Genomic DNA, 67,362 nt, shown 5'->3' with positions numbered 1-67,362 from the left:
TTAGGCTAGGAGACAAGCGGAAGCGAAGAGCGTGCCTACGACTATTTTAGTCGGCTACCCCTACGTATTAAGGATAAGATATAAGAGCGGCGGACTAAACTAGATAAGGCCGTGACGCTAGCTTAAAAGGCGTAGCTATTCTAGGATACGAGCCTTATTAAGAAGGCGAGCAGTAAGCGGTTAGATACTAGCCGTAAAAGGACCTTATCGAACTTCTAGCGTTCGGATAGTCGCTTAAGCCGGGCTAACACCCCGGCGACTAGTCGGTGTATACCCGCTAAGCCAGGTAAAGACTTAAAGGGGGCGCCCTTAACGGGTTAAAAGGTATCGGGCTTAGGCCCTAAGCCTCCGTAAGCGTAGCCTAGTACGCGTGCCTTTATAGGCGAGTGCTATAACTACGGTAAAAAGGGTTACTATTCTAAGGACTACTATAGTAATAAGGAACGATAAATAACCGATAACAGGGCGGCGAAGGCTTACGCCCGCGTTAATAATATACACGCTATATATAACGACCTTGATAACGATATTCGGGTTAAAGAACTCTATTTATCGGGAAATAAGTCGGCGTAGGTAATAAGGGAGCTAGACCTATGCCCGATAACCGGCTAGTAATCGTAGTTAGCGAGGTGGCGAGATCTATAGCGATAATAATCCGTTACGGAAAGGAGATCGAGTTTAGCGTGGATTTAGATACCTATACGTAGGTAGATATTATTAGCCCGGCGTTAGTAGAACGCCTAGGGCTAAAACCGCTTTTAGAGGTTAAGACTCCGGAGATTAAAGGCTTTGATGGCAGCCCGGTAAGGGTTTACGGAGCGTACGGCTTAGCTTTCTATTTACTAGACGTAGAGGGGCGGCTACGCCTATTAAAAAGGGTCTTCCTATATACGGATCGACCTAAGGGTACCGGATAATTACTGCTCTTAAACGATAATATAGGTTAGGAAGGTATTATAATTAATACGGCTCGCCGAATATTTATTTATAGGCCGATCTTAATTATAGACCCCGAGCTATAGGCTTATAAGGTTATTAAAAAGCGAGCGAAGGCGTATATTATATATATCGCTACCGCTACTATTATCGTACCGGGGACGCCGGATATAACTATTCCGTTTATAGATAACGATAAGGTGATATACGGACTAGTCGTCGAACTGCCGCCGGAAATCGCTAACTACTAGGATATATTTTTAGAGCAGGCTATAAAGGAGCCACCCTTACTAAGGGACGCCGAATACAAGATTAACTTATAAGACGGGAAGGAACCGCTATTCGGGCCGTTATACCCCCTGTCTCGAGCCTAGCTAGAGGAGCTAAAGAAGTATATCGCCGAAGGGATAGCGAGCGGTCGTATCTAATAATTAACGAGCCTTATAGGCTTACCGGTGCTATTCGTGCCTAAGAAGGACGGTAGCCTATAACTCTATATCGATTATCGAGGGTTAAACGCTATAACGATTAAGAATAGGTACCCTCTACCCCTAGTCGGCGAGCTATTAGATAGGCTTACCGGGGTAAAGTACTTTTCTAAGGTGGATATCCGAGATACCTATTATAGGATCCGGATTAAGAAAGAGGACCGTTAAAAGACGGCGTTTAGAACGCGATACGGCTATTATAAGTATACGGTTATGCTATTCGGGCTAACGAATACCCCGGCTACCTTCTAGGCGTATATTTACCGAGCGCTTACCGGTTTACTAGATATATATTATATCGTTTACCTAGACGATATCCTTATATATTCCACGTTAAAGGAATAGTATATAAAGGACCTAAAGAAGGTCTTAGATCGGTTTCGTAGGGCCTAGCTATACGCGAAGCTATTAAAGTGCGAATTCTATTATAACCGAGTAGACTTCTTAGGGTTTATAATAACCCGCGAAGGCATCGCGATAAACCCGGAACGTATATATACGGTCGCTAAGTGGCTAGCGCCTAAGTCGTTCCGAGATATCTAAGTTTTCCTTAGTTTCGCTAATTTCTATACGAGGTTTATTAAGGGATACTCTAGAGTCACCACGCCGTTAACTATGCTATTAAAAGGTAGTTAGGCGGGTAAAAAAAAAGGACCTTTTAAGTTCCCGGATAACGCTAAGCGGGCGTTTAAGTTACTAAAGGTCGTTTTCGGGTCGGCGACTATTCTACGGTACTAGAACCTAGTACTGGATATAAGGGTTAAGATAGACGCCTTAAATAAGGCTATTTCCGGGATCCTAAGTTAGAAGTACGAGACTAGATAGCGACCGGTCGCCTACTTCTCGCGGAAGCTTTCCGAAACAGAGTAACGATAGGGTATAGGATAGCAGGAGCTATTAGCTATAATAGAGAGCCTTAAGTATTAGCGCTATTATCTTAAAGGCACGGGATAGGCGTTTATAGTATTAACGAACTATTAGGCGCTTAAGGGTATACTAAACACGCTAGCGCGGGACCTTCGCGGAAGGCTTACTAGATAGGTATACCGATTATTATTATTCGACTTCGAGGTTTAATACCGCCCGGGTAAAACAAACCCGGTAGACAGCCTATTAAGACGGCCGGATTATATAGTGGATAAGACGCCGTATAATAATATACTTCCTACCTTATCGTAAAGATTACGACTAGTTAGCGACCTCCCGATAAGCGTTCGCTAACGGATTATAAGTATCCACCTTACCCTAATAAGTAACGCGGTGAAGATCGTATACGTTTAAGCCGCTTAGGTAACGCTACCCGAATATAGGCCTAGTAAGCGTAAGCGGGTATAGACTCTATAGGAGGGGGCCCTACCTAGCTTAAGAGATAAGGACGGAAAAGGGCTATGACCCCTGCGTCCTACCGATAATACCCGGCGTGTTATTATCGCTGCTATTACCCGCTCCTAAATATAAGACGCGGGGTATAGGGCGATTACCTAGTAAGGGGTCGCTGATAAGATATCGCCGATACCCGAGGCTAAGGCTAGGGTTACTATAATACCGGATTAGTATATCCTATGTTTTATAGCTAGAGAGCTAGCTAGGAATAAAATAGTAGGTCGGTATACTATTAGCGAGGAACTAAAAGATCTAGTTAAAGGGCTATAGACCACTAACCCGGATTATATATCCTTAATTAAGAATATTCGCCGAGGGACCGGAAAGAGAGCGGGGTACTTTCTCGGAGATAAGGATATACTATTATTTAAGGGACGGTTAGTACTACCTATATAGGGCGCCCTAAGGGCGGAGGTCCTATAATAGCACTATAATAACCCTAGAGCCGGGTATATAGGAGCGAATAAGACGCTTAAGCTGATTTTAAGAAAGTTTTACTAGGTAGACTTAGTGGCGGACGTTCGCGATTACGTCGCCGTATATTCGGCGTATTAAGGGGTATAAGTGCCACGATATAAGCTATACGGTTAGCTATAAACGCTACTATTACCCACGTATCCGTTCTAAGAGATTAGTATAGATTTTATTACGGGTCTACCGCCTATAAAAGGGGTAGATAGGTAAACGTATAACGCTATCCTAGTAATCGTCGACTAGTACACGAAGTACGCTTTATTTATTCCTATAAGGAAGGACCTAATAGCACCCTAGCTAGCAGCGCTACTATATAGGGAAATTAAATACCGATTCGGTAGCCTAGAGGATATAGTAATAGACCGGGATAAGCTATTTACTAGCTAGTTTTAAATAGAATTCTGCTATAAGCGGGCGAACGCTTAGCGACTATCCACTATATACCACCTATAGATAAATAGTTAGACGGAATAAATATATTAGTTCCTAATTAAGTACCTATAAACGATCGCCGGTAACATAACGATATAATAGCCTATTTAGTTATTAAAAGCAGGGTTCGCTTATAATAACAGCGAGCACTCCTCGCTTAGTATCTCGCCGTATAAAGCGTTATACGGGTACTATCTATATATAGTAAAGTATATTCGACCTAGGGATAATACCCGGGTATAGGGTATTCGAGAACGCGTTAAGAAGCTAGCGGAGGTTTAGCGGAAGGTCCGTGAATACTAGGCGCGTGCCACGGAGCACTAGGCTCGGCACTATAATAAGCGCCACTAACTATAGCGGTATAAGGTAGGCGATATTATTAGACTATCCACGAAGAACTTCCGATTCTAGTAAGGGTCGAAGCTAGTACCACGATATATTCGGGTATAGGTGACTAAGAGGATCGGCGAGTAGGTATATAGGGTTCGCCTTCCTACGTAGTATACAAGGATATATAATATATTCCCGGTATTCTTATTAGAACCGTGGAAAGACCGAGTAGCTATAGAGCTATCGGCGAAGGATCTCCCGCTTCTGGAGGAGGAGCAAGACGAATAGAAGGTAGAAGATATCGTTAGTTATAAAGAAGAATAAGGGAAAACATTCTATCTTATAAAGTGGTGTAGAGGGGTGGATCGGAAACCCAGTGCTATATCGTTACGATATCACGTGACGTTATAGGACGCGCGCGCTTTTTTATTTTATCTTATATATTATATATACGTGGCGACGCCACCTAGACACAGAGGATGCTTATTATCCTATATAATTATTATCCTTTTAACCCTAAGTTTTGCCACGTTTATTATATTCACTTCGTTTAAGCTACGTTACCCTGATTAGAGCAGCGCGCACTCCTAGGAACCTCTTTTAAAGGTCTCCTTATTATATGTGTTGTTTTAGTTATATACACTTTATAGTCTTAAGCACTCCTGTTATCGAAGACTTATCCGAGATTATACTGCCTAAGCCGTTCTGTATAGTAACGGCTTCGCCTTTCTTTAATTAGTGCTCGGAGGCGGATCTATTCGGTGCCTAAGAAGTCCTGATCGTCTAATTAGGGTAACCGAAAATACTTAAGGGGAGTTCCGGCCTACCTAAATAAACTATACGTTAATTACGGAAAAGGGAAGGGAAGTATACGGCTAAGGGGCCGAGATTAAAATAAAGCATTAATATTTAAAATTAGTATTAAGATTACGATAATAGCCTAGGAAACCTGCCCCCTATATAGCCTTAATAAAACCTAATAACTAGAAAACAGGGATAGATCCTCCTTACTAAAAATAAGATAAGAGCTATAGACGGAGAGATAGGCCCTTACCGCTAATAAGGTAGAGGTAAGAAGAAAAGCGAAAGATAGTTAAGAAAAAGGTACGATAAATAGAACGAAGAATGGATTAACTATAAGATAGATTCCGGATATAGCATAGATATAGACACGGAGGGCGCGCTCCCTTACCGGAATAGGAAAAGCTATGGATATAGACTATTAGGGGCCGTAGAGCCTAGATATAAAAAAATCCTTTACTATAACCCTCTAAGTACGAAATAATAAAGGCGTAGGGTTAACCTTACTATAATCAGGGTAATAAAGGCCTATACGAATAGCGGTAAGTCCCTAGCCCTAAGAATTTAAAGAAAATCTAGTTATATAAGGCCCCGACGGTTAGAAGAACCTATTAAGGAGCCCTAAGATACCGCGCCCTTATAGACCCGGCGGTTAGGTAAACCTACTAATAGATCCCGGATACGACTTAAACTAATCTCCTATAACGGCTAGCGATACCTTATCCTATTCCTTATAGGTGTCTTTATTAGTCTGACTATAATAGGTTCCCTCCTAAGCCTTAGCGGAGAATACTTATATTATATCCTTTAGGGCCCCTAAGAAAAGGGCTCCTCCTACCCCCTATCGCTAAGTAGAATTATCCTTAGACTTATAAACTTAATGCACGACTGCTTCTTATTTCTTAACCCTTTCTTTCTTAAAGACCCTGATTCCCCTAATCTACCTAAACCTATTACTATAATAGATTAACCCCCCCCTTTTAATAATATAACGGCTCTATAATAGACCGACTATTATAACCCTCCCCCTACGGTTATAGTCTATAGCGACTCTAAGCCCGACGATAATAGCACGCACGCGGCTATCCTAACCCTAGCGACCACGGTTACGCCTAATCAGGGCAACGCCGCTCCTACGGCTAACCCTCCTCTCGCGACCGCCTCGCTTAAGTAAAGGGATATAGACCCCGGTATCGGCCCGTTAATAACCGTCTTTTACGGTTAGGGCGTCCTAGCGTCCGGCTACGGAGCCGTATCGGCTTCCCCTTCGCCTAGTTAGGGTAACCCGAATACTAGCGGTGGGCTAGCTCCCCCCATTCCCCCTATTTCCCTTATTCCCCCCATTTCCCCTGGACCGAGCGCTCCCTAGCAGGCCTACGCCCCTAGCATAGAGGTCGCGCCTCCTAACGATATCCTAAAGAACTTTAAAGCGAGCCTTACTATAAAGACGCTCGCGGCTATCTACTAGTATATTAGCCTATACGACAATAAGAAGGATAAAACTACTATCACCTCTCGCGCGCCCCTAAACCCCTTTACTAAGGGAGCCCCTCGCTTTAATAGGACGGCCCTATCCACCTTCCTTAGGGATTATTAAGACTACGCTAAGCTTAACTGCCTTAGCGAGGCCGATAAAATCTCCTATATTAGCCTATTTACGGAGGCTAATATCCGTCCTGCGGTTAATAAGATAATCCGACTAATTAAAGTATCCGGCGGCTAATAAAAGAACCTAAAGCAGCGCCTTATTAATAAATACTCCTACCTAGACCCTAACTAGCAGCTTAACCTATCCGATAAAGTGCGCTAACTACGACTTATATATTAATATTATACTTATAATAAGTAATAATAATAATAATAATAATATAAATATACTAGGTATCGTAAATACGATATCTTAGTTATTACTTAAGCAAATAACGTGGCGTGATAACCGTCGCGTAGGCTGTTGACGTAACAGTCGCCACCCAATCTCCCAGGGTCTTTTGCCAGCCCCGGATCCAGGAAGAAATCCCAGAAGTCAGTTCTTTACACACAAGTGAAATAAGCAGTAATCCTACGGATCTACGAATTCAATAGCTTTTACTTAATTCCTCTCTTCCGCGCGTATAGCCTACTACTCGTAGCCTAATTTATCAAAAGGTTATAAGCCCGGGTTAGCAAAGAAGGAAATCTACTCTTTTTTACCCTTTTACTCTATTCGAAATACCAAAAAGACTCCCTGCCTTTTCAGGCCACCTGCCTTTTCAGGCCATCTCTTTATCCTCCCCCGGTCGCAGATCCTTGTCTCCGACCGTACGAAATCCCTTTGTCTCCTGAAGACAGCTAATCGAATCGAACCGTTCGTTCCGATACCACGGTTCAAAGCTTTTTATTCTTCCTAATACGGTCGCCAAGAGTCGTGCCAAGAGGCCAGCTCTTTGTTCCTGTTCCGGAAGAACTATACGATCGGAATAAGACTCTTTGTCACGATCGGATATACTGTTCCTTTGTTTATAAAGGGACTTTTTGAAAAAAAGAAGAATAACGAATACGTGGATTAAACGCAGCTGCTTTTGTGGTTGTTATAGCTCCACGAACAATAGCTATATTAATTAAGCCACTTGACCTACCGCGCTGCCTGTAATAATAGGATATCGTAACGTGGTATATAAGCTTTTAGTAAAAAGTCCGCCCGTGGAAATCCTGTTGTTCGCTTTATACGAGCATCGCTTTTCTTCGTGTTGCGAGATTTGTGAATAGCTTCACCGTTTGGACCCACTTTTGGACCCACTCTTCGAAGCTAGGCTAATCAGAATCAGACCTTTAGCTTAGTATTCTTTGTTTCTGTCCTTTATTGATAACGTAATAAAGAAAAAGTAATAAAGAAAATAATAAAAAATAAATTATTAAATAACTTAGTTAATTTTGACCTAAATAAATAATAAAAAATATCGTTCTGCTGCTTAAAAATGGCTGAATAAGAGACTGTTAAAGAGGTCTCTGCCTGGAAGCTATAGGGTAGTGCTGGAATTAATACCAAAGATAATAAGAATAATACTGACCTTAATATTGATCAGTTAGTAGAAAAGATTTATAAAATATAAGCAGAAAACAGTATTAAGCTTGATCTGAATTTCTGTGTTGATAGCGGGGCTACGGCGTATATGATAACTAATAAAAGACTCTTTTCTACTTATAATATAAAAGAAAGAACCGTTTGTTGGGGTCAGGTAAAAGAAATAAAGATATAAGGTGAAGGAGACTGCGTGATAAAATTCCGGGATACTAGAAAGCTTCTGCTTTTGAAAGAGTGTCTTTATATGCCGGAAATAGGCACGAATATTATTAGTCTCTCTTGTCTTGACAGTGAAGCTCGCGGTCTTACTGGAAACAAAAAGCTCTTATTATTTAATAATAAAGAGCCCCTCTTTCTTTATATAACGGCTCTGCTTTATAACGGGCTGTACTGGGCTGTAGCACGGGCACTGTTGTACGGGGGGGTTGAGTCTTAGAAAATAAATATAATAAATACTAGAAAGAATATAAAGAAACTGTTGTAAAGAGGTATTTTACCTAAAGAACAGTCTCAAGACTCAACTAGAATAAAGAGGTTTCAGAGGTTTAAAGAACAGGCTTTAAAGAAACTAAATAAATAAAGAAATACCTTAAAGGGGTTGGTTGAACCTTAACAAAGAAATAATATAACAAAGAAACCTTAACCTCTTTAACCCCAAGAAGAGCTTTATAAACAAAGAGACCGTAATAACCGTCGAAGGACTACCTCTATAACTGAAAACATAACGCTATGGCATAATAGGATGGGTTATATTAACCCTGTTGCCTTAAAAAGTCTTTATACTAATACTCTTAAAAAGGATTATAATATAACTAATAAAGAGTTAACTGAAATATAGAGCTATGATGCCTGTAAGAAGAGTAAGTCTATTACACTTGCGAATAAAGATTTAGTGAATAAATATAAGGACTTTTCCTATTTAGAAAAGGTTTATATGGATCTTTACTGACCGATCGAACCTCTTTCTTATAATAAAAAGCGTTGGATTTTGTTTATACTAGACCGTTCTACCCGGTTTCTGTGGGCATAACTGCTCTTAGATAAGTCTGAAACGACGGTAGTTACAGCTATAAAAGAGTGGAAAGCTCAGGTGGAAAATAATAATAATAATAATAAATATCACTTCTTTATTAAAGAAGTAGATACAGACGGTGGAAAAGAATTTAATAACGCCTCTTTTTAACGCCTCTTTGCAGGCGTAAAGCATAATATAAAACCACTATACACTTATAAAGCTTAAGGCTCTGTTAAACGAGTTATAAGAACTATAATAGAAAAGGTTCGAGCTTTTCTTTTCCACTTAGGGCTGCCTCGATACCTTTAGGGTAAAGCTGTTCTTTTAGCTGTTTATATATATAACAGATCACCTAATTCAGCTCTTGAATATAAGAGTCCCTTTGAGCTTTTATAAGGTCAGAAACCTAATATTAATAATATACGGGTTTGGGGTTCTATTGTTTATTATAAAAATAACGACCCGAATATAAAGAAACTAGATATAAGAGCACTTCGAGGTGCTTTGATAGGTTTTAATGACTATAACTATAAGGTTTATAACCCAGTAACTAGAAAGACTGGTTGGTTTCGAGACGTTTATGTCTTAGAGAATCAGTTTCTTTACTCTTCTTCAGATAATTATAACAATAACTATACGCCTGAAAATAAGTATAATAATAACCTCCCTCCTTATATTAATACTCAGGCATATAATAATCAGGTTTCTAACCGCGGGCCTTATTAACCCGTTGAGTATAATAAAGGAATCACTTTTAGTGAAAATACCGGTTAATTTTTATAAAATATTCCTTTGCGCGTTTCGAAACGTTCTGTTGAGTCTATTTAACCTGAAGAAGAGAATAATAATAAACGAAAGAGTCTACGGGCAGCGGGCTGTGAAGTTCCAGCTGTTAATAATAATAATAATAATAATAATAATATTAACCATAGCCCGGCTAATAATAATAATAGTAGCCAAAGTACCAGGCTAGAAGTCTAAATACCTTTAAAACCTTTAAAACCGGACTATAAGGATTTAATATCCACTGATAATAGTGCACTATACCTTATAACAGATACCATACTTGGAAACCTATAGTTTTAAGAGAATTCCCTATTTCTTTTAACTATAAATTCGATTAACGAACCAGCTACCTATAAACAGGCTATGAACTGCCTAGATAAAGATAAATGGATAGACGCGATGGTAGCAGAAATATCAGAACTCGAAAAGAGAAAGACCTGGGACTTAATAAGTATAAGAAATACGCCTAATAATTATAATAAAATAAAAGAAGACTACCACGTACTGGGAGGTCGTTGGGTCTTTAGAATTAAATATAATAGCTCTGGCGAAGCTATTTAATATAAGGCTCGGTGGGTTATTCAGGGGTTTAATCAGGTTCTAGGTCTTGATTATCTAGAAATCTTTTTAACTACCTGCCGGCCAGAAAGCTATAAACTAGCTTTAATACTAGGCGTATCACGCGGCTAGAAATTCAGGTAGTTCGACGTTAAAAACGCGTTCGTTTATGCTGATATAGATACCCTGATATATGCTATATAACCTATAGGCTTCGAGAGAGAAGACAGCTTAGAAAATAATAAAAATAATAATTATATAACACTCTGTAAGCTTAATAAAGCTTTGTACGGGTTAAAACAAAGTCCTAGACTCTGGTATAATTACCTGGTTAAGATATTAACTAAACTAGGTTACCGGGTCTCTGAATATAATAACGGACTTTTTACCTTTTATAAATATAATAAAATTAAAAGAATAGAAGAACGAGCTATTCTTTTATGCCACGTTGACGATATAGTGGCTCTGAGCCCTTCTGAGGATACTTTAGACTATTTCTTTAAGGAGATGTCTAAAGATATTACACTTAAAGACTTGGGTGAAATAAATACCTTTCTAGGTTATATAATAAATATAAATAAAGATAATAAGACTCTTTCTATAAGTTAGTTGCCTTATACTAATAAGATACTTGAAAGGTATAATAAACGAAGTCTGAAAAGGGTTGACACCCCTTGTATATATAAGAAGGTCCTAGTACTAAATCCTGAATAAGCATTAACTAATAATATAAATAAATACTAACAGGAAATCGGGGCTTTATTATATTTAGCCTTGTATTTAAGACTAGATATAACGTACGCAGTTAACTAGTGTTCTCGCTATATGAGTAATCCCTTGTAAGACCACTTTACTGCGTTGAATCGAATCTGGGCTTATATAAATATATATCCTAATATCGGTCTTTTATATAACTGTAATAAAGAAGACCTTGGTATTTACGGTTATTCTGATGCCAGCTTTTCAGATATAATCGAGGATAGAACCTCGACTTCAGGATATATTTACTGCGTGGGAGTAAATAACCCCGTTAGTTGGACCTTAACTAAACAAAAAGTCGTTGCTTTATTAATAACAGAGGCCGAATATATGGCTCTTATAGAAGCTTCTAAAGAAGGAATCTATCTTTATAATCTATATAAAGATATACTACAGAATCTAGGTCTAGATTCCAATACAAGAGGCAATAATAATAATAATAATAATAATAATATAAATAATAATAAGACTCTCGAGATTCCTACTATCTTAATAGATAGTGAGAGTGTAAAGAAGCTCGCCGAAAACCCTGAATTTCATAAACGGGTAAAGCATATCGACAGGCAGTATCACTACTGCAGGCAACAGCTATAAAATAATAAAATAAAAATCGTATATATAAATACGAAATTTAATATAGCTGATATAATGACTAAAGGTTTAGCAAAAGAGACTCATAATACTCTTTGCGGTTATATAAACCTAGGTCATAAGGACGATACGTTGCCTGAGTATGATTTGCCGCCTTATAATAATATTAAAGAATTAAAATACTAGGTTTTAATACTTGGTATTCTTGGTTCTTTACAAGGGGATACAACTAGGTTTTTTACCTCCGGGTTTTCCTAGATATCAAAGGTTTTTCTGAACTTTCCTTTGAATAATATACTATAATAATAACAAGGGTTTTTTGAATTTTCCCTTGAATTAAAAAGAAGAGGTTTTTTCAAATTTTTCCTCTATGTATTCTAGTCTTAGATAGACTAGGATTACTACGCTATAATATAACATAACTATAAGTATAACCTGACTAAGCTGCACTTATTATATAAGAGTCAGCTTACGGGGGGGTGTTGATATTATACTTATAATAAGTAATAATAATAATAATAATAATATAAATATACTAGGTATCGTAAATACGATATCTTGGTTATTACTTAAGCAAATAACGTGGCGTGATAACCGTCGCGTAGGCTGTTGACGTAACAGTCGCCACCCAATCTCCCAGGGTCTTTTGCCAGCCCCGGATCCAGGAAGAAATCCCAGAAGTCAGTTCTTTACACACAAGTGAAATAAGCAGTAATCCTACGGATCTACGAATTCAACAGCTTTTGCTTGATTCCTCTCTTCCGCGCGTACAGCCTACTACTCGTAGCCTAATTTATCAAAATTATATATAAGCATAAAAAGGTTAAGATAGTCTAATAAGTTAAACGACTATTAACGAGCGTTATGATATAGAAGTTAAGAGCTAACGAAGTTAGCAGTACCTTTATTAAGGACCACGAGCTTTATAATATCTTCCTTGCTATCCTATACTAAGATATTAATATATGGCTTATAAATCGGATAAAGTGTAAGTTCGTGGACCTAAAGAACCGGCTATACAGGTATTATAACCTATCGGATATATTAAAAGAGTAGGCAGAAAACGTCTAGGCAGCCGACGGGCGGCCTGTTAATAAAGTAGCGAATATTATAGATATTCCTACTCCTACGCTAACCACTAAACCGATACTAGCTATTACGCCTTAGCCTAATTAGGCTAACCCGATAACGTATACGCCGATTATTTTACGGAGGCCTACCGTAATGCCTAAACCGGCTATATAGATAAGGAGCGATATAGATAAGTTAACGGAGCTTTTAAAGAAGTGCGCTATCTTTATGGTTTACGATAGTGCGGGCGTTATTAGGAACGCGGTTCCCTAAGTCATAGCCCTCTCGCGTCGAGTAGGAGCCGATAAGGTTAACGCGATCCTTATTACCGACCCTTACCTAAAGACCCCGTTCTATACCGCCGTAAAGTAGTCTATTTCGGAGAGGCAGGACGCCGCTCCGGTAGCTTATTATATTACCCCTAATTAGACTAACGTCGGTATATATAAGGACGATATATAGTATAGGCGAGGGCCACCGCGGTATAGGAATAGGAATTCCTACCCCCGTTCCGGCGGCCCGTTATAATACCACCCTATTAATAAACTACCCCCCCGTTACTTTTATTATAGATAGGAGCGTTACCGCCGTGAGTAGTGCGCGGTATTATAGCTAGACGAGACCCAGCACCTAGTTAGGTTCCGGTATCCCGACTACCTCGCCTTAGACTAGAATAACGAGTAGCAGCCCTGCCCCTAGGATATATACCTTAAGCAGTAAGACTAGCCGCACTAGCGGTCCGTCCTTTACTAGCTTAGCACGCGCCTTTAAGGGAAGTATAAAGACCTAGCTAAAGCCTACCACGTTAGCACTAACTCCGGAAGCCTCCTTATTAAGATAGAAGACGTTATAAGAGTAATATTAGAATATTATACTAGGCTAAAGGAGGAAGAAGCGAAGGCTAAGGCTCCCGTAGTAAGCTTTAGCGTTAATTTCGTATCTATTATATCCGATTATTAGTAGACGGATATCTATACCGCGTCGAAGGATACTCGGAAAAAGCAGCCCCCCTCTTAGCCTCTTTACACGACTAGGAGTAGGAGGATCGTTAAACCCACTCCTAAAGCCGTCCGTTTCCCTAATTAGGTTATTAAATAACGCTTATAAACGTTAAACCCTAGTTTAGGCTACCGGGCCCTGACTCTACTCGTAGCCGAGACCGTTAATAAAGAAATAGATATAGATAAAGCGCTGATATAGTATAAATAATAGCAACCCGAGACTATTAGTAAATATAAGCCTAGCTACTCTATAGATTAGCCTTACAACCTAGAGCAAGCTCGATTAGACCTGGATAGGTAAATTAGGGACCTCCGTATTAAGGTTCCTATCTAGTACCACTTTCTTACCGACCCGGATACGAAGCTAAGAAATAATAAGAGGATACACGCCGCCGAGACTAGTTAGCCGTAGCGCTAGATCGTTCGTCTAACCGCTAATAAAGCCTTCTTCCTTAATAGACAAGGTCCCCTTAGTATACCTCCTCCCCTACCTTCGTCTAAGGGATACACCGTCTTATTCTCCTAACCCGACGATAATAGCTTAAGTGCCCTTACTATTATTAAGAGAGAGGTAGTCCCTAAAACCGATAACCCCCTGGTTATTACCCGGTATATAGTCTTAAAATACAGGCTTACTTAAAAGGGTGCCGTGACGTATAACCCTAACGTTTTTATAAAGGCTATTATCGATATAGGGGCCACCTTTAATACTATCTTTATAGACACCGTAAGACGCTTCGGTTTAGAATATCGTATTAGCCAGACTAAGATCCGAATTAAGGGCGTTAATAATTAGGAGGGGTAACTATATACTAGATACCTTAAGGAGCGTTTATAGGTCGGCGAGCAGAGTAGCGTTTTTAACTTCTAAGTTCTCCCCGGTCTAGGGCCCGATATACTACTTAGTATACCGTGGATCTAGGAGACCAAAGCGTCCTTTTCTTTCCGGGATAGTTAGATCGATACCGACTTTATACTCGGTAATACCCGTATTTTTATACCTATCGCTTATTATAAGTGGATTATAGAGATACTAAGGAACTAAAGCTAGCCGAACTACGAGGCTAATAAGAGGCGTCGGATCGATAAAGATCGGTTTAATTAAGTTAATTAATATTAGCTTTAGGATAGCGACCCTACCTATTAGCCTAGGGCCGCTAGCTTATTACTTATTAAGGAAAAGGCTAACTATTACCTTTTAGACGTTCTAGAGGAGGGCGATAAGATTTAATATATAATCGGAGACGCTAATATAGCGTCTTTAGTGGCCTTCGTGTTCTTTAAGGAGATTAAGCTATTTTTACTAAGGGTATATATAGCCTTAAGGGCGATACCACGGGATTAGGGCCGAGGGTATAGGAAATATAATAAGGAAGCCTAATAATACTATAAACACCGTTCTCTTTTACCACTACTATATTTTTCTATAAATCCTTACTATAGTTACCCTGATTACCCTAATTTATACTAAATCACTTACGCTAATTTTAAGTCGGAAGCGTAGAAGTCTTACTAATCACTAGCGTTATCTGCTTTAAGGGCCGAAGATACGCGTATTACTAGCGCCGCTATAATGGCTATAAAGAAGTTATAGACCCCGAAAAGGAAAAAGCACTAAGACCTAATTAAGGAAGCACACTATAAGCCTAATTAGGCTATCTATACTATATATAAGCCGAAAGCCCTTAAGATTCACCCTATAGACGACGCACTATCCGATAGTTCCGTCCCCGAAGGCGACCCCCTCTAAAAGCAGAAGATCTTAGCGGAAATCCCTAAGGATATATAGGAGTAGGAAAACGACGGTTTTATTAGCCTGATTACCCTAAAGTTCTCTAAGATTACCCCTTACTCGAGACTTATAGAAGAGTAACTTAAAGATATCTTAGACTCTACCGACTATCTGCTACTTATAGAAAAGGAGCTCTTAACGAAGACCCTCCTAAACTACGAAGCTACCCTTATATAGGATTAGTAAGAATATAAGAGGCTCGACCCTAGAGTCGCCCCGCCGTAAAAGATTAAGGTGGTTCCGTATAAGGCATAGTGGGTAAAAGGGATCCCTATCCCGAGAGCCCTAGAGTCTATTATCGTTAAGATAATTAAGGATAAGAAGGATAAGGGGGTTATTAAGGAAAGCCACGTGGCCTACTAAAACCCCTGGTTCCTTATAAAGAAGAAAGACGGTAATATACGCCTTATTAACTCTGCCACTAAGATTAATGCTATTACCCTATACGATGCCTTTATCCCGCCTAGGGCTAACGAGTTTTCCGAGGACTTCGGTATATATAAGATAGTTTCCTTTCTGGATTTTTTCTCCGGCTACGACCAGGTCACCCTCGATAAGGAATTAAGGGACTTAACGACCTTCGCCACGGTTTTAGGACTCTTTAGGATATACACCCTTCCGTAAAGGGCGACTAACTTAGTGGCCTAGTTTATATATACTATAACCCGTATCCTCTATAACCTTATTCCCTAGTACTACCGACCCTTTATTAACGATATCGCGGTTAAAGGGCCGACCACTACCTACGACGATACCCTAATTAGACCTAGAATTCGCCGCTATATAGCCGAGTATATTAGTAATATCGATAAAGTCCTTCTTAATATAAAGCTTATTAGAGGCATTATAGCTAGCGCTAAAAGCTAATAGTATTAGAAAGCGGCCACTATTATAGGCTATGTATATAGAACCGATAGTCGTTCCCCTAAGTAGGCTAAGGTAGCTAAGTTAACTAAGTAGTAGAAGTGCCGGACTATTTCCGAAGTCTATTCTTTTCTTAGTCTCGCCACCTTTTACCGTATCTAAATCTACCGCTTCGCTATTATCGCGGGGCCGTTAATAGACCTGCTAAAAAAGACTTCTATCTTCCTATAGAGTAAGCCTTAGCAGTACGCTATAAACACTCTTAAGGTTACCCTAACCTCTATACTAGTTTTAATCACTATTAAGTATAGTAAAGGGGCTAGTATTATCTATATTATTATCGACGTATATATTAAGGGCTAGGGCGGAATCTTAGGCTAGTATATCGACGGGAAAAAAGCTATTACCCGGTATAAAAGCGGTAGATAGAACCCGGTAAAGAAGGTCTACGATACCGGTAAGCTAGAGCTAAGGGGAGTATTAAAGGTGCTTCGCTGATTTTATAACTATCTTTACGGAGTCCGCTTTATACTAGAAATAGATACTTAAGCCTTAGTATCCTAGCTTAGTGGCTCTGCCACGGACCTGCCCGGCGCGCTTATTACTCGGTGGATTACCTAGATCCGACTCTTTGATTTTAAGGTTAAGTATATTAAAGGAACTAAGAATACTATAGCTAACGGACTTTCGAGGATACCTACTACTCTATCTAATTAGGCTAACAACGCTATAAAGGGAGATATTAACGACTTTATTAATAGCTAAATCTTCTTTATAAATACGGATAAGAGGTTTAATAACCCTACTCTGGCTAAAGACGTTTTAGACCCGGACGTTACCTAGAGCCAGTTCTCTTAATAAGTGGCCTTATATTTAATAAGCCTACGGATACCCTCTAGAATAGACCCTTATAATGCCCGCCGTATTAGAGATTAGTCGACCCGTGTTTTTATAAAGGACGGTCTACTATAGATAAGAGTCACTAAGAAAGATTCGACTCCTAAAAGGTGGATTAATAATAAAAAGACTTAGGTTACCCTGATTAGGAAGGCCTATAATAAGTCAGGCTATTATATAAGGGACCGGATATACTAAAAGCTTACCCCCTTATATACCTAGGACGGTATCTATAAGTAGACTAAGGAGGTTATCGAAGTATACGCCGAGTATTAGAGCCGCTAAGGCAAAGTACGCGAAGATCCCCTAATCGCTACTTAACTGCCTTAATAAGCCCTCCCCTTTATATAGGTAAGTCTTAATATCCAGTATTTTAACGGGTACTACTTAGTAGAGGCTTAATATATATTCACGGGATAGGTTAAAGCCCGTCTACTACGGAAGAACACGTCGCGAGCTATCGTGACTTTCTTATAGGAAGACGTTATCTGCTAGTATAGACTATACTAGTATATTATTATAGACGGAGGTCCTAAGAATAAGGGCAGCGTGATTAAGCTAAATCGGGCGTACCTAATAAAGCGGAAGGTTATCTTTACCTACTACCCCCGCGCTAATAGTCTAAATAAGGTAGGATATAAACCTATTATCTATACGCTAGCTATCTAGTAGAAGATTTACCGTGGTATATTATATAAGATCCTGCCTATAGTCCTTTTCGCGGACCGTATAACTATCCGAGTATCCACCGGAAGGACCCCCTTTTACCTCCTCTATAGCTATAAGGCTATCACGCCTATTAAGACGACCTGCCTTACTTAGAGAGTGCTTAACTAGGGCCGCGTTAAGACCCCTAAAAAAAAGATATTATTACGCCTAAGGGCCTTCGCCTAGTTAGAAGCCGACCGGAGGACTATTACCGATATAGTTAATAAGTAATAGTAGTAGAAGACGGACTTTATTAACCGATTAAGAGTTAGGACCCTATATAAGTAAAGACTCCGAGTCGGCGACCTTATCCTTATGCACGATACTAAGCTGGCTATCGATATAAGCCGCGATAAGAAGCTAGACTACCGCTAGAATAGCCTATTTCGTATTATATCGTCTAATTAGGATAATAAGACCTTTAGGTTATCGACTTTATTAGGGGAAGAGCTCTAGGGCGTTACTTTTACCGCTAACCGCCTTAAGAAATTTATCCAGGACGAAGACGGATACTAGGAGCCGGAGGACTAGACGATACTAGAAAGGGATTACGCTAAAGAACTAATAATTACGTACCCTACCCGTGGCGCCCTTATTAATAAAAAGCTAGTTAAAGCACCCCTCCTCTTAGGTGAATCCACTAATAAAGATACTAGGGCCGAGGATAATAAGCGTTAAGATAACGCAGGTTCCCCTAATTAGACCGTTAACGCACTCCTACGATGGTTAGTAAGACTTCGGGATATACTAGGCGAGTATTATAAGAGGTTAAAAGCGGAGCTCCGGAAAGCGATATAGTCAGGAAGAGTCAAAGTCTATATCCTTAGAGATCCTGACTTTAGCCTAAGTGAGTATAAAGACTATACTAGGACCTTATACTTTATCCCTTACTATTATTTCCTACCTAGTTAACCTAATCGTGGTAATACTATACTTAATAGGAGTTTTGCGTGTAGTATTAGGGCCGAGGATATATAAGGCACCGCTATCTGCTTATCGTTAAAAACTAACTACTACCCCCTAAAATAAAAATATTACTTTTAGGACTCCTCTACTCGCTCTTTTTCCTATTTTTTTCCCGTTTACCCTTTATTACCCTAATTACCCTATTCCACGCCCTTCTACTTATTATTTTATTTATTAGTTCCTTTTACTTATATTTTACTATCACTATTTTCTGTTTATACGCACTAACTAAGTGGATACCGTAAAGATATATCCACTAAATATATTTATTATTTATCTACCTTTCCTTTATCCGTTTACGCCGCGTACCGAAATAAAAATATCCTAATTATACTAAGGTTACCCTAATTATAGTAATCACTACCCGAATCACCTATCTATATCTTACTCCGGCTTACTCTTATAGTCATTATTACTAGGGCTATATACTTCCGACTTATACCGCTAAACCTAAGCCCTAAAGATAAAGGGAATATAATACCACTCCACCGTCTCTTCTTAATCCCTTTTTATCGGGTTATTCTAAATAGTATAATAGAACTTCTCGAGATCGTCCTTATATTTATACGCTAATATAGGAACCTATGCTATTATATAGTCCCACGGTTTAAGACCCCTTCCTTTATAAACGTCGCGTATCTGCTAAGTACTTTTATAGTATAGAGTAATAGTGCTTACTATAAAGACGCCGTATTAAGGCGATAGCTATAGACGTATCTTATCGTCGTATACGGACTATAGTAGCACTAATAAGTCTTTAGTATATAGATTAGAGTGACTAATACCTGTATAGTCACTGTCCGGCTATAAGACCTCCTAATTAAACTAATAGAACTACTTCTAAAGCCCGTTATCGCGATACGTATAAGCTGTCTCGTGAAAATAGTAGTTAGCGTAGTCCGGAAATCGATTATTGCGTTAAAGCGATACGTACTCGAAGAAAGGATAAGTAATCTTATTATTAACCCGATCACTTATAGCTAACCACCGCTCCTTATAGCACTAGTATAGCACCTTATTAATAACCCCGAACCCTTAGATAATCAGGGCTCTAACCGTATAAGCCCGGGTCACCGTCTTTATAATATACTCCCTTTATAGACTAGCGAGGTCCTTAGCTACGAATACACGGCGATAAAATAAAGACGAACTATTACTAGACCTTACCTTCTTAAATAGCTCTTATTCCACGTCTTTATTAGTAAGATTTAGTAGGCTATCCTATACCCGGCCTACGATAATAGCCTTAGAGTCGCCCTAGATAACCTAACCTATAAAATCTAGCTTAATATACGATATACTACCTTTATTAGCCACTTTATACTAAATAAAATACGAGTTTGCCTATATCTATAATATCAGCTTACCCTGATTAGGGCAACACGACTAAAAGCGTAAAGAGAACTTACCACTATATCTTAGACCGTCGTAAAAATATTATACTTATTAACCGTACCTATAATAAGTCGTGTCTTAGACTAGAAGCACGGTATAGGATAGACCGACTCCTAGTAAGCCACGGCTTTCTTACGCTTATAAGAGCTAAGGTTATTAAGCCCCGTGATTAGAGCTTTAGCGGATATATCGATAGTCTTATTATTATTATTAATAAGAAGCTTAAGGGAAACACGATATCGAATCGTAGGATAATATAAAGACGTAGAGCCTAAAAGATACGCCTCTGGCCGGTAACCCCCGCCTTATATCCCTCGACGATAAGTAATATGGCCTAGTGATTTATAGTTTTAGTGACTTAAGGAGGCGTAGTTAAATAAATAGCCTATTTTAAGTTACTAAAAAGATTAGGCTTTAAGCGTGATTCACGATTACCTTCCTTATATCGCTTTATTATATAGTCGCGACTATAGGTATAATAGAAAAGGTACTATCTAATCTTTTCGTTTAATTAGATCGGTTATACGGTAAGCCGACTTCCGTATTTAGATCCCGCGCCTAATTTACTAAGTTACCTTTATCCGAAAACCATAAATAGTATCAGGATTACCCTTTCTTTAATAATCACGACCCTATTTAACTAATAGCCGTAATAGAAACTCCGGTTAAAGCTAGTCTCGTAAAGGAGGCATTATCCAGAAATATTAGACGTCGATAAAGGATATATATCCCCTATTACTAGGACTAGTTAACCCGTTTTCCCTCTCTCCCTCTTTTTTCCTATATCGTTAAGTTTATTTTTTTAACTTACCCCCGCTATCTATTTCTTTACTATCTGCTGCCCCGCTACCCTTATATATTTTTCCTGTATCCCCCCGCCTATATATTGCTATAATCAGGCTAATAGAGACACTAAGAATATCTATATCCCTTACTAACTACTAGGAGCCGGCTCCCGCCGGTCCTATCCTTACCGCTAATATCGTTCCCGCTACCCGTATTACTATTAATAAGACTATACGCCCCCGCTATATTAATAACCCTAATAATAGCCGATAGGTATTCCCTATATAAGGACTGCCGTACCGTTTATTTAATATCCTAGATAATACCGCTCCCTTTATAGGTTTTCCCTAGCAGCCAGAAGACGATATACGCGTAGTCTAGTATCTCCTTAAGAATACTATAGATAGCGAGCTTAACGCTATCACGGTTAATATAATACTACCTTATATTCCTATAATAAGCACGTTCGCTAAGAGGCCGCGAGATACTTACCCGGTAGTATAGTTGTCCTTTAGGATATACTATAACCTAATAAATAAGAGATAGCTAGAAAGGGGTAGTTTAGAGGATATAATACGTGCTATATTTAAACGTAGATAAGGGGATACCCGTCCCTTAGTATAGATTAGTGTTACGCCTTACTAGGAGTTAAATAGCCGTATAGCGGTCTACTTACCTTAGCCGCTTAAGGAAATTAACCGTATTAAGAGGAGTCGCTTCGTCCCTATTATTTACCACTTCGATAACCACTTTGTTAGCCTAATCATAGATTAAGAGATATAGTGTATATACGGGTATAATAGCATTTAGAATACTAGTAATACTAAAGATCGCCTTTTATGGTTATTTAAGTACGCTATAGGTTAGTTACGTAGTATTAATACACCTAATAAGGCTATCTCTAGCCTTACCCGCCGTTTTTATATTATTCCCGGTCCTCGCTAAACGGATAATTACTTATACGGCCTCTTTATTATTAAGTGGATATAAGCTATTATCTAGGAGGGATACCTATTCCCTTAAAGCTTAAAGATTTATCGGTTTATATAGGGACGCTGCTACGGTAATAATAGTATAGCTTATACTCGCTATATTAAGGAAAAATAGCTATCTTATATTAGAGTAATCCTCGGTTTTAGTTATTAAAAGACACTAGCGGCCCTAGTGGTTCCTTAGTCCCCTCTACCGCCTCCTCCTAAGAGTATAGGTTTTACCCCTATTAATAAACCTGTTATTAAATCTAAGCCTACTACCCCTGGTTCCTCTAATCAGGCTAAGAAGAAGACTTAGGCCCCGGTTACGAGTGCTCCTAAGTTATAAGAGCCTAAGAAAGATACTAGTGTCCCGGTGCGTCCTAAGACACCTAAGGCTGTCTCTAAGAAGCCCTTAGCACCGAGCACGCCTAAGAAGATCGCTAAGGTCACGAAGAGTCCTAAGAAGACTCCTAAGTCCTCTAAATCTTCTAAGTTTACTAGTATTAACCTAAATAGCTACGAGATTATTTAGATATCGCTAAAAAAGGTCTTAGTATAGCCTAGGAAGATTAATATCTAAGGTAAATAGGTTAAGGATATAAAGGAGTAGGATAAGGGCGTCGAGATATCTTATAGTTATCTATTCTATAGACTATATAATCCTCGCCCTTTAGACTCTTATGTTAGTCCGATTAGACCTAGCTTATTCTCTTAAGATAATTAGGTTTATTTATATAATAGTGTTTACCGGGCGATACTTTACGATACCGCTATTAATAGTTCCTTATATATACCGCCTTTACGCGCGATTCCTTAAGAAGGATAGTTACGATATAACGCTAGGATTAAGTGGGATAAGGATATAGTTATGGCTATTATAAAGCGAGTATATACTAAGAAGGAGGATTATATAGTCGGCGGATAGACTCTCCGTAAGCGTAAGTGAGTTTTAGGATAGTTTTACTAGATTATACTTAGCTTAATTAGGGTAACCTGATTATATTTAGAGTTATTATAGCCATAAGGACGTGAGTAAGATAACTAGGGCCGATTATAGAGGGGTGGATCGGAAACCTAGTGCTATATCGTTAGGATATTATATAATATTATAGGACGCGCGCGCTTTTTTATTTTATCTTGTATATTATATATACGTGGCGACGCTACCCAGACATAGAGGATGCTTATTATCCTATATAATTATTATCCTTTTAACCCTAAGTTTTGCCACGTTTATTATATTCACTTCGTTTAAGCTACGTTGCCCTGATCAGAGCAGCGCGCACTCCTAAGAACCTTTTTTAAAGGTCTCCTTGTTATGTGTGTTGTTTTGGTTATATACACTTCGTGGTCTTAAGCACTCCTGTTATTAAAGACTTGTCCGAGATCACACTGCCTGAGCCGTTCTGCATAGTGACGGCTTCGCCTTTCTTTAGTGGGTAGGCTAGCCGGTAGAGTATAATACCTAGGAACCAGAGGACTACCTAGAAAACGCTCTAGGGATCCGGAAGAGGTACTGGAAGCATAAAAAACATATATATAAAAAGTAGGACGACTACGAGATAGTATAAGGCGCCGAAGGGTCGTCGGATATAAAATAAGAACTTAATTATAGGTTATAATAACCTTTTCCTTATAGTAACTAAATAAACGGCTCGAGCCCGACTAGTCCTAAAACTATTAGTATAAAGTTTAACGTTATTTTAGGCGATTATTACCGGCGATTACTCGGCGAAATAAAAGAAAATTTTAGTTACTAAAACTATAAAAATCGGTTTTATTATTAATAGCGGTATTATTATCGTTATTAGGGGCTAACGGAGTAGCGGTGGCACGGCGATAAGGTATACGAATACGATAATAAGGAATATCCTCCTTATCGGAAAAGGTAAATATTAGCGGCGTATACTTAGCGTTACTAACCGGAGTGTTAGTAGCCGATAAGGCGGTAGAAGCTCGATGATAAGCAGGATGGCGGGGATAAGCCGTAACGGGGCGAGAGGCAGGCTCGATAGCCTTGTTAGAGCTATCGGCGAAAGGGTTATCGTCGCTATTAGCGGAGGCAGTATAGCTATAGCGAGTGGCCGCCGAACTACCGGCGAAACGACGTGCTAGGGCAGGGCGTCGGGGGTTATTTATAGCCGCTAATAGGTCGGCGAGCCTATTTAGCGAAGGGAACGCCTCGAGGCCGTATAAGCGATCCTCCCGATTAAATAGGCGGTAGCTATTTATCGCTAAGTCCTTAACAAAAGAAATAAGCGACTTAACGTCGCGAAGGTCGCCCTTATAAGGAGGACGGGTTTAGTCTAGTAGCGCCGACGCTTTAGCGTTATTAATACGACTAAGACGGTGTATAAAGTTAACCGTTATTAGGGAGCGTAAAGACGAAATCTCGTCTAAAACTAATATCTACGACTAATAACTATTAGAAATAATAGCCGAACGGTCGACGACTAGATAAGGAACTTATATCCTTAGCGGTAAGCTTCTTCTTACCGCGGTCTATAACCACGCAAAACTATTTATAGGCCTTAGAAATACGCTTATATAAGCGGCGCTAAGCTATCAGCGTTAAGTTATTATCTATTATATAAATACGCTTACTGCTATTCTATAGTAACTAAGCAGCACCTAGCATAAAATCCGGGATCTAACGACTAATTAGTATAGGAAAAGCGCTAAAGGATCGGCGAACGTATAGCGATATATTTTTAATAGCCGCGGGCATAGGCGATATAACGGCTAGCGCCGGTGCCGTTACTAGCCTTATTAAAGTAATCGACACTAATATAAGCGTCTAGCCGGGATATATAAAATAAACAGGGAGCCTTATCCCTAATAGCCGATTCCTACCCGTTATCGGTATTATATTAGAGCTCTCGGAGAGCTATAGCGACTTATAAATTAACCGACGATATTATAGCGACGGGTTAGCGTTATTATTAATAATATTAATAATAGAATAGAGATAAATAAGATAATCGCTATGCGGTCGGCGATTATAATAATAGACTAAAGATAGTTATAAAAGGAGAATTAGGAGCTACGAGAAAATCACGCGAGGAACTATATACTCGTCGCCGAACGGTTACCTAAGGTTAGGTATAATATCCGCGAAAGGTTAGATAACTATAGGTAATAATAAGCATCGCGGAGTTTTTATAGTAATATTCGGATAAATCACGAGGTATATAGTCGGCGATAGAACGCCGACGAATAGGTAAATAAAAGGAGCGGCCACTCTTTTTTCCTACGGGTTTTTAATAAGGGCTCGTATAGAACTAAATAGATATAATTAATCGCGATAAACGCGTAATTAAAGGCATCACGATAATATAAGTCTACGGGACCAGACTTATTAGGGGGGGGGGGCAGTATAATAAGATAATCGTAGTCCTATCGGCATACAGTCGGACTAATAGCCGCGCACGGACTACCGATCCGAACCTATCTCTATGCGTACGTTAAGGGATCAGTTTAATCCCTTAAGTTAAAGTCTTGGTTTAAAGTTAGCGCTTGGTTGACGAATATATTGCGATCACTCTGCGATACTAAGCTATCGAGCCTTTTCTATGATATCTTTTCCTTGACTGAAGTCCACGGACTTTCCTTTCGTTATATATAAGCGTCGCCGACGCTCGTTTATGGCACGAGCGGCTAGGCCATGTAAGCGCCGACGCCCTTAAACACATTATAACCGCCTATATAGGCGGTGCCGTCTCTAGAGGGGATTTTCCCCTTATAATAGAGTGCGAGAGCTACTCCGGCAGCAAGGCCCGGAGACCGGTATCACGAAGAACGCCTAACCACCGGCCTATACGCCCTTAGCAGCGTGTAGATATTAATATCTTTTCCTATAACGAATCCTTTAACGGGCTTATAAAGCTAATACTATACCACTACCCCTATACACACTTTATTATAGGGGACTTTCTAAAGGACCTTAAGTCAGCCTTTCTATCGGTAACGTCCTTCGAGCTACGAACGGCACGGTAGTATCACTGCCCTATTATAGTGATACGCCTAGATAATAAACGAGCTTTTTAGAGTAACCTTAATAACTAGGCTTACTAAAGAGGGATCCTAATCGAGAGGTCGTTACCTAATACGGCCGTATAGAACGCCGGAGCAGAACGCCACGGAGCCGTTATATACGCTATCGCCCGGGCCCTTACTATCGCCTCCGGCTTCTAGTAGGATATATAGCCGGAGATCGTCGCCGCCGCGATATATCTATATAATCTAATTCCACGCCGGGACCTTAGGTGGAAGTCGCCGAAGGGTTATATAGATAAGTGGGTAAATAAGATAGGTATCGAACGTATCACTAGCACCCTATTAATCGGTTACCTAAAAAGGTATGGTTACTAAGCCTATCTATTAACTGCTAACTATTAACGTGGGCGCTGGAAGAACGAGAAGCTCGCGGAGAGGACTTATATCGGTTATCTAATCGGTTATAAGAGCACTAATATATATCGGATTTAGGTGCTAAAACTCGGAAAGGTCCTACGTATAAGAGACGTTAGCTTTAATAAAAAGATCCTATACAAGGATTAGGATATAGATCCACCTATAGTAATAGAACTTTTTAAAGAGCTTAATCTACCTGATAAGGCCGAAAAGGACGCCCTAGAGACCGTTAGAGTGATACCGATATATAATTAATTTATAGTGTTATAGCAGAATACGATAATAGAGTCGTTCTAGGATATTAGAAGGCCGGAGTAGCTTAAAGTAATTAAAAGAGCTATAGTTAAATAGGTTATTAAAGAAGAAGAGGTTATAGTAGCTATTAAAGTAATAGAAAATTCGACTCCCTCGCCTAATTCTAGGGGGGTGGATAAGTTATAATAGCGATCGTAGCCGCCTAAAACGGCAGCTATAGTGGCTACCCGGGTTACTCCTTCCACTATAAAGCAGCCGGCCCGAGCTCAGGGCTCTGCCATAACGCCGGCTATAATTACTGCTATAATTACCTCTAAAACCTCTCCTATAATAACCTCTCCTAAAGTAACGCCCTCTTCTTTTTCCCCTCCTATAACTACGCCTCCAGCTTCACGTTAATTAACGCCTATAGCAGCTATTCCAGATACAGCTATAAGCCAATTACCACCTCTAGCTCCTATAACGTCGGCAGTAACCGCCGCTGCCTCTAATAATAATAACTCCGATAACGATAATAGCTCGGATAAAGATTCCTCCGATTCCGATAACTCTAACGATACTATTAAGCCTACCGCCGGCGCCGCCGCCGGCACCACCATAGCCATAGGTTTATTATCCCCTAATTAGTTAGTTCTAGAGGATAAAATAACGACTACCGCCACGGCTACTATAACGGCAGCCCCGAGCCCTTCTTCTAAGGCAGCTGCTTAACAGGTGCCTCCAACGGCTACCTCTTTAACGCCGGCTAGCCCTTTATCTTCGATAGCCACCACGGCGGGTGCCCTATCTTTAGCTACCACGCAGGCAGCCTCCTCCCGGCTATAACGTAACCGCTAGCCACCGTAACGATACGCCGACTCTACTTTCCTTTATCTTAACCGCTTCGATATACCGAAGAAGCCGCTACTACGCCGCGATATACTAGAAGAGCCGTCTAATTAGAGCCAGATAATACGGTCACTATATAGAACGTAGTGGGTTATAGCCGCCTCTAAAGAGGTTCAGGCTCTCGTTAAAATAGGCATGTTTAAAGCTATTAAGCCGTCGTCTTCCGCCCTTCCGAGCCGCCCTTTAGATCTAATATAGGTATTTAAATATAAGGTTAATCTATCCGGCTACGTTACTAAATTTAAGGCACGCCTCTACGTTTATAGTAATTAATAGCCTTAAAATCACCTTAACGCCTACGCCTCCACCCTGGCTAGAAGGACCTTTAAAACGCTTATAGCTATTACTACCCACTTTAATCTAGAGACCCGCTAACTTAATACCGTTAATACGTTTATAAACGCCCGGCTTAATAAAGAGGTCTATATTAAAGACCCGCTAGGATAGAATATCCTATAGGCCGCCTCTATTACTAACGTTACTAATAAGGCCGGATTAGAACCGTTTTTAAGCCTCCTATGCCCCTCGAACCGTAGGATTAACCGGCTACGCCGGGCCCTGTATAGCCTACGCCGATCGCCTAAGCTATAGCACTAGGAGCTCTCTTCTATTTTAGGTAAGTATAGACTCATATAGTTAAAGGAGGACGATTACGTCTTCCGAAGTAATAAGCTACTTATATTCTTCTACGTTAACGATATAGTTCTATTATATTATAAAGAGTATATTAACGCCGCTAAAGATCTAATTAAGTAGCTATAAGAGCGGTTCTAGATCCGGGATTTAGGTCCTATTAAGTAGTTCCTTAGTATCAGGGTTATAAGGGATCGTGAACGCCGAAGACTATAGTTATCGCTTAATAACTATATTAATAAAAAGATAAAGGCGTTAAATATCGTTACTAGCCAGAGGGTTACCACGCCGCTCGCCTTTCCCGATACGTTAGAACTAAACGGTTAATAGCAGGCGTTAAAGGACTCTATCCACCTATATCTATAAAAGGTCGGATCGATTAATTACATAGCCTATCAAATAAGGCCGGATATCGCAAAGGCTGCTTCCAGACTAGCCGAATTCGCTACTAATCCATCCGGTCAGCATCATAAAGCCGCTAACAGGTACCTTAAGTACCTTAACTTAATAAGGTCCCTCTGCCTATCCTTTAGGCCACGGGATTCCGATAAAACCCTAGCTAAATACACCCTCTTTTATATAAGCGACGCCGCCTTTAAAGATAATCGTGAGACTCGGTATAGCTCCTAGGGATATATAACTATGCTTTTTAGAGGTCTTATCGACTAAAAGGCAAATAAGTAAATAAGCGTTATTATATCTAGCACCGAAGCAAAGCTCGTGGCTCTAAGTGCCGCCGCCCGGTAGTATATCGTAACGCTACGTTTAATAAAGGACCTAACATTAACCTTTAAGGTTAACCCTATCACTATCTATTACGATAATAACTAGACCCGTTAGCTACTAGAAAGCCCGCGCCTATAGGTAACGTCGAAATTAAAGTATCTTAATATACAGGCCCTATAGATCCGGTAGATTATATAACGCCGGGAGATCGTGATTAATTAGATCGCTACTAATAAGATAGTTAGCGATAGGATAATAAAGGCGTTACCGCTATAAAAACACGCTATGTTTATTAAGATACTTAGGATAAAAAAGAGCCCTTCCGGCTTAGTTTAAGCGGATCGATTACTATCGCCTTAACGGTGGTTTTGATTAGATTATAATCGCGATTAACGCGATTATTAGATTAACTATAATTATATAATAATTATCACGTTGTTTTTAGGGTTAATTTAACCACTATTTTAGGATCATAACAAGGCACGAGCTATTTAATAAGCCATTAACCTTTAGATTAATATCTAGGCTTAAAAACCCTAGATTTTACGTTATTTTTAAGCTTTAATTCGATTAGAACCGTCAGGATTAATCCTACGGCTCTAGGGGGGTATGTTAGGCATTTATACTCAAAGACCCCGTAAGCCCGGTAGGTTATATTTAGAGAGCCACGTCACACACTGCTCCGAATACGGCGGTACTTCTATTAGATATATCATAGTGTTATTTCCCCTCTTTTGCCTATATATTTAACATCGTAGACTAGTACTCTTTTATAGTCTGTAATAAACATAAGTCACACTTCGTACGATATTAGTGTCCTGACACCTACAAATCTCCCACCACACTATCGCAATCGCGGGGTTTGATTCTTTGATTAGTAATGGATGTCTCGTCAGTATAAAGACCCGGACATGTCTTTCACGGGAGATCTTGACTGTCTAAGAAACTTGGAAAGGTCCGGTAAAAGGGGAGTTAAACGCATATTATTAAGGATTCTGGAAAACAAACGTAAACGGGAATCCTAAGGTTGGAAGGTCTCAGGTCTAGGTTGCTGCCGGAATGGTCGAAGCCAGGCCGCAGATAGAGATCACGTGACCATAGCTCTGGTAACCCAAACGACACGTCGCGAAATGCATGTTAGCATCAGCATTGCACCTTCTAATAAAGATAATTCTTTTCCCGAGACCCGTGTACTATGTCACGGCGTCTGGGTTCTCTGTTGTCATGGTATGCACATTGCGCGCCCAACCGGCCTCTGCCCCATACTAATTCACCAGAACGTCTCCTACAACTCGGCCTTACGGCAGAGCAGAGCCCTTCAGTCCGACATCGACCGACTCACAGTCACATCGCAAGACCAACTCCTTACACCCGCCGAGATTGGCAGCTTGTCTGCGTCGCTCGCGTCGTTCTCCAAGACCATCGACGAATATAACCATCTGGCACGGCAGGAGCTCGTTCCCAAGAAACAAGAAGAGGCCTTTGAACGCGCGAAGCGGTTCAAAGACGACCTATCCCGTTTCCGGAGCCAAGTTGACACCTTGAAGAAGCAGCGTGAAGACGCTGCGCATCAGAACAACCGCACCGAGCTACTTGGTCGCCGTCCATATACAGCAGCGACACCCGAGAATCCATATGCCAATGCGACCACCGCAAACTCGTCGGCGAGTTCAGTGCAAGCGAGACCTACCTCGTTCGGCGGCACGGACAGGGGATCTAGGAGCGGCGGCTATGGACTAGGAGGTGATGAGTTGACGAGGGAGCAGCACGCATTCCGCGAACAAAGCTTCTTCGCTAGCACCAATGCATCCCTGGACGAGTACATCGCCAGAGGACAAGCAGTGCTGGGCGACCTGGGAGCCCAGAGGGATATGCTCAAGAACACACAGAGGAGGCTCTACTCGGTTGGTAACACGCTCGGTGTCTCGGGCGACACGATCCGCATGGTTGAGCGGCGGGCAAGAGAGGACAAGTGGATATTCGGTGCTGGAGTTGTGGTCTTCTTTCTGTTCTGCTGGCTGTGCCTGCATTACCTCAGGTAATTTGTATTAGGCCGATACTTAGGCGTAGGCGAATGGCGTCCAGGTCAGGTAGGAAACACCGTTGTTGGGCACGAGCTTGTGCCCGTGGTTCAGCCTTGCAGTCGATTGGCTTACCGTGACGATTTACGCTTACGGATACCTCTGAACCTTGCCGCATAAAACTGAACGTGACCTGTCACTTGGGGCACGTAGGTCTGTCTGCAATGCTTGCCTACCCATTCTTAACATCGATCTCGCGCTACGGTCCATCCTCACGAGGAATCTGAAACATTGGCCTGGACAGGATTTTCATTTATTTTTTCTTTTCAATTTCTGTTTTCCAGCGTGACGACAATATCCCATACTCAAATCACGTGACGGTCCAGTTTATCGGCTAATCTCCGGCCAATGAGGGGTCAGACAAGTGGACCCTGACCGTCTCACGGCGGGAGCTACGCGGCGGTCCAGGGCCAGTGTGGAGCGTCCAGCCTCTCACAGTACACCATGTCGCTCGGATCTCCGCTCCACTTGCCCCTACAAAGACCGTCAACTGCATAGCATACCCTTATTACCGTGCCCAACCTGCCTGCCCCGTCTCCAGGACCCTGCCTTGCCTGGCATCTAGTGTAAGTCTGTTTGTGGCAGCTTCTTCGCTATCGCGCCCTCGACCAGACAGTGGAGAAAACAAGCCCACATCCTCTTCCCACCGCCGTACGGAGAACTCGTCCTGCGCATGCGCACTCTTAACGCGGTTCGCCGACGACCCCACTGCCTTTCCCACTTGCCTCCCAATGTCAGACGACGAGTTCTCCGGAAACGGTACCTCGAGCCTCGCCACTACCGCCACCGCTACAGATCGCGACAAGCGCGCACCACGGTTCAGCTGGACTCCCGCTTACGAGGCGACGTTCTTCCGATCACTCTGCGAGTCGGTCCAACTCGGCCTACGCGAAAACCACAGCTTCAAGGTTGAGGCCTGGGATCGCGCAGCCACAGCTTTGCAGGAGAAACACGCGGCATACCCGACGAAAAGTCATCTCGTCAACAAATCCGACAATGCGCGTAAGAAGTTTCGTCTTTGGCGCGGTTTACGAGAGGACGCCGAGTTTGTCTACAATCCGACTTCCAAAACCGTCACCGCGACGGAAGAAGCCTGGAAAGCGCACATAGAGGTGGGTTCCCCTGGCTCGAGCGACCAGCCGTACGTTTTTTTTCTCCACACCGCCGGTTGACTAACTCACTCGGTCCTCGATAGAAAGAGCCTCTGTCACGAGCCCTACGAGGCCGACCGTTTGAACACGAGGAATTTATGGAGATCCTGTACCCAGACGTAATCGGCTCCGGTGGCGCTCCCAAACGCATCATGAAACCGAAACGGAAAGGGCCAGATATGATTCAAGGCCCAGAGGATCCGGAAATGCCTGGGACGGGGATTCTGGACTTGCAAGTGGATTCGCCATATCGGCCATCCTCGCGGCAAGGCATGCCGCCGCCCCCAACACCACCGCCGCCGCCGGCCCCGACGGCACAACAACCACAACTACAACAACAGAAACAGCATCAGCAGCGGGTATCGATTAGCCAACCTAGTGTCGTCCCCGCACGCGGTCAGGTTCAAGTACCACAGCAACGTCCGACATCGACCACGCTCCCTCCCCGAACACACATCCCCGGAACGAGTGCTCTCACCCCTCCCGAGGAAACGGCTTCACACGGGCGGAGAAGGTTCCCAGGCGCGCATCCGCCCCAGCAAGCAGTCGCCGGTGAGAGTGGGTCGATGCGATCAACTACCATGGGCCCGCCTGTCTCTGGCCACGGCAATACTGGACAACCCCCCGAAAAGCGTCGCCGGACATCCAGCTTTGCGCATCCCGATGCAGTGTTCTCAGGAGCGGGGCCCAGCTCAACCAGCGCGAATACCATCAATACCGAGGAAGTGGCAGCATCCGTGGTCACAGCTGGGAAGCAGCTTTTAGAGGAAGGCCTGTTGAGGGTAGCGGAAGCGCTTAAAGCGCGCACTCCGCCGCGGTGGCCCGAGCAAGCCATGGATATCTTCTTTCGAGACTTTGCCGACGAAGACATGGACCTCCAGTTGAAGATTGCCGAGAAGGCGCTTGCCGACGATAATAAAGCAATGGTGTTCTGCAAAATGCCCCCCGCATTACGAAGGCACTGGGTCAAGAGGTTGAGAGAATTACACAATAATCGTGTGGTATGATACCCCGAAGCAAGGCAAAATCTTTTTTTTTTTTCAATTGGACGCGAGACGCATCATCATCTTTGGAGATTGAGCCGGCCTTTGGCGTGGGTGGACAGGCGTTTCGGAGTCTAGCGTTTGAACGGTCAGTATCTGGCTTCTTGTCCACGTGTTTTTGGTTGGCACAAGGGTTGCAGGAGCGAGTCGGGGTGAGGTCCTGCCGCTCATATATCATCTAGGCATGAATTCACGAAGTTTCTTCTCTCACGGCATCTTGTCCATTGTTCCTCGCGCAACCACGGGAGCCCACCTGGCTGGGACTGACCTGGCTCGAGTCGTGACAATGCCAAGAGGAGAGAGCTGGCATGGTTGAGAGCGGAAAAGCATGTGTAAAATTAAGTCGACCTATGATCCCAAGTGCAACACCAATCGCGCCCTAAGCCCGCAACTATGGAATGGAAAAAGGTATCGGGTATGTAAAGTGGTGTGCGCCGCGTCCCCCTTCAGTTGCTGGGGTTGCGAACTGAAGCGCGCAGCCCGGCGGCGAAGTTCCGTCGACAACATTGAACATTGATTTCTTTATGCCCGGCCCTTTGCCTTGTACAGGTACCTATTGGCGCGCATGGTGTCAGCAAACAAGCGTCCGAGAGGCGCCGGAGTCGGATACTCGGTTGGCTTCACAAGGCAACCACGGTAACGTCTCACCTCCCAATGATGCTTTCTCCGATTCCAACGACACCAAGAATACCGACACCGATGGCGACGTGTTCCCAGTTGAGCCGTCCGCGATCATACAGATGCCATGCCTTATATCCAAGGAAGCCGCTGAGACCGACAACGCCCACGAGGTTTGTGATGGCAAGGGCGCCAGCACTGCTGTCGCTCAAGGCGGCGAACTGGCGGGTCAGCCAATTGTCAGCTCGGCGGCCCTTGTCAGCAGCCTCTTTCTTGGCTGGTTGGGTTTTGGCACGAGACTCTTCCTCGCGGCGAATGCGGTCCGCCTGGGTATGAGTCTTGATCTCCTGATCATCGTAATCGGCGGGGACGGTGCGGACAGCCGGGGTATCAACATCCACCAGCGAGGAGGTAGAGGTCTCAACGTCGCTTTGAACGGAAGGAGGGACTGGAGCAGCGGCCTAGACGAGGGACGTGTCAACATTCTCATTTGGATGCTGCGAATGGAGCGGCCGATGACCCGATGGTGGTAGGAGAGCCAAACGTACCTCCTCTGCGGTCTGCTTGGGGCCCTTGGCAGCGACGTCGGCCCAGGATTCGGACACTGCTGGGGCGTCAGAATACAACAGGGACGTGATGCGGGATCTCGGCGGGCTAAGGGATATACTCACTGATGGGTTGTTTCAGAAGGAGGATGAATAGAACGAGTTGAGTGTTGGTTGGTAAACCTGCGCGACGGATGACACTTGAGAGTCGGCAACGCGTCAGAAGCAATGGAAAGAGTTTGAGTGGTAGTGGGTGTTCTCTGGATGAATGGGTGGGAGGGGGGCAAGGGATTAAGATATTATTTGCTAATGCCTCGAGGGTCGGTCTTGAAGAAAATGCTTGGAAGCCGTTTTGCTCTTAGTCCCAGGAAGTTCGTCATAGGCGCAAGCTAGCCTTACCTGCTTTCGCTGGACATGGTAATGACGTCTGCGGATCGCATCCATCCCCACCCTGGAGGGCCCATGCTCTGCGTGGATACACTACAGTAAGGTACCGAGGTAATTACACCGAGTATTTTTTTCTACGAATACTCCGTATAAGGTAAGCATGTTACGGATACGGTACCATGGGCCTTGTGAAAGCAGCACTGCACGACGTAAGCGGTCCCGTGACCCCTGGCCATCCTCACAGGAATGAACCCAACCGGCAACGACAGGGCTGTATGGGGTTTTCTCATCGCTTCGACAAAACAAGCTAGGTATGTACGTCGTATGATGGCCAGGAAGCCGCTGCATCAGGTAGGAAAGGTGATTCGTTATCAGATTGTTAGTACAAATGGCATGTCACTACCTATAAATACAACTGCTCCGTCCAACTACCAAGAGAAAAGACAAGGGACTGACTGGTGAATGTGTCTACCGCTCCATGTCCAATTCTAACCCAAACGCCCTGCATTATGCTATCTGACAAGCTATTCCGACTTTACCTCCGCGTCCGTGGCGTCTGATGCCGGGTCCTTCTCGATGGTGTTTTGCACCTGACTCGGCTCGGGTTGGTCGGCCTGGGGTTCTGCGTCCAGTGTCGCCGTAGCGTCTGCAATCGTCGCTTCCTCGGTGCGCGAAGAGCTGGCTGCCGAAGGCTCGGCATCGCCATCCGTGTTTACGGCCGGCTCACCCTCGGCATCGCCGTCTTCACCAGCTAGCTCGGCATCGTAGATCTCGGGGTACTTCTTGAAGCACTCCTGCATTCCCCTGTATCGCTGTTAGCGGAATGACTTATCTCTGGGCGGATGGCCATGCCATGTCGCCGTCGGGAACGGGGTCGTACTGGAATTTGTCAATGCATTCTATTCCCTTGGGCTCTTCCTCCGAATAGACGAAGCAGCTGAACGCTGCCTTGAATTCCTCTCCGCAGGGACCATGCGCCATGCCCCCGAGACACGCACAATCCCAGTTGATTTCGCCCGTCTCAGGGTTGAAGGCGCCTTGCTGATCTGCCTCCTCTTCCAGAGCTTCCGGAGAGCCGAGTTGGGGTAGTTCGCTCGTCTCGGCCGCCACCGTGGGCGCATTGTCGGATGTTTCGGCGGGACTCGGCTGAGTTTCCTTTGCCCGGAGAGCGGCTTTTTGTCTCTTCTCCTCGATCACCGAGTCGACGGTCTTCAAATCGGACTCTGCAAACTGGGGCGGCGCGGGTACGGTACGAGCTGGATGCCAATCAAGAGTCAGCAACACAAGCCAGTGCAGCGAGGCTCGAATGTAAGAAGGGACGCACGGGATTGTGGCTCATCGGCAAAGATGGGACTGGTATTGTAGTAGTAAACGGCCGCAGCAGCCAGTCCCCAGCGCACCACGGAGCTTCTCCAAGTCCTCGGCTTGTCGCTTGGTGCGGTGGACGCGAACCGGCGACCGCCGGCGGAGCGAAGACATGATTGGCGAAGTGCGCTGGACGCGCGAGGCGCTGACCTCACGGCTTGTCGATACATGGCGATGCTTTATATGGAATAAGATACACGACAAGAGGACAGCTCGAGAGGATCACTTTCACAACCGCGCAAGCCAAATTATGACGCCCCAAGGAAAGAAAAAAATAATTATGGGGCCCGAAGAATGGGCGTGGATTAGTAATGAGTCGCTATACGGATTAATAAGCACGCACCTACCTAAGTACAGTGAGTAAGCAAAAGTGATGAGTAGGTAACGCGTATAGGCGGCTAAGAAACTACTCGTTATTAATGGATACCCACTATACCTAGTGTAGATATTAATCCCAATTGAGGACAGGCAGGCCGAGTTCTCGCCTACAAGCGCGATGACGAAAGCGACACTAATAAGGACAGGCAAATCAATGCGCCATTTTCACTTGCCTAACTGCTCCGTAGTTAAAGTGAAGGAATATCAAGATACCCGTCTTACTCAGTGCTTCTTGTGCCTTGCAGGGGAAGCTCTTATCTGTACTTCCCAGGCTTTATAGGCCCAGACGCTGTACGTGGTCACAATTGGCTCTCAATGGCCGAGGAGCTAACGCCATGACCACGTCCACCACTTCCACATTCGACTGGAACCCCACGACCTTTCTTCGAGAAGGAAGCAATGGAGACCAACAACCCTCACCGTACGCCCTTGTTATCTTGAACCAGCCTCTGAGAGACAGTGGGGTCTTGGATGCTCTTTGGGACAATGGTAGGTGCACTGAATTAGTGAAGGGGCTTGTGTGACACCTGCTAACGACCCGCGGTAGCATCCATACGGGTGGCTGCGGACGGCGGGGCGAATCGCCTTTTCGATCTTGCTACTCAGACTAGAAATGCCAAAGGTTGGACTCGGTATGTACGTGAGATGCTGTCAGCATTACTATCCCGGAATGACAACGGTCTTGGCAGCTGACTGAGCCTAGGATGACCTTGACACCATCATCGGAGACCTAGATTCTCTCCTCCCATGCGTCCGCAAGCACTACACTTCCCTTGCGAGAGCAACTCGGGTGATCCATGACGCCGACCAGGAATCGACCGACTATGGAAAGGCAGTGGCCTGGGTGCGTTCGCAGCATCTCAGATGCCCTGACATTGTGGCTCTGGGGGGCCTCGGAGGCCGCGTCGATCAGGGCCTGAGCCAGCTGCACCATCTCTACCTGTTCCAGCCAGGTCCCGGTTATGAGCTGGGCCGGGCTTTCCTCCTGTCCGGGCGGAGCTTGACGTTTCTCCTTAAACCGGGGACGCACCTCATCCGGGTGAGAGATGGCAAGGGCGATGTGTTCGGCAAGCACGTGGGCATTATCCCGCTCGGGGAGCCGAGCATCATCACGACCAAAGGGCTGGAGTGGGATGTCGAGAATTGGGAGACGCGGTTTGGTGGAAGAATGAGCACCAGCAACCACATCTTACCCGAGACCCAAGTTGTTGAGGTTGGCACCACGGCAAGTGTCCTATTTACAGTCGCACTGGAAGGGGCAGAGTAGGCCCTTGTAAAGTCTCAAAACTACCGCTCATAGCTACATAGATATCTGAGGCGGCCGGTTATGCCTATCTTTAACGCAGCAAACAGGCGTTCACGTTAGTATTTTACCTAGTTTTGCCAATGCCTAGATATATCATTCGGGGTCCTCTCTACTAGGCTGAAGCCAAAACGACATACTCTTTAAAAGTCAAAATATCCAAAGGTCATCTTCAAAACTCATCTTGCAAATCCATGCAGCATCTCCTGGTTACAAAGGTAGTAATTACTCATGTACGGACTTGCCGTGCATTCACGCTGAAGTCATGGTCATATTGAGAATCACGTGATGCCATAGCCTACCTATGATGAGTCTGTTTGGATCCGCAACAACTCAAACCGACTTCATCTCAACATCTAACCCCGCCCTGCCTAGTCATTCCTTCCTTCTTCCTTTTATTGCCCCATTCTCCATCTCCTTCTTATATTATTTCTCGCCATAAATCACTGTTCAGCCCAGTCTCTTTCTCATATCACTGCACCTTGGCCAACATTTCAACGGTATTGCAGGCAGCGTGGATGCAGAAGCGCCGATATGACCACCCAGGAAACACAGCCGGGTCCGTCGCCCGAGGTTGCGGCGGAGGGGTCAGTGGATGAGAACAATGAACCACAGATCACCGACACTGGATTCGAACTCCCCGAGGTGTCTGACCCAGCGACATATACCGAGACTATGCGGAAGAGGATTGGCGGGATCGGAGTGAAGTTGAAAAGGGGCGACGAGGTCAATCCCGATGCCATGAGGGACCTGGTTCTCTTCTTGAACTGGTCCGAAACCCAACCGCCCCATCAATTGGCACATGCCGAGCAAAAGCGGGTGGCGAACATACTCCAGTTTATCCACGACCACTCCGGCGCAGATACGCAGGCCTCTTTCACAGCGGGCATGAAGAATCGAGCGGGAAGACTGTATGAAGAGTGGCATCGTCACCTCACGACGACGGTGGGAACGACAGAAAGCGTGCCGAACGAGACGCCCGCACGTCAAGGTTCTCGCCGTGGGAGGCCGTCGACTGCACCAAGGGCAGAGGGTCTGCTGTTTCCCCATCGAAATGACCCCATCTTTGGCGACCGCGGCATCATGCATGGCGTCGTATACAAGCGAGGACCTCCCCGGACTTGGTGCATGGATCCCAGGTTCCTGCACGAAAAACGCGCGGCCCAAGTTGCCGGGCACAACGGGCTGTCGGTGGGAGACTGGTGGCCGATGCAGATTGTGGCGCTGTTTAACGGGGCGCATGGAATGATCCAGGGAGGTATCTCTGGCCATCAATCGTACGGAGTTTACTCGGTCGTGGTATCGGGGTACTACGCGGATCTCGACAAAGATCTAGGCGACACCATCTTCTACTCGGGCCCGGGAAGCCATAACCACCGGAACCCCAACGTGGCGCCCTCCGGCACCGCTCTTTTGGAGACGTCGTTGGCTGATGGGGGTCCTGTCCGGGTTCTGCGGTCGGCATCGAGTGGGGGCGGTGACAGTCGCTGGGCGCCTCCGGTCGGCATCAGATACGACGGGCTCTATCAAGTTGTGACGGTCAGATCGCGGCATAACCAGCACGGAGGAATGTACAAGCAATTTGAGCTGCGTCGTTTGCCCGACCAGGAGAGCCTGGAGAGCGTGATGAGCCGATCTCCCACCCCTCTGCAGAAGGAACAGTTCAAAGCCATCAGGCTTGCGTACTGATTTGGGTTGTCGCGAAGAGTGGAGAGAGGGGAGTCGGTTATTTTTAGGTCATTTGCATAGCGACTGGGTTGCGAGGACGTGGCTAGTGTTATTAGTCTTGCCTGCGTGTTACTTTTATATGATACCCGTGTCGTGAATGTCATGACGTGAACGGTATGTGCCTAACTTTTGCTCTTTTTTGGCGTATTGGCCTGCTTCGCCTTCGTCTCATGCGTCTTCAAACAATCAGGTCATCCAGACAGTCCTGAATTCAAAAAAGGGGTTCTTTGTAAAATAATAATGATAAGAAAGAACAGCAAAATGCATAAGAAAACAAGAGACAGGTTCAGCGCTACAGTGTCTCTACCTACCTACTCGGTATATTCGTTCTTGCCAACCCTATCGCAAAGGCCCTTTAGAACGTGCCCGGCCCACTCAAAGTCCTCCGTATCGAGATAGACCTGGGCACTGAGTCGGACATACCACCTCCCCGCATGGCCGTTGATGGGAATAAAAGTCTTGTACTCGTCCATCAGCTTTGACAGCATCCAAGTGACGGCCTTGTTGGCATCCTGCAAGGGTATGACGATTTGTCCATCGGAGGCTAGGGAGGGTGCAGCAGTGTCAGGACTTGTCTTGATGGGCAGGAATATGTTGACCATGGCATTGTTGGTCAGGGTGCCCTTTTTGTTCTCCAGGACGTGGGTGCCTAGGATATCGGCTACCTTCTTTCCGCCTTCCTTGGCCAAGGTCCATAAGTATTCGATGATCCTCTGCTCCCCTCCGAGAACGTTCTGCCGCCACGCAAGCGCATCCTTGACGGTAAGATACGGAGCGTTGTCCAAGGTCCCTACAAACTCAAAGTTGTTCACAAACGCCGGCTTGGTCCCGTCCTGCGGTAGCGGGTTGGGCCGACTGACCCCTTGCGACTGGTATCCGTGGCTGGTGGGCAGGGTGGACGTAATCAGGTGCTGGTTCCGGAAGGGAACGTAGAAGAAGGCGCAAGCCCGAGGGACGTGCAACCACTTGTGACAGTTGGAGACGAAAAAGTCTGGGTCCAGCGCCGAGAGGTCCAGAGGCAACATACCGATGCCCTGGGCGCCGTCTATCAGGCTGAGGACGCCAAGCTCGCGGCACAGCTTGGTCAGTTCCTCAAAGGGAAAGCGAACGCCCGGCTGGGAGACAACGGTGTCATAGATGGCAATCTTGGGCCGCTTCCCCTGGGACCGCGACGTCTCGACAGCTCTCCGGAAGGCATCCACAATCTCGTCATCCTCGAGGGGATATTCAATCTCGATGGACCGCCTCGACACCAGACCCCGTCCCGAGTCGATGGCGTAGTCGACGGTCTTGCCGCAAGCTCCGTAAATGACAGAAAAGGAGATGATCTCGTCCTTCCCATCGGCGTCCCAGACAAGATTGCGCAGGACAACGTTAACACCGGTGGTGGCGTTGGGAACGAAGACCACGGTGTCCAGGGGGGCGTTGACGAGCTCGGCGATAGCAGCGCGGGACTCGTCGAGTTTTCGAGGATACTCATAGCGAAGGAAGATGTCCGGCACGGCGTCGGCGCGGTCCCTGTACTCCCGAAGCTTGGCTAGGACGGCGCGAGGGGCAGCGCCAAAGGAGCCTGGAGGTGGTACAGAAGAGGTGAGCACATTTCATGCGCGTGATGACAAGACAAAGAATGGACTCACCATGATTGAGATTGCGAAACTGAGGATCGAACGGGAACTCTTTCTTCAAGGCCGCTCCGAATGGGATGGATTCGTCTTTGGGGTGTTTGGTGGAGCCCATGGCTGAGTGTAATTGGAACTGTTAGATGGTAAAACAAGGCCGCAATGCAATTGTGATATTCGACGTCCTTTTTAACTCGACCAGAACGGCTTATCAGGGGGTTTTGACATTTCACAGCACAGAGGTGCCCCAGAGACGGTCGTCCTCCACCGTCAAAGTCCCGCCAAAAGTCATCCAAAGGGCGTAAATCACAGTTGGGCGGTAAATGTACCGAGTACAGAGTACTGTACCTGCCTAATAATCCGGTGCTAGCCGAAGGGTGAGCTCTGCTGACGCCGATGCCATGCCATTACATTACTAACAGGCGTCTGAATTGACGACCTCGCGGGATATCGCTCAACGGAGAGGAGAGCCCAAGGAAAAGACCTCGACGTCAATCAATTGAGGAAAGGGGAAAAAAAAAAAAAAAAAAAAGGCAACTGTGACGCTGAAATGTTGAACAGAGACACAAGTCGCACAGTCATATCTCCTTTGACGACCAGGAAGCAATTCGTCCCGTGGTCATTCATCGCCCTGCCTGCTCTGCCAGACAGGGGTGAAAAGAAAAGCAACACTAAACGTGTCCTCGCGCGCAACTTGGCTAGCTAAGACTAGTATTCCGTCAATTCAAGGGGATTTATCCACGTGAGAGGGAAGCTTACGCTAGACTATCGGAGGAAATGGAAGAAGAAAATGATGAAAATTAAGACTAAAATAAACGGCCTTTGAGGGTTCGAGAAGCCGGGAGGGATCGATCCAGTCACCTCATATTTTAATATGCAAGTGAATGACAAGTGACGTCGGCTTGAATCAAAAGCAGCATCTGAAAGCGTCCGAATAGATTATAAAATTGTTAGGGACATGCATGGGGTTTGGTCCAAAAGGGAATTCGGAGCCTGCACCGGAGTTATTCGTATTAATTACAGGCCCGCTATAATTACCTCACACCAAGGACCGTGCGTGGAGATGGCATCTAGTCAACACGTCAGCGATGGTGCGCGTCGTCGGTTTGGGAGCTGGTGTTTCTCGGTTCTGCTCTTATGATCGTGTATCTGGACGGTCCTCACTTGTCTAGAGGCTGCTTGTCTATTCGGCCCAGTCGCGCAATCCCACGGCTCATTTGTCAGCGCAACATCAGGTCAGCGCTACATTGTGACGAGCGGCTGACTGAGCTATCAGAACGGCGGGAACTGACCTATGAATGACTAAAAGGAAACCACGAAACAACAACAACACCAGACAGAGCGCTGGTCTCGGAGCCTCAGTTCCCTCAGGTAGGGAGAGTCGAGTCGCCGCGACTTAGGGACCGGAACCCCTCATGTATGCCGCTGTATCAAGGCCATGCGAGAAGGAAAAAGAAAAAATGCTGAAATGCCCACTGTGGTAGTGGGCGTGGCATTGGCAGCTTGATCGGTCATCGTCCATTTTGCTGTACCGGGCACGGCGATCACATCCCGAAATCCTCGACTCGCCCGACCCTCCGCTTTACCCCACACGGGGCTCCTGGTTCCGTGACCCTTCACAAGATTGACAATGTTGCAGTGCAAGGTACACGCCCCAATCAAAAGACGGAGCCATACGCGATGGCCCCATGCGCCGAGGCCGAACGTGGGAGTTCTGACCTCGGCGCTGAGGGCACGGCGGTGGGTGGCCACCCTGTAGTGGCCATGGCATACCAATAAGGAGAAACAAAGTGCAAAGCGGTCACTCTTAAATCTGCTTTTCATGCCACCTGGGCGTGGCGATTTCTCACCTATCATCAATGCCCAGCCGGCTGAGCGCAGACATGTCCTGGGTTGTCAATGTTATCAATCGGCCCTTTACGGACGGATAAACCATGACATCTTTTGTTTGCTGAGGGTTCCCGAATCGAACCCTGCCGGTAGTTTGGCGGCGTGGGATTCCGTCCCGTCGAGCCTCTTCCTCCCCCCACCCCTCTTTTCTTTCCTCTGCAACATCCACCCCCGCGGGCGTCCCCCTCCGCCCTCCGCCAAGCCAAAGCAGGCCTCTCCGTCATATAAGATCAGTGTCAGCCGTTTGTGCGTCGCAGCTTCTCTGGTATTCCCCCCCCCTCTACTTGGTGTGCCTGGGCCTTACAACAGACCACGACGAGGACGACCCCTTTACCCTGTCGCCCAACATGCACACGCTAAAGTTGATCGCAACGTTGGCCGCCTGCACCCTTCAGGTCCTGGCACAAAACGGCAACCAAGATTGGGACCTGGCCTATGCTAAGGCGGAACAAGCGCTTGCCCAGCTCTCCCAGTCCGAGAAGATTGGCATCGTCACCGGCGTCGGATGGAACCAGCAACCCAACGGTCCCTGTATCAGCAACACCAGCCCCGCCTCGTCCATCAACTACCCGGCCCTCTGCTTACACGATGGGCCCCAGGGCGTACGGTGGGCCGAGGACGTCACGGCCTTCACGCCCGCCGTTCAGGCTGCCTCCACCTGGGATCGCCATCTGATGTGGGAGCGAGGCCTCTTCCTGGGCGAAGAGTTCCGCGGCAAAGGCATCCACGTCATCCTCGGGCCGGCACCCGGTGCGCTCGGGAAGAACCCCAACGGCGGTCGCAACTGGGAGGGCTTCAGCCCGGACCCTTACCTCCAGGGCATCGGCACCAAGCTGACGGTGGAGGGAATCCAGGGCGCGGGCGTTCAGGCCGCCGCCAAGCACTTCATCGCCAACGAGCAGGAAGTCAACCGCGAGGAGATCAGCAGCAACGTGGACGACCGCACCATGCACGAGCTCTACCTGTGGCCGTTTGCCGACGCCATCCACGCCAACGTCGCCAGCGTCATGTGCTCGTATAACCGCGTCAACGGCACGCACGCGTGCGAGAACAGCGAGGTTCTCAACCATCTGCTCAAGGACGAGATGGGATTCCCCGGATACGTCATGAGCGACTGGTTCGTCGCCCAGCAGACCACGTCGGGCTCGGCCAACGCCGGCATGGACATGGCCACCCCGGGCTCCGACTGGGGCGGTGGCAACCAGCTCTGGGGCCCGCGCCTCCAGCAGGCCATCGACCAGGGCCAGGTCCCGCAGTCGCGCCTCGAGGACATGGTCCGCCGTATCCTGGCCGCCTGGTACCTCCTGGGCCAGGACCAAGGCTTCCCTTCCATCAACTTTGGCAGAGACGTCCAGGCCGACCACGCCGCCAACGTGAGGGCCATTGCGCGGGACGGCACCGTGCTCCTGAAGAACGACGACAACATCCTGCCCCTGCAGTCCCCCCGGCGCGTCGCCGTCATCGGGTCGTCGTCCGTCCCGAACCCCAACGGCGTCAACTCGTGCACGGACCACGGCTGCGACAGGGGCGCTCTCGGCATGGGCTGGGGCTCTGGGTCGGTAACGTACCCCTACTTTGTGGCCCCCTTTGAGGCCATCACGACCCAGGCCCAGGCCGACGGTTTCCAGGTCGTCAGCAGCACCACCGACAACCTCAACGCGGGAGCTACGGCGGCGCGCGATGCCGACGTGGCCATCGTGTTCATCACGGCCAACTCGGGCGAAGCCTACATCACGGTCGAAGGCAACCCCGGCGACCGCATCAACCTCGATCCCTGGCACAATGGCAACGGACTGGTCGAGGCCGTCGCCGCGGTCAACCGAAACGTCATCGTCGTCGTGCACAGCACCGGCCCGGTCGTCCTCGAGCGCATCCTTGCGCAGCCCAACGTCAAGGCCATCGTCTGGGGCGGGCTGCCGTCGCAGGAGAATGGAAATGCCGTGGTCGACGTCATCTGGGGCAAGGTCAACCCCAACGGCAAGCTGCCCTACACCATCGCCCGTTCCATGAACGACTACGGCAGCACCTCCATTTTCCAGGGGCTCCAGGACAATTTCGATGAGGGCCTGTACGTCGACTATAGGCACTTTGACGCCCAGGGCATTTCGCCCCGGTACGAATTCGGCTATGGACTTTGTAAGTTTGCGCGAGACCCCATCTCCTCTGCAGTTGTGATGAGCATGACGGGCTAACCGGGGCAATCAGCTTTCACCACTTTCGAGTACTCCGATCTTCACATCGACTCGGACGCTTTTCCCGGTCCCGCCATGGGCGACACTGTGCCGGGCGGCCGCGAGGATCTCTTCTTTGACGTGATGACGGTCAGCGCGACTGTTAAGAACACGGGCAACGTCGAAGGCGCCGAGGTTGCGCAGCTGTACATCTCCCTGCCCGACAGCGCTCCCGAGACCCCGCCGAAGCAGCTCCGTGGCTTCGATAAGCTGCGACTCGCGCCCGGCGAGTCGGGCGTTGTGACGTTCGAAGTGCGGCAGAAGGATCTGAGCTACTGGGACGTTGAGCTGCAGAACTGGGTTGTGCCTATGGGAACCTTCCGCATCCACGTTGGCGCCTCGAGCCGAGACATTAGGCTGCAGGAAGATGTCGATATCAAGTGCTGATTTGTGGCAGTGAAGATATGATGGCATCGTTACCAAACAGGGTAAATAGCTTCCTTTATTGCATTGATCCAGAGAGCAGAATCAGTCGGTTGTGGTTGTATTGGCGGAGTGTAATCAAAAAGTGAGAGGTGTTGTGTTGGTGTTGGGCTTGGCGACCATAACGTTCCGCCCGAGCGAATGGGAAAAGCGGTTCCCACGATGGTCGTTGGTCTTGCTGGTGCTGGTCAGAGATCTATTTCCCATTCATAATAGAGCGAGTCCATATCGACGTGGTAATGAATTCAATGCGACCACAATTGCACATTGCACAGGCAGCTGCCAGCGATACGTGACAACGTCCGCTTGCGCGGTATACGGTACAGCCTCGAGCTGGAAAGAAGCCTCAAGGAAGATGCCGAGTGCCAAATCGTAGGCCACATCACATAAATGGATTCGGCGCAATATGGCGTTCGCGTTGTGCGAGGGAGAGGAAGAGCTAGCTGAGACGAGCGGAGGGCGGAGATGTGCGAGGGTGGTGAAAGAGGCGAAAGTCATGTGACTACAACGTACAGTGTTGCCAGTGCGACAGTTTTACCCCACATCGTGTTGTTGGCCGAAAAACACCGTAAAGGGGGCTGATGGTGGCTGTGCTTATTATAGCACTGCCACAGCCCCACTCCTCTCGGTCGGCCACCCTTACCGAACCGAATTCGCTTCCCCTCCCCCACCTTTCTACGGCCAGTTCCGATCAACGTCAGACATGCAGCACGATTGCAGAGCATCAACGCAAGACTGTTGCTTTAGATGGAACGTTTGTACGAAATCCTACGTAACTCCTCCATGTATCCCATCATATCTCCGCTTGAGGGGACCACGAGAATTGCCTAGGATGGGTGAATACGCAGGTCAGAATGATCCTTCCCGTCACAAGGACCGCCTATTTTAGTCGTGAAGCCACGGCACCTGATCCTTAAAAGTCAAGCGTCCCAGGCACGCGGAGTACGGTGGTACGAAGTAATAGGTACCCTTCGTACAGATGGTATTCAGGTCCACATTTCACGAGCTAAGCCCAAGCCCAGCCCAGCTAAGCCCAAAGCGCAGGGGGGCCACGCCATCTCGTCTCGACCTTGGGAACCCCTTTTGATATTCCCGCTTGGCAGCACTTGGGCGGCCTCTAATAGTTTGTTGTTGGTAATCATTAAGACTGATGTTCGCCCCCGTTCGTGTTCCTATTTAAATCGCTTGTCCTCGCACGTGGACCTAGGCCGCGCGTCTCCAACTTGCTACTTACCATCTCCTCATCAGCCGTATCTATCATCCAAACATCCACCGACCGCTTGGATCCCCATCTCTCCAAGTCATCTCTACCAGGATACTAGTATAACTTAGCGATCCAACCAACAGCACATCCCACCGAGACTCCTTACAAGAAAGAAATGTCAGCACAAGACTACTACGGCGGCGGAGGCCAAAGCGGCCAAAACCAGGGCGGCTACCCCCCGCAGGGAGGCCATCCTCCTGCTCAACGCCAGTATGGCCACCCTCAACCTTCTTACGGGGCAGGTCACCCCCCGCAGCCGCAATACGCCCAGCAACAACAGCAAGGCTACCCACCCCAGCCCAGCTACGGCTCGCCGGCTCCCTCCAACCCCCATTTGTCGCCATACCCAACAACGGGCCCGAACCCGACCTCCCGGCCCTCCAGCGCCCAATCCCACCACTCCTCCTCCTCGCACACCCAGCAACCGCAGTACCAGCAGCAGCAGCACGGCGATCATCAAAACCGCGCATCGGACCACCAGGGACCCCCGGGCTCGGATGCGCAGTTCGGCGAGGATGGCGAGCGAGGCCTCATGGCAACGGTCGGCGGTGGCGCCGCGGGCGGCTACATCGGCAGGAAGTTCATGGGTGGCAAGCTTGGCACCGTAGCAGGGGCCGTGGTCGGCTCCATCGTCGCGAATAAGGTCGAGGACCGCTTCAAGGGCGACAAGAACAGCAACAAATATCCTCAGCAGGGTTACCCTCCTCACCAGCAACCTTACGGGGGCTCCCCCTACGGTAACCAGCAGCCCCCACCGAGCAGTGGCGGGCTGGGTGGTATGGTGCAGAATTTCCTTGGCAAGCGTTAATGTCATGCTAGGAGATTGAAAGACGGGATGAAGGGAAATAGCGCGAGCCGTCATGTCGACGGTGAGAGGGAGAGTGGCAGAGTTCGTGAAGATGGTCTACGAAGTATTGAGAGGGCTGGTTTGTTTTGTAAATTATATCAATTCATTCGTGGAGTAATCGGACATGATGGGAAAGACGCCTCGCCATGAAGAACCCAACACGCAGTGAAACGCATTTGGCATTGATGCTTGTTTGAATATCCCCATGTAGAATAATCACCCTCTTGCTCCGGGACATAAATTTGCATGACAAAGACGGCACATGAATTGGCACCACACTAGGCTCTAGTTGAATGCATCGCCCTCTCGTTCGCTCGAACACGTATATGCTGCATACCTGGTTCCGGTACATGTCTGGCAGGTCATAAGCCTAGATCCAACGACCATCTTATCCAACCTAGTTTGCCCATCAAGACAGAAACAAGGACTCAAAAACGAGAAGAAAAGAGAAACGCCGTAATGCCTCGTCGCCAGATGCTACCCTGTCCCTGTCGAATGTTCAACCCGTTGCCTGCCGACAGAGCGGTTGATGACTAACATGTCATAAAACCAACCAGTTATCGATTTCTACCGAGTCGCTTCCCAGTGCTAAGCTAGGATCAGAAGGGAAAGATAAAACCACGGCTCCTTTGAAAACTTTACGATCCAACTGTCCCTGCCCTCACCCGTCTTTTTGGAATTTGAATCTCCTCGTCGTCAGAGCTGTCGTCCTCTGCTCGTTGGGCAACACGATCCAGCATCCGTTCGATATCCTCGTCCGACAACCGTGGACGTGGCCTCAGCTGACTGCTTCCCAGAGCGGCAGGTAGTGACAGCTGCATGCGGTGACCCAGTCTGATTCCGGGGGCGTATGGTGACATGCCGGAGTAAGACCCGTTCGCCCTTCGCCGCACGACGCTGCGCGGTGTGCCCGACTGCGAATCGCCATCGACGTCCATATCGCTCGCGGCCGTCATCCCGCCTGGGCTCTTCTCGAAGCCGACCCGTTTCTGCGACAGCTGTGGCCGGTGGTCCGGTAGACTCTTGCGCGGCTGAGACGTAGGCAAGGCGTGACGTCCCGTGTGTGCTTGTTGCGACGCCGGCGCGGACACTGGCGGTGACGCCGCAAAGCTGTGCTTCATATTCGCCGAGTTGCCGGGACTGCTCATGAAAAGAAGCGTCTCAATGGCATCCTGCTCCCGCATGTTCTGGTGTGGAGGGAATATCATGGGGTCGGGCACCGGCGCCGGTCCCGGATGTTGTTGGTTCGGTGCCCCCGTCAGGGCGCTACGCTGGGCGGGCGTGTGAGGAGATGCGCTATGGGATAGTGAAAGGAGGGTCGGGGTGTAACGCGGATTCGAATTTCGACGGGGATTATGTGCCGTGGTCGGACGCGAGGGCTGGATAGGAGCAGGGGAAGCCAGACCGGGGCTAGGGTGTGCGGGAGTCGGAGGCGATGCGGAGCCGTGGCCGCCTGAAGGGCCCTTGTTGTCCCTCCAGAAGGTATCGTGGGTGACCGGGCTCACATTCGAACCCGTAGTCGTTGCAGCAAGGGGCCCGTTCCGGACGGCGGAGGTGAAGCGTGGGCTGGCCGAGGAACCCTGGCGACCGTTGAGAGTGGAATGGCTTGAGGTGGGCGATGCAGCGTGGGAGGCCAAGGATTCGACTTCGTCGATGGAGTGCGACTGCCATCCATTGTTCAGCTTAACCATGGCATAGGATAAGCGCGTCTTGAGGTCGTTGGATAGCTGTCGGGATTCGTGTTAGCCAGCGCGGATACAGTGGCAGGGCTGAGAGAGCGGAAGCTAGAAGGCATGGTATATAGTAGTACTCACTTCACCAATTGTGCTAGCCGTGGTCGACGCGACCGAGACAGTGCTCGTGTTCCTGGAATGACCTCCGCGAACAGGAGACATACTGGAGCGATCTTTAACGGCGCCGTTCAGCATACGCTTTCGCGATGGAACCGTGCTGTTGAAAGGGTCTGTATAGGGCATCTTGTCCTGGGCAGCAGCGATCTGGGACAATTGAAACAACTGAGATTCCTGGCTCGACATGTGGCCGCTGTCGGCGTCAGCAACAGTGTCTTTCTGGCTAGCTGGCGGGCTGAAGATAGCGTCCGAGTTGATAGTGACGTTGGAATCTTGGGTAGTGCCTTGTGATGGTGTCCATTGGTGAGCGGGGCCGGATGCTCTCTGAAACGCAGCTTCAGACAGATGCTCTAGAGTGTGGCGGGTGGTGTCTGACAGAAGGGGCGTCTGTGAATGGGGGGAAATAAAGTCAGAGCCAGGAACAGGGACAGCAGGTTGTTCCCGGGCGGGATGAACGCGTGATGTCGTCGCGTCAGAAGACACGCGGGACATCACCCCACCAGGAGGATGGGAACCAGATGGCGGGGGTTGAATCTGTCCACTGAGCTGGGTGTCGGCCCTGTCCTCGAGGAGTGGTGATATCGACGCAGGGCTCATGGTTTGAGGCTGTGCAAGAGAAAGAGTCGCTGAATGATTGGAAAGCTGCCGATGCGGAGCGAGGGGAATACAGTATGATGTCCGAGGCGACAAGGCGACGACGGGTTGACAGGTTGATGGACGCGAACGCGAGCGTGATGTCAGCCAGTCCGGGCTAGTTATGGTGTATGCGATGTCGTCTATGTTATGCTGGTTGGAGGCACTGACACCGCACAAAACGATGGGGGGTCGAGGTGTCGTGTCGACGTGTTGACGACGTCAATTGAGACGGGGCCAAGCGCGACAGATCCGTTGTTGGGGTAAGGCGATGCTTCGAATAGCAATAGAAATCCCGACAATACTATCCGGTGACAGTAATGGGAAGCAAATTGTAATTTTCGGGACTGACAGAAGCAAAAGGCTGGGCAGTTGACCCGTGGTGAGGGTTGAGGGTGTTGAGGATGGGTGGTGGTGGTGTCAGGTCCTGGGGTCACTTGCTGCAGTCACCACCCACCGTCAGGCGCTGTGTCCCAACGCGGTCCTGTTCCACATCGAACGCGTTTTTTTCCTGTGCATCGACCTAACAGAATGCGGGCGGGAGCGCTGAAGAAAGTGGGTCCTCGTAGTGGTGGTACTCTGGATGTACCCACCATGAGAGTAGCAAGGACCAGTGACTTGGCCTGTTGCGGCGGGGTAAAGCCGTCCCGTCCCCGATATAGAGCATTATTCCGAACTTTCGTCGGTCACGGGTGACCACTTGGCACACGAAGACTTCCCTAATAATGAATAATAGAGCGTAGTGGCTTTGGCAAGTTCCAACACATTTTTTTTGAGCCTTCGACGCGTAGAGTGGTGGCGGCGGGCTGTTAAGAATTCAACATAGTTTTTGCTTGGGAGCTGCATCTAACGTCTCGGCGCTTTGTACAGACAGCCCGAGTACCTTAGAGACATCATCGGCTCTAACATGAGAGCCTTCGGTTGGAGTGTTGCGTGTACACTCCAAAGCGCCATACCTACTTTTTAGGTACACGCGGCATCCACGGTACTCAGGTACTTTCCGTACTGAGTACTGACTGGGAAGTCACTCTTCAGAAACCCTCGGGATTCTTCCAGCCTTACAATACAAACCGCAACAATCCAGGTAGGCGTGCATACACGGAGTATGTCCATTTCTAGATCGTTTTCTTAACACTTCGTGACCGAGTTGAATTGAATCATCGCAGTAAGTCCCAGAAAGCAGTAATACTGCCCGGGATTCAGAGCCTAATTAGATCGAGTCATCGGTTTGGCCTGGGGTACGGGTAGATACCTGGCTTTGTCTCGGATCTCGCGACGCAGGGACCACCCAAGACACGAAGTCACGTGCATGGAATTCGTACGATTGATTTCTGTTCCTCGCCTGTGCCCTCCACGTCCCGTCGTACTCGCAGGCGGTTTACTGCCATGAATGTCTTCGAGTTGCGAACGTGCGTAGCTGAGCCCAATCCGGTTTGAAGACCAGGAGTTGCACTCGGAATTATTCCACCGTGACCCTGACGGTCGAGGGACACTCAGTCCAGTTTCACACACATTGGGATCTGAATGCCCTGCCATGATATTACGTGGGGGGCCTATTCTCATCAACGTGCTGCCTCATCCGCATGCTGGCTCGTCAGCCGTCGTCGCAAAGCCATGCACCCCGCCATCTAAAATCACGTCTTCGTTATCGTTGGTATCGTCCTGCACCCGCCGCCACGTCGTCTTTCGATCCTTCCTGCCCTCGAGCTCTGCGCCTTTTCCTTTCGGCTCGTAGACTGGTTTGATGAGATGACCGAGTAACGGATTCTGGCTAAACGCACCGCCGCCGGCGCCGTCGCCGCCTTCCGACGGCCCTCGTGACGCCAAATCGCCATTCGTCGCTCCGTGAATCCGGGCCCCTCGGTCACTCTGGCCTTCGTCTTCGCCGTCATCTTCCGGCGTTGGGGCCCGCTCGACGGGGACCATCTTCTTCACAACCCGGCCCCCCACCAGATCAATGCTCACAATCTGTCGCCTCTTCTCGTAATCGGGCCGGGCATTCCACTCCAACTCCCGCAGGGCCTTCTGCTGTCGCTTTAGCTCCCGCGCCCGCTCCTCCGGCGTGGACCAGATGCTGCCCCCAGTCCCGGACATGGCGCCCGACACGTCGAAATCCGCAGCCTCGTCCCGCACCGTCGTGCGCTTGGTGTTTTGCGCCTGGAAACTCAGTAGCTTGTCCCGGTGAGCCCTCGCCTTGGCTTCCGCCTCCGTCTTGGAGCTGTCGGTCCTGAACTGGCTGAACGGCGCGGGCTTCTTGCTGACCTCGGGACGCTTGTGCGCTTCCCTGTCGACCGCCATCTTCTCGCGTCCCCTCTCCGCCCTCAGCTCTCTCACCATGGCCTGTACCTCGTCCGAGCTGAGGAGCGGCGTCCCGCAGTATGTGCAAGGCCCGAGGCCTTCCTTGAGGCAAATCACCTTGCCACAGGACAGGCAATTGGGCGCTGCCGATTGTAAATCATGTCGTGTCGCTACGCAGTTGCACCTCCTCGCCTTTACGTCGCCCTGAAGTGTAGGGTTGGTAGTTATCTCCAGCGTCCGAATCGCCGCGTCCAAGTCATCCAGAGCTGTCGACGCCCCCGCCATGGGCACGCCCCCGGTGATGTTTATCTTCTTGCTTCCATTTCCTGGCTTTGGTGTCGACGACCGGGTCACAGGACTGGATTTAGACTTGGTCTTTGACGGGCCTTCCGAGATGAGGTAACCCGCCGCCGTTCGCAGCTGCTGCGGTTGTGTCGGCGGAGTGGCGCTCGTTGGGGGTCGTTTTGCTGCTTTGGAAGCTGCCTCGGCTGCCGTCCCGACGGCTGAACTCGGACGCTTCGGTATGTAGTCCTCCTCCAGGTCCTTCTTGCTATATGTCATGCCTAGAAAGTGACCATGAGAGTCCACCTGCCGCGCCACCGGGGTATGCAGCGCCGCCTTCTTTTTCTTGTTTTGTCCTCGTCTGGCTTTAGGGACATCCTCGACTTGTCCATTTCCTGCGGTGGCTGAACTGGGAGCGGGGGAAGGGTCGGGTTTCGGGTTGTGCCGGCGCGCATTGAAGGATGAAATAAACTCGATTGCCGCTGGCGAATCACCGAGGAGGTTGCCAAAGTGTGTGGCTGCCTCTTCCTTCGACAGTGTTGAGGCATAGTCGACCACTTGCTTTAGCTCTTCGTTCGGAAGAGGGAGCAGCTGGGAAAGTTGCGATAGTGACATGACGATTAACAGGCCTTTCCGCAAAACGGAATCAAGAGGCACAACAAGGCATGCGAAACTGTAGACGAGAGAGGAGGTTGGGGAGAGAGAGAGGGACGAGGGAAGAGGGGTTCGCCCGGATTTAACAACGCGCGTCGTTTCTTTCAAGCAGTTGGCATCCTTTGTCTTCCTGTTGGGACACTTTCGGATGGAGGTTGAACCGAGCCTCTTCGAGGTCGCGCCACACGACCGATCCCATTTCCATCTTCACCTGAGTCACTCGGCAAGTTGTGGCTTCACAGCTGACCGTGTGGCTAGGGAGTGAATGTCCGATATTTGTCCGAAATCTCCCGAGCCAGCTTACATACTCGGGAAAATGGGAGTACGCAGCTAGCATACCACCTTACGTAAGTACAATTGAGCAGTACTAATCGGCTGTTTGATTGGCCTTCTTGGTCAAGGAACCCGTATTCAACAACGAATGGCAACCGAGCAACTCAATCCAGCTCTCAACAACACGCCGACTTCCACTTGTCCCTTTTTTCTTTTTTTCTCAATCCCCCGAAAACCATTCCACCTCTTCCCACCCCAATCTCGCACCTCACCACGATCGCATCTTCACCCTATCTACCACCCGCTTTTAATTCTTAGAAGCCCCGATAGTCAAGATGTTCGCTCCTCTGATCCAGCGCCGTATGTTCTCGGCCTCCGCCAGAAACGTACGTCTCTCCCGGCTCCCGCTTCAATTCGGATGTGCGGAAGTGCTGGACACTGAACGCCATTGAGTCAAAAACAAGTTCTAACCCTGATCTCTCCTCCGGTAGCTTTCTAAGGTTACTGTCCTTGGTGCCGCTGGCGGCATTGGCCAGCCGCTGTCGCTCCTTCTCAAGATGAACCCTCGTGTTACCGAGCTGGCTCTCTACGACATCCGCGGCGGACCCGGTACGTTGGAGCAATTCCCTCTCCCCGACTCCACTTCTACGCCATGATCCTGGAGCTTTTTTCGCTCTTTCTACCATTGCCTTTTGCACATTCTTTCTCGTGCGACTGGACTGACAAGTCACTTCTTGCAGGCGTTGCTGCCGACATCTCCCACGTCAACACCAAGTCCACTGTCAAGGGCTATGAGCCAACCCCCGCCGGCCTCGCCGAAGCTCTCAAGGGCTCGGACATTATCCTGATCCCCGCCGGTGTCCCCCGCAAGCCCGGCATGACCCGCGACGATCTGTTCAACACCAATGCCTCCATCGTCCGTGATCTGGCCAAGGCCGCCGCCGAGTCGGCTCCCGAGGCCAATCTCCTCATCATCGCCAACCCCGTCAACTCCACCGTCCCCATCTGCCGCGAGGTGTACAAGGCCCGCGGCGTCTACAACCCCAAGCGCCTCTTCGGTGTCACCACCCTCGACGTCGTCCGTGCCTCGCGCTTCGTCTCCGAGATCAAGAACACCGACCCCAAGGATGAGGAGATCACCGTCGTTGGCGGTCACTCCGGCGTCACCATTGTCCCCCTCTTCAGCCAGTCCAAGCACCCCGACCTCAGCAGCAATGCCGACCTTGTCCACCGCGTCCAGTTTGGTGGTGACGAGGTCGTCAAGGCCAAGGACGGTGCTGGCTCTGCCACCCTCTCCATGGCCATGGCCGGTGCTCGCATGGCCGACTCTCTTCTCCGCGCCTCCCAGGGCGAGAAGGGCGTGATCGAGCCCACCTTCGTCGAGTCGCCCCTCTACAAGGACCAGGGCATTGACTTCTTCTCGTCCAAGGTCGAGCTCGGCCCCAACGGCGTTGAGAAGATTCTGCCCGTCGGCGAGGTTGACGCCCACGAGCAGAAGCTCCTCGAGGCCTGCTTTGGCGACCTGAAGAAGAACATTGAGAAGGGCGTCTCTTTCGTCGCTTCCAACCCTCCCCAGTAAACGCAGTTACACAGCGACCTGTGCCGTTCCAACGTCTCCATAGCATCCCGCGACGGATGACAGGGGACAGCGAGCTCGAGTAATAGCGCCCTCTATTCACGAGGCGGCTGATTTTGACCTTTGGTGAGATTTCTGAGAAGAGAGGACCCGACTAACTCTGCCACGACTTGCATTCCAAGAGCTGGATCATGATGGGCTGATGGGGTTAGTCGATGGTAATGGGAATACGGCGTCTAAAGAGAATACCTGCTTGAATTTCCGACTGGCCCTCACTTTTTAGTATCTATCTTACTCTTTTGAGTAACGCCCGATGTATAAATAATATCACATTTATTAACACCGCCACTTCTCTCGTGCCACTTTACTCGGCCTCGCCTACTTGGGCCTCTTGTTTTCCATGTCGTAACTTTCCTCAGCCTTTGGCCACTACGCCCTTTAGAAGCTTGCAAGCCCAAATGTACCGTGAATGTCTGCGCTCTGGAAGATTTCTGTAGCAGATCTTAAAGGGAGGTAATTATGCCAAATCTATTTCTCTAACATCTTTACCAGTCACATCTATCATACAACTCAGACATGTATAGTGAGTGGCCTTTCTATCGCCTAGTCTGGCCTCCTTGCCGCATGGCTTGGAACTGTTGCTTCCGCGCCTCGATCTTTCGCTCTAGTTCGGCAATCTTTTCGGCTTCCTTTCGCTCCTCTTCCTCCGCTAGCTTCTTCCATTCCTCCTCCTTACGGGCCTTCTCCCGCTCGAGCTGGTCGGGCCGGCGAATGGCAATGTCTCGCGGTCGGAAGTCGGAGAAGAGCCGCTTGAGGACAACCTCAATGGCCCAGCACGCCGCATAATCCAAGAGCATGACTGTCGTCATGGTCGTCTTGAACTCGGTCGTGAAGGGCACCAGCTTCATCTGTTGATTAATCTCGGGCACGAGCTCCATCGAACAAGAAAATGCGAGAGCGGTGACGCCGACAATGCCATAGAACATGCCCCGATTCTCCGAGAGCGACTCCCGGAACGGCCTACCCTGGTAGTTGATCGCGAAGGTGCTGATCTGCTGGATGAGCTGAAGAAGGTAGACGGCGCTGTTGAGGAGGCTAGGCGAGAACTCGGCCTCAAGGTCGACTTCATCCGAGCGACTGCGGAATACCATGTCAGCAATTAAGTGTCATTTCCAAATGCCTCTACGGCAAAACGCTGGGAACTTACGGCTCGAGACGGTCGCAGAAATTGGCAATATAAATCAAAGTCGCGACGTGAACGGCGAACTGCCCAAGAATGGAACCGATAATGTAAACGTTGAAGATGTGCGGCTGTGGGCGCTCCTTGGACAGGCCCTCGACGACCCGGGCGCGAGACAACGACAGGAAACAAACGCTCATGAGAACGCCGCTGATGGTGTATTGGCCATCGCCAAACTTAATGCCTTCAAGGTACAGAACGCTGAGGCTGTAGGCAGAAATAAGGCAATTGAGAGCCAAGATCTTGTACATCTGGATGGTGGCAACCAGCGTGCACCGTCCCTGGCGGATGATGTTGGGTATCGCAATGACGTTGCGAAGCTTGCTGGTGAAAGGCGCGGCCACGGATGCGTCGCCGAGCTTCAGGGTCGGCGGCTCGTTATCATCGGCCAGCTCGTTCTCCATCATGGAGGTGGTCATCTTGTCTGCAAACGAAGCGGCATTCTTCTGCGCCTGGGCCTGTTTCGCGCTCCTGGGATCTTGGTTCATGAGCCGCTGAGCACCGGGTGAGGTGACGGTTTCAATATCATGGCCGAGGGATTTGGAGAATTCTTCGGGCGTGACGTTTTTCTTCTTGGCCTCGCGCTCGATGGCCTTCTGATAATGGGGGTTGTTGGGAGCCGGCGGGTAGAGATGGGCGATCATGGCAGGCACAGGAGGCGCAGGTTGATTGAAGCGAGCCATCAAATCGACTTGCTTCTGGTAAACTTCCTTCATCTTGGTGTTCCGAGAGTGTTCTGCGATGCGGACAAGATCCTCCTGGGTCCCGTTGAGAAGAGCAACGCCGATGTGCGCCTGCTTCAGCGCGCCGACGTCGTTAGTTCCGTCACCGGCCATCAACGTATAGTAACCCATGTCCTTCAGACCAAGCAAGATGTCCTCCTTCTGCTTCGGCGACACACGGGCGTAAACCCAGGCGTGTCGAAGTATGGAGTTCCACGCCGGCTGGCCCTTGAACTTGGCCAGAGCGTAACCGGTCACGCAGATATCCTTGGACTTGATGATTTCGGGGTCGATGGGCTTGGAAGGATCAACAGGGATGTTTACTTGGTCGTCAACGCTACGCCAGACAAGCTGATGCTCTGCATCGGCATCTTCCGGGGCGTCAAGAATCAACACGTCGCGGTCCACAATCTCGACATCGCGTGCCACGTACACGGCGGTAAGCGGGTTATCTCCAGTAATCATGACGACGCGATGGCTGCTTTCGTTGAGCATCTGGACCGCCTGCTTGGCGTCTTCCTTGAGAGGGCACGAGAGGATGAGGAAGCCGGCGAAGGTCAAGTCGGCCTCGACCTTTTCCCGCTTCAGGTCGTTGATCCTGGACGCGGAAAATTCACCATCTGTGCTGAGCTGCTTGTAGGCCAGCGCCAGGACGCGTGATCCGCGACGGGTGAAGAACTTGTACGTCTCCTCGTAGTCTGCCGGCACAGTCGCCAGCATCTTCATGATAGTCTCGGGTGCTCCCTTGACGCCCACAAATGTACCGCGGAGCTTCTTTCCCGTCTTATCCATGGCGTTAACGGTCGCAACAGAGCTTTGTCGTTTGAGAGCAGACGAGAACTGGAATCGACGCTTGATCTGAACGGTGCCATCGATTCCAGTGGTAGCCACGGTAGCGGGTTTGGCTCTAAGGATATCGTTACTCCCGAGCATCCATCCAAGGGAGGACAGAGTGGCCTTCTCCATGGGATCGCCGACAATTTCGCCATCGTCCAGTTTCACGAGGGCATGCGCCGATGCCAACACCAAAGTCGTTTCGAGGCCGATCTGGTTGACAGGGGACAGGTGGGAGTGTGCGCCATCGGATTCTTGAGGGGTGTCAGTTCCCGAGCGGCCTAGACCTAGGCCGGCAATACCCTGAACAACGAGATCCTCGCCGGTAAGGGTGCCGGTCTTGTCGAAACAGGCAACGTCGATGCGGCCTGCGAAGGGAATGCGGAACGGCTCAGTGCAGAAAATGGCCATCTTGGCCAGGGCAGCTAAGCTAGTGTTGACGGCCAAACTCAGCTCCATGGGCAGCTCGGGAGGGACGACGCTCGTGATGATCAAAATGCAGTCGAGAAGCAGTTTGGAGCGTTTGCGGTCTCTCTGGACGCCCTCGTCCCAGACATACCACGAGGCTGCGAGGGCAAAGATGAGGAGAAAGAGGATGAAGAAGAGAGCCTCGGCATTGTTGGCAGAGACACGTTCGGTCGAGTAGATCATGGTCCGGACCAGGCTGCCCTGGGATGTCTCGAAGCCTGTCTTGTGAACGATGGCCATGGCGCCGTTGTCGGGGGGAGGAGGAACACCCGACGCCAGCTTGGGCCTGGGCTCGTCCGGGTTGCCATGCGTGACCTGCAAAACCTTGGTGCCGCCCCAGAGGAAGGCGTTCTTGTCCAGACCCTCGGGTTCTATGAGCGCATCGTCGGGCCGCAGCTGGATGGAATCCTTCAGTAGCGGGGTGCTTTCGCCCGACAGCATGGCTTCGTTGACAATGGCCGTGCCCTCGACGAGTAGCATATCACAGGCGACTCCACTGTCCTCCTTGGTGCGTCCCACCGAGACGAGGTCGCCGGGCAGCAGTTTGTCGCTCATGATTTCGGTCCACTTTCCAACGCGATAGACATATATTTCGTAGGGCTTGATGCTCATGCTGCGGAATTCGTTGAGGGTGCGCTGACGCTGCCAGACGACGGTGCTCTCAAAGGTGACGAGCATGAAGAGGGTGAAGAGAGAGTAGTACCAATACTCGTCGAGCAACCAGAGACCGACACAGAACACCTGGAAGACGAAGAAAGGAGCGACGGCATGTTCCTTGAAGAGTTCAGTGAAGGTAGGCACGGGGATGTCGAAGGTATTGGTGCCATAATGTTCTTCCAATCTGGTTATTTCAGCCTGGGTGTCAATGCCTTTGGATGTCTTGTATTTTCCGATGTTAGGTTTCGGTTCAGCATCGATATCGTAGGTAAGCGCGCGGAAGCACTGATCGGCCGGGTCGTATAGAAACCGTCTCTTTTGAAAGAGGAACGAGGTGTTGGTCTTGCCGCCGACCTAGAAAGAACCTCGATGTGTCAGCATCAGACCCGTTGTTACCATAGAGGTCGTTGCTTTGAATTTGCTTGATATATGGAAACACGGCGATGTGGAAAAGAGCGAAAAGGGCCTGGACGTGCGGGAGACATTCTGGGAATGGCAGGAAAACGAACCTGGTCGCGAATGACTTCGCAAACATCGGGAGAGCCAGCGTTAGCGACTGGCACCACCTTGATGAGCTGGGCGTCTTCGATGGTTTTAGCTCGCGAAGCTGTGAAGAGAGTCTGAAGGTTGACACTCCAGTGGGTGCACAACCAAGTCAGGGATTGAAGCGTGACAATGGCGGCGACCCAGACAAAAGTCCATTCTTCGGAGGATATATGCTGCTCGTACAGCTCGGGAGTCAGGTAGTAGCGTAGAAAAACGGGCCAGATGATGGCGAAAGGCCACACGTAGGCGTGGAAGTAGAGGGGCAGAGGCCTCCAAAGCTCGGCCGCCTTGACCTGGGGGTTATCGACGAGGGGCGCCATGGTTGGCGAGACCCTAGTGGAGGGGGCAAGACAGGAGAGGAGCAGAAGGATGTCAAGCTCAAGCGAAAGAAAAGAGTGAAACGGAGGAAAATGAAATCAGCGGAGGATGGGCTGAAGCAAGTCGCAACACATTGGGAAACTCAGGGTGCGCAAGAGGGATGCGGTTATCAATGCCCTCGTCCGGAATGATGTTCGAAGAGGGCGCAATATTTCCGTAGAAAGGAGAGATGGACGGATATGAACGACGTCCAGGGGTTGGGTCGACGTGGAAGGATGAAGTGATGGAGATGTGTCCAGTGTTGGTGTTCTTGGTTTTCCCCCCCATTGCAGTTGAAAATCAGTGACGGGCCAATCCCAAAATCCATTCTGATTACGTATATGGGATGTACCTACCTCAGGTTAGGTAATATTGTGGGGTCTGTACCTAGGTACTTTGTAAATTACGTACAATTCCATTGACTCAGATGTGGCTCTAGCCACAACGTGGCGGTGTCATCACCAACCCACATGTCGAGATCATAGGCTGTGAGCACCCTCAAAATTATCTTTGTACACGTACTTCGTACATTTCCCGTGCTTCATTTCAGGTTCAAAAAGGGAAATAGAGAAGAATACACCAGCCAAGATCTTGGCGTGGATGAAAGACAAAGAATCAGAAAAAGTTCCAGCGCGTTGTTCCATACGCGAATGGACACTGGCGCAGGGCATGACGAATGTACAGGGACTCGAGATCCCGGCGATAGGTCATGTAGATGAAAAAAAAACAAAAAAAAAAAAAGATCATCATATGTACGAATAGCCCCAAAGCCCATGCCTCACACACTTGTCGGGCCAGACAATTCTAGTAATTTTATTCCAATCGCCACTTGGCGACAGCACACCCTGGCGGACAGCATAGGCGGGAAGCCTGCCAGGGAACCAGACGTAATACGACGGTCGAATTGACGATCGTTAAAGGCCCATCGCGAAGGAAATTCCCACGATGCTGGCGGCGACGGCCATGCCCAGCGGCGCGCGCCAAGGTACGGCGGCGCTCTGTGGGTCAACCCCCGAAGCATCCAAGCCCAAGTACCAAGCGCCAATATCGGTCAACTCTCCGGCGTTGTTCAGGAAGGGGGCGTTGGGGCCGACGTTGCTCTCGGCCGAGCGGAAGGCGCCGAAGTAGGTGTAGCCGCCGATCTCATCGAGGCGGTCCAGGTACTCGAGTGATGTGTTGAAGAACTGCTGGGTCGGCTCCAGGTCTTGGTGGGCGTAGGCATATTCGGTGACCCAAATGGAGGTGTTGGGGAAACTGTAATGCGACGAGGGTGTGGCGTGGTCAGCGCGAGAACGGGGAAAGGAAGGGGAGGGAGATAAAGGGGTTGAGCGCACTGAGCTACACGTTCGCCAATATGGCTGGCAAAGCCTTCAAAGTTGTCATACCAATGCACGGGCAGGAAGTCGTAGGTGCAATTGGTGCGGCTATTACTCTCGGCGCTGATGAGGTCGGAGCAGTGGTCGAGGAATTCGTGGAGCCAGACGAGTCCCGCGGGGGCGCCTGTCATGGCGGGCAGGCCGACCTGGATGCCCATCTTCTGCAGAGGCACGAAGTTGGCGACCCAGGCTTGGGCGGCGTCGCGAGGGGGAATGCCGCTGCCGCCAGAGTGGTCGATGTCAGGCTCGTTGAAGCTCAAGACGCGGGTGATGTTCCGGCCGTCCTCGACGAGGCGGGTCACGCGGTCGCGGAATGAGGTGTCGTCGAGGTTGTCCGAGTTGACGCCCCACATCATGGGGATGAATTCGAACTCTTCCTGCGACAGGTCGGCGAAGGCCGGGCTTGGGTCGACGCCATAGTTGTAGTACCAGGACAGTTCGGATCCGGGTTGCGTCCAAACCTTGTTGTCCTCCGGGTAGTCTGAATTGGGGGTGAAGCAAAGACCGCGCTTGGGATTACGCTGAGCAGTGACAGCGAGGGGGAAAAGGAGGGACGACAACGCGACGAGGCGAAGGATTGGTGTGGAGACGAGCATGGTCATAAAGCAAGGTAGGAATTTAGTAGGTAAGACAAGTCAGGTGAACTAAATGAGGGGGGTTACCGCACCCAGGGACCTCGTTCAATGTGTGCGCAAAGAGAGGAACAAAGAAGGCTGGCAAAAGTTAACGAGCGTGAGGTGCCATGAGTAAGGAATTGATTGAAGGGATTGAGGGCGGCGAGATGATGGATGGAGGTGAGGGCATAGAGGAAGGGGGAAAGAAACGAAGGGCATAACCAAGGGAAGACATGGACACAGGTCGATAACAAAGTACGTACGCCAAAGCGGAAGAAGGCGATGCAAGGCTTGGTGAGGTCTCGGCGTGCGAATCGACGTTGGTGCCGAGCCCCTAGTCCTGTGGTACCTGGATAACGGCCCATCTTATTGTTTCTTTTTTTGGATAAGGCTCTTGGTCTCGGGTTGGTACGTCCGTCGAGGTCTTCAAGTACTCTGTACGTTCGTTGTACTCCATGATTCAAAGTGCGGTTCAGCTCCAAGGCCAAGTATCCATAATCTGTGCCGTCGACTTACATTATACATTATTAGATTACTACATTTAACCGGCGATGCAGAACTCAGTCTTCTCTTCTGTAGGAGAAACAATAATGGTGGCCTTTTCTTTTCGTCTTTCACTTTATAGTCGATTCTTGTTCTTATGGTATAGCTCCTGCTTTTGGTACCATTCCTGTGGTACCTCCGGATCCCAAAGATAAGTGGTCCCACAAACGTTTCGGTAGACCTCAAAGTCGCGTGCTTCGGAACTTTTGTAGATTTACTGCTAATTTACTGTACAAGGACACAAATAATCCGAAACATGGCGACCTTGGCTTGTCGAACCTTTTGCCGACGCGACGGGAGCCGTTGTATATCTACATTATCTATGGTAGAAGCTCCTACTTTTTCAACCCTTTGCCCTCACTCCGGCTCATGGATTAACGCTTCGACACTTCTGACAGAGTCGCGTGCCTCTAGCTGTCAGCGGACTCCAGTCATCCATGAAGCAAAATGTTCTTCATCTCAGTCAACCCCTCTGGTCCTCCGTGGACTCGCTCTTCCACGCGTCCCTTCCCTTCGCCGTCCTTGAAAGTCTGCTCAAGGAGGGGCCCCGGACATCTATCTCCCTTGAATGGCATACGGGCTTTGTGAGCTGACATGGTTGTTCGTATTCGGCAGGAACAAAGGCCCTCGATGGAATGCACGGAATGCCAGTGCTATTCTTTTTTGTTTCCATGCAGCCTTCGCTCTTTGTCCATCCTTGCTCACCATCATGCTAGCCAGCCAGGCCCGAATGTGTTCTATTCTTCGAACATGTGCTGGGCACAAGGCCCTCCAATCGGTCACAACATCCAGTTGAAACTACCTGATATATCCAGGGCATACAAACCAGAGAAGATGGACGGTCCAGCTCCTCGCTTTTCCCTCCTCATTTACCCTCCTCTCGTTGCAGGCATCCTTCAACGGCCACGACTCCTACCTGCCTCGTCGCAACAGCTTGCAGCAGTCCGCTCCATCTGAAGCACCTCGTGCTCTGGCTCTTCATACACCATGGACCCGATACCTGACAGCCACATACCGCATAAGATGACCGTGGATGAGGTCCACCGGCTTCTCGGCATGAAGGATAATGGGGTCCTCACCTGGTGTCCCAATGCCTTCCGTGCCGGCCCCTGGGATCCCGGCGTCGACAGCGACCATCCCTGGCGCCACAAGGATGTCGAAGCCTTCCTGCGGCATCTGGGCTACGGCAGGCTATATCCCATGCCCGTCATCTTCAATGACGATGAGGCGACCGCCGAGGGTGATCGCTGGCGCAGCGAAGTCTACAATGCCTACATCGAATTTGGTCGAATGTTCCGCCTCGCCATGGACCTCATCTTTCACGTCCTTCATGAGGAAGATGTCCTCTCCGACGACGAACTCGAAACTATCCTGCGCGGTGCTTGGACCTCCGTCTCCCAATCCGCCATGTACGTTTCCGACTTTGGCAGCTGTGCTGTCCCGGAAGACGCGGCTCAGGGCTACCGTTTCTATCTCCAGCATTACCGTGACATCGAGTTGGTCCGCGAATTTGGTCCCGGGTCGAATGACATGGGCCTGTCCGTCCCACGTACCGTCTTCGACATGAAGCTGACCAAGCCCAAAGTCCAAGCCGAAATTATTGCCCCCCAACGTCTGGCCCTGCAAGTCCCGGTGATCAATCTGAAACTGCTCAAGAGTCGCGGCCTGCTCACCATGTTCTTGATAAAACGCTTCAGTTCCAACCCCGGCACGTTCGCCGTACCCGACTGGGAAGCCAGCCACATTGGCCGATCGTCCCGGCTGATCGTTCCCCCCTACTGCGACGCCCGCTTCATGGCCTTCCCGACCAGACGCATGGCGTACGGGGACAAGTACGGCGACCGTCTCAGACGCGCCCTGGGACTACCCGACCCCACCAAGACTGATTTTCTCCCGTACGCCAACGGGCGGTATTGGCACGGCTGTGATATAAAGAACCCCAGCGCAATGGAGGCGCTGTCTCCCGTCTTCAAAGACTTGCGCCAGATGGGCCGCATTTTTGGCTGGGGCGACGGTATCATGGTCCTTCAATCGCAGGGTCTCATTCTTCGCTACCTCCACGCCGTCAGCTTGTCACTGCTACAGAAACAGGCCACATCCGGCTCGTTTCCTAGCTCAAGGATTGAGCCCTTAACCGAGAAGGAGTTCCAGAATGATCCCCTCTTCGTCAACTATAAACCTCCGCCCACGGAGATCCCGAAGCCTGCTGCCGCCGTGCCCTTGGTCTCTGTCAGCGAATTCCTACTCAGCCTCCCGATAAAACTGAACTCGCTCGCATCCCGTCTCAGCTTCCAGGCCGTGGGTCACATCCCTATCCACATGGCCAACGAGCTTTCACCCACCAGGGATATTGCTACCAAGTTTAGCATGTATGTGCAGCAGGTCACACAGAACCCTCTGATGTTCAAACGCATGGTCCGTGAATATTTCGACTGTCACTACGGCCACGTGCCTCAGATGCGTGCCAAGAACAATAAAAGCAAAAAGGGCAAATCGAAGGAATCCCAGGGCCCAAAATCCCAAGACCAAGTCCAGGATCAAATCGGAGAGAGCCGCAGCGAGAGACAAGACCGGATGGAGCGGCAGCTGCCGCACCTTTACAGCACAGACTTGGCGGCCAAATCCAGGCTCATCGACGACGTACTTAGGAAGTTCATCTTGACCCTCATCTACAGCGTGGAAATAGGCTTCGTCCTGGACGACATGCGGAATACGGTGGAAAACGAAGCCATCAGGTGCGACTTTCCACTTATTACCTGGACGGATCCCGCCTCGCCCTTCCCGAAACCCGTCCGTGATGCGATTGTGCGTTTCTTATTCCATGTCCGCTGGTTCCAAGATATCCTCCTCACGGCCCTCCTGCATCGGGGCATCTTTCACGGGTCGTGGTCGGTCAGGGACTACTTTGAGCGGAGCCCTTCCAATGACGCCTTGCGAGCCATGGTCACCGAGAGCAAGGAGAAAAGCCCATGGGCGCTGCCCCGGGGACTCGCCCACTTTGACCGACTGGGAAAGCTCGATTTTCGCATCGTAAAGGAACACGAAGATGCCGTTGTCGCTGACATGCATCGGAACTTGGACAGGGTGGCCAACGGATATCTGCACCGCTTCGTGCATCTTCACACGATTATGGACGAGTTCGGCCGGAGTTGCATCGACCTGTCGCGTCAGGATTTGGATTCTAGCTACTACGCCTACCCCATCGCCAGCATCACGTTCCTGATCAAGAGTCTGACCCTGGCGACGCGAGAGTTCAACCTGGTCCAACCATTCGACAAGGACGTTGAGGAGATTCGGTCCGACCCCATCAAGCTCCGAAAGATGCAGGAAAGCACCAGCTTTGGGCGTTTTATTCTCAACCACGACGACTTTGCTTTTGAACGCCACGTCGACCCGAATGCTTGCCGGGACATGCGATGGCTGCTCGGCGTGCGATATGCCAATGATCCGCAAACTTTCATCACTGCCGAGGAAGCCCGGCTGCGCATGGACAAATTCTGGACGGGAATCTTTAACTGGGTATCCCAGATGGGCCGGAACAGCCCGCGACACTTTTCCACGGTATTGGGAAGCGCGCTGACGGAATTTGAAGAGGGAGCCGACGACATGGACGCAGTAGAGAAGGGGGAAGACGACGCCATTCTCACCGTAAGCTCTGAAGGCTGCGGTCCTATCTCTACGCTTCACCCTCGATGGGGTCCGCTTGGCCCGGACACAGCCAGTCAGTCTGCTTCCGACGAGGCAGCCACGTCTCCCGAGGCGGTGGCGGGCTTGTCTATGGAAGATGTTCTCAAGGCCAACAAAGAATGGATCCTCAACCGATACCGTGATAGCCCAGCCCCTGCCTTTTCTTTAAAGGGGCCCGTCGGAGGGCCATCCGGGAACGCCGCGAAGACTTCCAAGTTTGGGTCGGAAGATTGGGAAACGATTGAGATGACTTTCGGGGGACGGAAAGGTCAGATACGCTGGCACGACTGGTTACGTGTGACGACCGGCCTCGGCCTCGGCCTGGAACCTATCGGCGGCTCAGCTTTCAAGTTCAGCTGGACGGAGAGCTGTCTAATCCCCAAGGAAAAGCTTGGTTCGATGAGTGTCGTGCTTCACAGCCAGCATGGCAAGGATACGGCGGCGTCTCTGCGGCCGACGAAGGTGAAGGAATTCGTTAGCGCCTTTGAGAATTATCTTCACATCAACCTCCGCGTGATCACCCGGTACTACGGCCCCAACCCTCTCCGGCAGTTTTCGGCAAAGAAGGGTGGTGCTGCGCAGGCCAAGTTGGCGACGGCGGTTTCGGGGTGGGATGACGGGGAGCGGGAGCTGAGCGAGGACGACCACCTGCCCGACTATGTCGATGACGGTCAGGGTGTCGATGTTGAGGCTGGGTCTGAACTGGAGGAAACGCGTTTGGTGAAAAGAGTTGGTTCCGAGCCCGAGGAGTCTCAACCGGCAAAAAGAATGCGGTTCTCTTGAGCCACCGAGTAGTTGAAGTCCGTGCTCTCTGTTCGGATTGGGGCGAGGGTGTGGGTTGAAGTCTTCTCGATTTATATACAGTTCTGATCTTCAGTTTAGCAGTCCTTCATTGT

At 48.7% G+C, this 67,362-nt stretch overlaps 16 protein-coding genes across 16 annotated transcripts; 8 read left to right on the top strand and 8 right to left on the bottom strand.

Moving 5' to 3' along the window:
• Positions 1 to 30,207: 30,207 nt before the first annotated feature.
• Positions 30,208 to 31,025, top strand: ACRALDRAFT_1058804 (uncharacterized protein; the record flags this gene model as incomplete). Its single annotated transcript, XM_071015953.1, has 2 exons — positions 30,208 to 30,210; positions 30,261 to 31,025. The coding sequence occupies 2 exons, from the start codon at positions 30,208 to 30,210 to the stop codon at positions 31,023 to 31,025; spliced, it is 768 nt and encodes a 255-aa protein (XP_070872183.1).
• A 770-nt stretch (positions 31,026 to 31,795) lies between these two features.
• Positions 31,796 to 33,222, top strand: ACRALDRAFT_2044801 (uncharacterized protein; the record flags this gene model as incomplete). The annotated part of the gene is made up of 3 exons (XM_071021471.1): positions 31,796 to 31,823; positions 31,860 to 32,176; positions 32,260 to 33,222. The coding sequence occupies 3 exons, from the start codon at positions 31,796 to 31,798 to the stop codon at positions 33,220 to 33,222; spliced, it is 1,308 nt and encodes a 435-aa protein (XP_070872182.1).
• Positions 33,223 to 33,780: 558 nt separating this feature from the next.
• Positions 33,781 to 35,098, bottom strand: ACRALDRAFT_2044794 (uncharacterized protein; the record flags this gene model as incomplete). The annotated part of the gene is made up of 4 exons (XM_071021470.1): positions 33,781 to 33,811; positions 33,907 to 34,337; positions 34,425 to 34,480; positions 34,987 to 35,098. The coding sequence occupies 4 exons, from the start codon at positions 35,096 to 35,098 to the stop codon at positions 33,781 to 33,783; spliced, it is 630 nt and encodes a 209-aa protein (XP_070872181.1).
• ACRALDRAFT_1066074 (uncharacterized protein) lies at positions 35,050 to 36,510 on the bottom strand. The gene is made up of 3 exons (XM_071017277.1): positions 36,133 to 36,510; positions 35,689 to 36,064; positions 35,050 to 35,612 (listed from the first exon to the last, which is right to left on the bottom strand). Exons 1-3 carry the CDS (start codon positions 36,341 to 36,343, stop codon positions 35,333 to 35,335), a joined length of 867 nt encoding a protein of 288 aa, XP_070872180.1. The 5' UTR covers positions 36,344 to 36,510; the 3' UTR covers positions 35,050 to 35,332.
• A 156-nt stretch (positions 36,511 to 36,666) lies between these two features.
• ACRALDRAFT_1083592 (uncharacterized protein) lies at positions 36,667 to 38,023 on the top strand. Its single transcript, XM_071019474.1, has 3 exons — positions 36,667 to 37,040; positions 37,099 to 37,187; positions 37,255 to 38,023. The coding sequence occupies exons 1-3, from the start codon at positions 36,887 to 36,889 to the stop codon at positions 37,816 to 37,818; spliced, it is 807 nt and encodes a 268-aa protein (XP_070872179.1). The 5' UTR covers positions 36,667 to 36,886; the 3' UTR covers positions 37,819 to 38,023.
• Positions 38,024 to 38,388: 365 nt separating this feature from the next.
• Positions 38,389 to 39,543, top strand: ACRALDRAFT_1072880 (uncharacterized protein; the record flags this gene model as incomplete). The annotated part of the gene is made up of 1 exon (XM_071018037.1): positions 38,389 to 39,543. The coding sequence occupies one exon, from the start codon at positions 38,389 to 38,391 to the stop codon at positions 39,541 to 39,543; it is 1,155 nt and encodes a 384-aa protein (XP_070872178.1).
• A 350-nt stretch (positions 39,544 to 39,893) lies between these two features.
• Positions 39,894 to 41,319, bottom strand: ACRALDRAFT_2113136 (uncharacterized protein; the record flags this gene model as incomplete). The annotated part of the gene is made up of 2 exons (XM_071023617.1): positions 39,894 to 41,152; positions 41,220 to 41,319. 2 exons carry the CDS (start codon positions 41,317 to 41,319, stop codon positions 39,894 to 39,896), a joined length of 1,359 nt encoding a protein of 452 aa, XP_070872177.1.
• An 834-nt stretch (positions 41,320 to 42,153) lies between these two features.
• On the bottom strand, positions 42,154 to 43,046 carry ACRALDRAFT_2037768 (uncharacterized protein). Its single transcript, XM_071020841.1, has one exon. The coding sequence runs from the start codon at positions 43,023 to 43,025 to the stop codon at positions 42,615 to 42,617; it is 411 nt and encodes a 136-aa protein (XP_070872176.1). The 5' UTR covers positions 43,026 to 43,046; the 3' UTR covers positions 42,154 to 42,614.
• Positions 43,047 to 43,061: 15 nt separating this feature from the next.
• ACRALDRAFT_1066068 (glycoside hydrolase family 3 protein) lies at positions 43,062 to 46,168 on the top strand. The gene is made up of 2 exons (XM_071017276.1): positions 43,062 to 45,227; positions 45,297 to 46,168. Exons 1-2 carry the CDS (start codon positions 43,439 to 43,441, stop codon positions 45,707 to 45,709), a joined length of 2,202 nt encoding a protein of 733 aa, XP_070872175.1. The 5' UTR covers positions 43,062 to 43,438; the 3' UTR covers positions 45,710 to 46,168.
• A 956-nt stretch (positions 46,169 to 47,124) lies between these two features.
• ACRALDRAFT_2044788 (uncharacterized protein) lies at positions 47,125 to 47,817 on the top strand (the record flags this gene model as incomplete). Its single annotated transcript, XM_071021469.1, has 1 exon — positions 47,125 to 47,817. One exon carries the CDS (start codon positions 47,125 to 47,127, stop codon positions 47,815 to 47,817), a length of 693 nt encoding a protein of 230 aa, XP_070872174.1.
• Positions 47,818 to 48,494: 677 nt separating this feature from the next.
• On the bottom strand, positions 48,495 to 51,500 carry ACRALDRAFT_2022889 (uncharacterized protein; the record flags this gene model as incomplete). Its single annotated transcript, XM_071020111.1, has 11 exons — positions 48,495 to 49,583; positions 49,671 to 50,482; positions 50,518 to 50,643; positions 50,688 to 50,766; positions 50,797 to 50,862; positions 50,933 to 51,015; positions 51,047 to 51,085; positions 51,162 to 51,199; positions 51,232 to 51,279; positions 51,313 to 51,396; positions 51,475 to 51,500. The coding sequence occupies 11 exons, from the start codon at positions 51,498 to 51,500 to the stop codon at positions 48,495 to 48,497; spliced, it is 2,490 nt and encodes an 829-aa protein (XP_070872173.1).
• A 414-nt stretch (positions 51,501 to 51,914) lies between these two features.
• ACRALDRAFT_1078104 (uncharacterized protein) lies at positions 51,915 to 53,534 on the bottom strand (the record flags this gene model as incomplete). The annotated part of the gene is made up of 1 exon (XM_071018728.1): positions 51,915 to 53,534. One exon carries the CDS (start codon positions 53,532 to 53,534, stop codon positions 51,915 to 51,917), a length of 1,620 nt encoding a protein of 539 aa, XP_070872172.1.
• Positions 53,535 to 54,026: 492 nt separating this feature from the next.
• ACRALDRAFT_1045146 (uncharacterized protein) lies at positions 54,027 to 55,781 on the top strand. The gene is made up of 3 exons (XM_071015385.1): positions 54,027 to 54,232; positions 54,338 to 54,455; positions 54,587 to 55,781. The coding sequence occupies exons 1-3, from the start codon at positions 54,182 to 54,184 to the stop codon at positions 55,423 to 55,425; spliced, it is 1,008 nt and encodes a 335-aa protein (XP_070872171.1). The 5' UTR covers positions 54,027 to 54,181; the 3' UTR covers positions 55,426 to 55,781.
• A 94-nt stretch (positions 55,782 to 55,875) lies between these two features.
• On the bottom strand, positions 55,876 to 60,501 carry ACRALDRAFT_1045141 (uncharacterized protein). The gene is made up of 3 exons (XM_071015384.1): positions 59,853 to 60,501; positions 56,630 to 59,697; positions 55,876 to 56,559 (listed from the first exon to the last, which is right to left on the bottom strand). The coding sequence occupies exons 1-3, from the start codon at positions 60,207 to 60,209 to the stop codon at positions 56,019 to 56,021; spliced, it is 3,966 nt and encodes a 1,321-aa protein (XP_070872170.1). The 5' UTR covers positions 60,210 to 60,501; the 3' UTR covers positions 55,876 to 56,018.
• Positions 60,502 to 61,160: 659 nt separating this feature from the next.
• ACRALDRAFT_1058792 (glycoside hydrolase family 128 protein) lies at positions 61,161 to 62,218 on the bottom strand (the record flags this gene model as incomplete). Its single annotated transcript, XM_071015952.1, has 2 exons — positions 61,161 to 61,500; positions 61,581 to 62,218. The coding sequence occupies 2 exons, from the start codon at positions 62,216 to 62,218 to the stop codon at positions 61,161 to 61,163; spliced, it is 978 nt and encodes a 325-aa protein (XP_070872169.1).
• Positions 62,219 to 64,404: 2,186 nt separating this feature from the next.
• On the top strand, positions 64,405 to 65,170 carry ACRALDRAFT_1066062 (uncharacterized protein; the record flags this gene model as incomplete). The annotated part of the gene is made up of 1 exon (XM_071017275.1): positions 64,405 to 65,170. A coding segment is annotated over exon 1 (452 nt), but the record flags the coding sequence as incomplete, so codon positions are not given.
• Between the last annotated feature and the right edge of the window lie 2,192 nt (positions 65,171 to 67,362).

Source organism: Sodiomyces alcalophilus, assembly GCF_042370955.1.
Source record: "Sodiomyces alcalophilus JCM 7366 unplaced genomic scaffold ACRALscaffold_8, whole genome shotgun sequence".
In the NCBI taxonomy this organism is placed as follows: domain Eukaryota; kingdom Fungi; phylum Ascomycota; class Sordariomycetes; order Glomerellales; family Plectosphaerellaceae; genus Sodiomyces; species Sodiomyces alcalophilus.
The sequence above is the reverse complement of the archived record's forward strand: the minus strand, read 5'-3'. Positions and strand labels throughout refer to the sequence as shown.

Bases quoted from the DNA above. Each gene is read 5' to 3' on its own strand.
- ACRALDRAFT_1066074 (XM_071017277.1), bottom strand. From the start codon at position 36,343: ATGTATCGACAAGCCGTGAGGTCAGCGCCTCGCGCGTCCAGCGCACTT. The intron at 36,065-36,132 runs GTGCGTCCCTTC...ATTGGCATCCAG, and splicing joins TGCCGATGAGCCACAATCCC to CTCGTACCGTACCCGCGCCG. The intron at 35,613-35,688 runs GTACGACCCCGT...ACAGCGATACAG, and splicing joins GAATGCATTGACAAATTCCA to GGGAATGCAGGAGTGCTTCA.
- ACRALDRAFT_1083592 (XM_071019474.1), top strand. From the start codon at position 36,887: ATGACCACGTCCACCACTTCCACATTCGACTGGAACCCCACGACCTTT. The intron at 37,041-37,098 runs GTAGGTGCACTG...GACCCGCGGTAG, and splicing joins GGATGCTCTTTGGGACAATG to CATCCATACGGGTGGCTGCG. The intron at 37,188-37,254 runs GTACGTGAGATG...GACTGAGCCTAG, and splicing joins CCAAAGGTTGGACTCGGTAT to GATGACCTTGACACCATCAT.
- ACRALDRAFT_2037768 (XM_071020841.1), bottom strand. From the start codon at position 43,025: ATGAAAAGCAGATTTAAGAGTGACCGCTTTGCACTTTGTTTCTCCTTA.
- ACRALDRAFT_1066068 (XM_071017276.1), top strand. From the start codon at position 43,439: ATGCACACGCTAAAGTTGATCGCAACGTTGGCCGCCTGCACCCTTCAG. The intron at 45,228-45,296 runs GTAAGTTTGCGC...CGGGGCAATCAG, and splicing joins CGAATTCGGCTATGGACTTT to CTTTCACCACTTTCGAGTAC.
- ACRALDRAFT_1045146 (XM_071015385.1), top strand. From the start codon at position 54,182: ATGTTCGCTCCTCTGATCCAGCGCCGTATGTTCTCGGCCTCCGCCAGA. The intron at 54,233-54,337 runs GTACGTCTCTCC...CTCCTCCGGTAG, and splicing joins TCTCGGCCTCCGCCAGAAAC to CTTTCTAAGGTTACTGTCCT. The intron at 54,456-54,586 runs GTACGTTGGAGC...CACTTCTTGCAG, and splicing joins CGACATCCGCGGCGGACCCG to GCGTTGCTGCCGACATCTCC.
- ACRALDRAFT_1045141 (XM_071015384.1), bottom strand. From the start codon at position 60,209: ATGGCGCCCCTCGTCGATAACCCCCAGGTCAAGGCGGCCGAGCTTTGG. The intron at 59,698-59,852 runs GTTCGTTTTCCT...GGTTCTTTCTAG, and splicing joins GCGAAGTCATTCGCGACCAG to GTCGGCGGCAAGACCAACAC. The intron at 56,560-56,629 runs GTAAGTTCCCAG...GGTATTCCGCAG, and splicing joins TTCTGCGACCGTCTCGAGCC to TCGCTCGGATGAAGTCGACC.